The 53,223-nt window shown below is 38.3% G+C and overlaps 5 protein-coding genes and 1 long non-coding RNA gene across 6 annotated transcripts in view; 3 read left to right on the forward strand and 3 right to left on the reverse strand.

The window, feature by feature from the left end:
- LOC107836129 (uncharacterized) overlaps window positions 1–1,645 on the forward strand; it is an 11,293-nt gene extending 9,648 nt beyond the window's left edge. Inside the window, exons 11-13 of the mRNA XM_016671033.1 lie at window positions 46–200; window positions 755–977; window positions 1,251–1,645. Coding sequence (XP_016526519.1) covers window positions 46–200; window positions 755–977; window positions 1,251–1,390 — 518 coding nt within the window. The 3' untranslated portion in view covers window positions 1,391–1,645. The remainder of the gene's footprint in view (window positions 1–45; window positions 201–754; window positions 978–1,250) is intronic.
- dnaaf10 (dynein axonemal assembly factor 10) lies at window positions 1,513–7,380 on the reverse strand. The gene is made up of 8 exons (XM_007551091.2): window positions 7,099–7,380; window positions 6,235–6,335; window positions 5,971–6,101; window positions 5,731–5,832; window positions 4,520–4,635; window positions 4,112–4,246; window positions 2,941–3,038; window positions 1,513–1,985 (listed from the first exon to the last, which is right to left on the reverse strand). The coding sequence occupies exons 1-8, from the start codon at window positions 7,282–7,284 to the stop codon at window positions 1,778–1,780; spliced, it is 1,077 nt and encodes a 358-aa protein (XP_007551153.1). The 5' UTR covers window positions 7,285–7,380; the 3' UTR covers window positions 1,513–1,777.
- Window positions 7,381–7,576: 196 nt separating this feature from the next.
- On the forward strand, window positions 7,577–10,048 carry pno1 (partner of NOB1 homolog). Its single transcript, XM_007551090.2, has 7 exons — window positions 7,577–7,865; window positions 8,689–8,835; window positions 8,957–9,040; window positions 9,234–9,294; window positions 9,412–9,529; window positions 9,638–9,708; window positions 9,799–10,048. The coding sequence occupies exons 1-7, from the start codon at window positions 7,665–7,667 to the stop codon at window positions 9,864–9,866; spliced, it is 750 nt and encodes a 249-aa protein (XP_007551152.1). The 5' UTR covers window positions 7,577–7,664; the 3' UTR covers window positions 9,867–10,048.
- Window positions 10,049–11,441: 1,393 nt separating this feature from the next.
- ppp3r1a (protein phosphatase 3, regulatory subunit B, alpha a) lies at window positions 11,442–43,641 on the reverse strand. The gene is made up of 6 exons (XM_007551092.2): window positions 43,354–43,641; window positions 33,024–33,063; window positions 18,264–18,440; window positions 16,802–16,861; window positions 16,409–16,593; window positions 11,442–13,983 (listed from the first exon to the last, which is right to left on the reverse strand). Exons 1-6 carry the CDS (start codon window positions 43,354–43,356, stop codon window positions 13,936–13,938), a joined length of 513 nt encoding a protein of 170 aa, XP_007551154.1. The 5' UTR covers window positions 43,357–43,641; the 3' UTR covers window positions 11,442–13,935.
- A 1,791-nt stretch (window positions 43,642–45,432) lies between these two features.
- On the forward strand, window positions 45,433–47,786 carry LOC107836123 (uncharacterized). The gene is made up of 2 exons (XR_001661974.1): window positions 45,433–46,296; window positions 46,522–47,786. It is a non-coding gene; the product is annotated as an uncharacterized LOC107836123 (long non-coding RNA).
- Window positions 47,787–48,033: 247 nt separating this feature from the next.
- Window positions 48,034–51,545, reverse strand: LOC103137379 (CB1 cannabinoid receptor-interacting protein 1). Its single transcript, XM_007551093.2, has 3 exons — window positions 51,118–51,545; window positions 49,205–49,349; window positions 48,034–48,768 (listed from the first exon to the last, which is right to left on the reverse strand). Exons 1-3 carry the CDS (start codon window positions 51,294–51,296, stop codon window positions 48,604–48,606), a joined length of 489 nt encoding a protein of 162 aa, XP_007551155.1. The 5' UTR covers window positions 51,297–51,545; the 3' UTR covers window positions 48,034–48,603.
- Between the last annotated feature and the right edge of the window lie 1,678 nt (window positions 51,546–53,223).

Below are 53,223 nucleotides of genomic sequence, written 5' to 3' on the forward strand. Positions count from 1 at the left end.
TCCCAGTGAAACCTAATCTGTAACTCAGTGTCATTATGTGTGTAGTCCCTCCAGTAGAAAACACAGCCAGCGCGTCGGGCCCATTGAACCCCAGGTCTCATGTATCGCGGCTCGGTCTGGCTCGGGCCTTCTCACGCTCTGCAGACACCCAGGATCAGGCGAAGCACTTCTACAAAGAGGTCATCGCCATGGCGCCGGGGGTCAGTTGTTATCTGAAGTGTTTGTTTTGGGCATTCCCTCTAAGCTTTCGCAGTGCAGCTTGTACTGGTTTCAAGATAAGATTACATCCCCGCCCTATGGTGTCATTCCGGTGTCAGGGTTCCTACACACACACGTTGGATGTAGAAATGTCAGACCTCCACCCCCCCACCCCCCGACTCAACCTCACAGAGATCTGGGTCGTTTAAATTCATTTTGTAAAGAAAGAATATTAAAAACCAGGCAGCAGTGGGAAAGATTTAACTGTAGAAATTATAAAATCAAAAACTTTATGGAAGGAAAGAAGGAAGAAAGGAGTCAAGTGGGAATATAATGATAAAGGAAAGGAAATGAAGCAAGGACACATGAGAAGAAGGCAGTAAACAAAAAAAACCCAAACACCTAAGGCAGAATTAAAGACAATTCAGGACAACATAAACCAGTCTATAGGGTTTGTCAAAAAGGGAGATTATAAGCCCAGTTTTAAAATTAGATCCTAACCCCAACACAATGTTATTTCTAACCCACAAGTCTAAGCTGATATTTTGGACGACAGATCCACGATGCGTACATTGAGCTCGTGAAGCTGGTGGAGCCCTCGGACCCGGAGGCTGCGCTGGACGTGTACTGCGGTTTCCCTCTGAAGGACGTGGCCGAGCAGAGCTTCGACGACGCCTTCATCACCGGGGAGATCGTCCGCCTGCTGATGTCACAGCAGCTGTTCGACCACCCACAGCTGGGCCCCAGCCTGGTCGCATACGGCAAAGTCATGGGGCTAAGTAGGTCCAGACCGCTAGGTCTGTTAGTCAGGCCTGGAAGAAAGCTGAAGAAATTGTAGATGATGTACAGAGACTAGCAGAAATATTCATAATCCTGTAGCATTTTTTTTTTACATTTTGACCTCAGTGTATCTTCTTAGACAGCAATGCTTGTGTTGGTTTCCTCATTAAATCTGAGTAAAATACGGAGGCATTTTAAACTCAAATGTCAAACGGAACGCATCTGTGTGCAAACGTCGACTTCTGAAGTGACATCTGCGGCTCTGTTCACAGGCGTCATAGAAAAGTACATCGACATTCTGGACGAGAAGTCAAAGACGTCGCTGCTGAAGAGCATCTACGCGAAAATCAACAACAGACAGGAGGACGACCCGGATCTGCAGGACTTCTTCAGATTCAAATGCTGGATCTGAGCTGCGTTTCCCTTTCCCTCTCAGGCTGTCTTGTTCTTTGTGTTGATGAAGATGTTTTTATTTAACTGAGATGTCATATTTTTGTCACGTAGCACAGAGGATATAGGTAAATCTCTCTCTTCTTTTTTTAAAGAACACTTTTAATCTAGAAACAGTTTTCATTGTTAAAAAAAAAAAAAAGTCATGTTAGAACACAGACCTAACAAAATGTACATGAAAGACGGGAATTTTAGCGAGAATAAATCTGCACCTTGACATGCAGGTGTATAAGTAATTTCTTCACCCTGTATTTGAATTCAGATATTTGTCTGCGCATCTAAACGAATCCGATTCCCAAACCGGCGGATGGATAGAAACGCTCCTTCTTGGTCTTCCCGGCAGCTTCCGTTACGCCACGTTGAGTTTGGTGACGATGAGCACGCGGACGGTCTGGTCGAAACCCGAACACACGCAGAGGCCCTGCTTGTCGGGGCTCCAGTCCAGGCTGGCGATTGGCTGAGTGGACAGAGTGGCGTTCTGCAGGAGGTTGATCGACCCGGCGACGCCCACATCCGCTCCGTCAGAGTCCTTCTTGCTTCTCTGTGCGGGGTACTCACTGGAGATGGGATTTGGGGGAAAAAAGCGTTTACTACTAAGTAAAAAGATAAAACTTTTTTATTTTTACTTCTCCGAGCTTTACGACGGAGTGTCAGGGCCACCAAGGCTACAAGAATGTTTGTTTAATCACAAGAATACAGTCATAACGTTAACAGAATAAAGACACAATTTTACCAGAAGAACATTTGAAAACTATGGGAATAAAGTTTTTAATGAGAGAAAAGCTTCTGCAGTTATCATGATCTGACGTGAGAAGCTCAGTCTATTTTTTTTTTCTCTCGAAATAAACAATAATTTCAAACTCCTGCTACTGATAATAAAAGATAAGAGTATCCTATTTGCAAAACCGATACCGAAGTGGAACTTTAGAAGATGTTCACCGTTCCTCGTTTTAAGATTTTTTTGTGTTGGGAGTTCTCAGAAATGTTTTACTTTATTTTCCTAACATTACCACTTTATTCTCATAATTAAAAAAAAAACAGTAGCCTGACCCTGATAACTCTGTTGTAGAGTTGACCTGAATTCAAAGTTCAAAAGCTGTAAAAGACACTTGGCAAACAAGATGGTGGCTCGAGGCTTGATGGCATCATCACTATGGAAACGAAAGGAGTGCTTTGGTGGGGAAAAAAGAAAAAAAGAATCCAGATTTTGAAAAAAAAAAATTATCTTCAAAAACCCTATTATGTATGCCGCACTTTTCAGATTCTAATTTGGGAAAAAAATGTGAAATGATGCATCGTTTTCATTCCACTTTAGAACATTCAGTGTTAACGTAGCGCATCAGTACATTGGAGTTTGTCGCTCTGATGTGAGAAAGTTAACAGGGTGTGACTACTTTTGCTCAGACGTGTAAAAACTTTCAGAACAGCAGAAGTGAAAACGTTAAAAACAAACAAAACAAAACAAAAAAAACAGGTTCTGCAGCTCAAAGTGATTCATGTCCGATTACTCACTACTTCCACAGATGTAGGTTTCCTGCTCCCCCTGCAGTCATAAAGATGTCTCTGTTCTGGGGCAAATGCCTCACCTGCCAGATGGTTGCTTTGTGAGCCTAAAGGAAAATAAGAAGAAAAAAAACAGAAGAAAAAGCTTTAAAAATTTGTTGAAAATTTCTGGATCAAACACAGAAATCATGCTGGTGATGATGATTTATCACATTGGATGAAACAGTTTAAACTAAAATAAGATGTGTTGAATTTCAAATATCTTTGGACTTTTAAAAAAAAAAATATATATATATGTATAATGATCCAATTTTCTCATGTCTGACTCTAGTTTTTGGTTTGCAGATCTTTTCTTCTACCTACGCCTGTCGCAGTAAGCAATTCATTAATTAATCGCATGAAAAATTAAAATGAGCTCAATAATTTCCATTCTGGCTATTCACATTTTTTGAAGGACAATTTTGTTGATGGAGACATCGTAACCCATTTCGCTTATGGTTTCAGTTGCGTGTATTTTTTAAAATGTATTTCCATTGTATTCATTGTTTTTGTTGGCTGTGTTTTATTTTGTATAATTAAGGTATATTCCATTAGAATACTGGAATATGTTTTACAAAATTAAAATGTATTGGTCTTGAGAGGGTGAACTTGCATTATTATTTTATTAACAGTATATTACTTGAAAATAGTCTTAAAAACAATAATATTACTGTTTTTTGTAACAATTACTGGGAGATTTTATCGTCCAGCAGGATTTGCAATCGTGACAGGGCCAAGTTGTCCAAAAAGTTGGAACCTCATGCCTCCAGACATTCTGCTACACCTTTGGGAAATATTCCCAGAGCTCAGGCTGCCGACGCTTCCAGCTCCGTTAAGATGTGCTGTACGCCGAGTTTATTCCCCCCACCCCCACATTTCCCAACCAAAAAGGCCACCGCTCTTCTCCAGCCCTGTGTCTACTTTGGCCCACGACAAAAAAGCCGCAGAGGAAGTTAGACAAACACGACCCCAAAAAAAACGCTTCCAGCTGTGAAAATGCTCAAATCGACACGCAGCCCTAGTTCACCTTTCCAACTGAAGGGATAATAAGAAGAACAATAATCTTTTGAATTTTTTCTTTTTTTTTTTTTTTAATATTCCCTCCTTCCCAGATGTCTCCCGCTCCGCCCTCTGTAACCACCTTTTCGGAAACGGAGGCGAAGCCCTTGGTGGGGTGCTGAGTCCTCGTGTCGAAGACGTGGAATTTTCCTTCCAGCGAGGTGGCCACCAGTTTGTTCATGTTGATGTCCTTCCTGTCAAACTCCACACAGCATACCTGCTCAGAGTGGGAGAGGAAAAAGAAAAATGTAGCTGGCTCCACGCCAGGAGAGCAATCATCGGCGCATCTAGATTCGAGAGGGAGTGAATAATGGAAGCAGCTGAGCAATCAAAGCAGCGCAGTCATTTATATTCATCATCACACCTGATAGGAGAGTTCGGCCCGTCGTCCTAAATTTTTCTTTTTTAAGTTAAGAACTTAAAAAAAAAAAATAAAAATCTATCCACCATAATTCCTCATAAGGGATTTGGACGCGTGTTTTCACCTCACCCCGTTTTTAATGTTGGTTTCCCATCGTAGAGACATGTTCCGCAGGTCGAAGAGTTTAATGTCGCCGTTGTCGTAGCCGGCACACACACATCGGTCCTGATCGTTGAAGGCATTACCTGAAAAACGTTACACTAGATTAGGGGTGAGCATTCATTGTATCGTTTATCGTTTATTGTGATAAACGATAAGCGATAATTGTCCATTTAATGATGTTTAAAAGTCCCCCCCAAAAAACTGTCCACATTGTGCTGATTGTTAGGTTTAATGTTTTCTCCAATACTTGTTCAGTGAAAGCATCAATAAATTTGAAACATAAGATTAAATGCAGTTATGATTTGAAGTTCAATTATACAAATTACACTTCTTTATGTAATCAGTGTCCTGAAGATAGGAATGTTTTCCAAGAGCTGTATTTTTGTTCAGCCATATGGTTACCTAGAAAAAAGGATGTAATAACTAGCTTATACCGTCACTTTTATCATTATTACACTACCACAAAATACCGTGATCAAACTTTAAGTCCATGTCGTCCATCCCTACACTAGATATATCTAAAATTTCCAGAAGATTGTTGAAAATAAAGATAAAAGATCCAACATGGTTTCATATATTACTAATATTCTCCTGACGTTTTATCTGCTGCTGAATTTCAAGAGGCTTTTTATGCAAAAAAAAAAAGACAGAAATGGTGGTAAATTTGTTTTGCGCAAAACACAAACTATTAGGCATATTTAACTGTTTTACAAAAACTAGTAAATTAAGCAATGGGTTTCAAAAGCACTCATAACATCTTGAACTGTTTTGTGAAATCACAACAAACAATTGTATGAAATGGAGCAACACAAAGCAGCGTTTTGTTGTAAATCTGAAAAGTGTAGGTGATTTCTGATTACACTTGGTTGGACTACGTTCTTCTTTAGTGGGTCTGAGTAAATATAGATACTTGCCACAGCTTTCTGATTGTTATTTTTAAAAACAAGCAAGACGACATTTCAACTTTTCATTCCTCTTCACAACTATGCATTAGTCTACTTTGGATGTAAATTCCCTATACAATATATTGAAGTGTATGGCTATAACGTGACAAAATGAATACTTTTTCAAAGTACTGTAGTTCTGATGATTTTCTTTTGAGGAAAAGGTCCAGAAAAGACAAATGAAAATCTTACAAATGATATCTGTATTTTGACTCTATGTAATAATTTAGTTACCAAAGGCAACAGTCCAGCAGTCCCTCTTGGTCTCTCCTTCCACAGGCTCCATGTTGGCCACAGGTAAATCCTTCTGCCTGGGATCCCACACCTTTACTGTCCCTGCAAAACCCAGCCAAAACCCCCCCACCCAAACAAACAAAAAGAAAAGATTTGTGTCTCGTTTTGTAATTTTCTCCATTTCGGTGCGATTAAAACATTTTGTATAATAAGAAAGGCATCAAGCTTTTCTGTTCTTACCGTCTCTACTTCCTGTGACGATCTCAGGAGCACCGTCACCAATTCCAAGGCCACCAACCCCATCGATGCTGTTCACGATCTCTTTGTGGGCCTTTGTGGTGTACACCGGCACATCGGGCGCTTCCAGATTCCTGTGGATGACAGAGACAAAGTAGACTGCGTACGCTGACACTTTTACTTCTGCTGCTCATCTTTCCAATTAACAGCAAAAGTACACAATTGTAAGTGAACCTACAGTTTGGTGTAAATAGACAGTTGTAGTACCATATGTGAAGATTCCCATCAAAATCTCCGGTTGCTATGTGCCTTTGTTGAAGAGACGAGGCCCCAAACGTCCCACATTTTATGGGTTTAGCTTTCTCCACCTGAAACATGGGGGCGTAAAGAGATGCTTCAACTCCAACAAAGGGACAAATAGATTCAAATCAAATGTACAGCGCCTTGGAAAAATATGCATTCATCTCGAGCTGTTTTTTTTTATTATTATCATTAATATTCAAGGCCATGAAGGGCATAGAAAACATGTGGAAGACAGCTGGTGATCTGGCCATGACAAGATCAAACTGTAACTTCTCGACCCAAACTAAAAATGCTATGGGTAGTGACCACCATCCCCATGCTAATGCATGGTGGTGGCAGCATCATGCATTGGGAATATTTTCTTGGGCAGGTACAATTCAGGGAAAATTACCAGAGGCGGCGTTCACTTTCTAATCAACAAACATAGTACCAGACCCGCAGTGTAGTTCAAGAATTTGTGATCTATCACTAAAAATCCCAATAAAACACAACGAAGTTTGCTAACATGATAAAATATGAGGAAAAATTCAAGGCATAGGAATAGTTCAGCAACACACTATAAGTTCACCTGACCTTGATTATGTGCATGTTAACAACCAAAGATAATTAATTACGTAACTAAGTTATTATTATCTCCTTATTGCAGTACATAGAAGTCACACTGTGTCACCTGGTTTCTGCAATGAACTGTCCACCTGTCTACAAACTGCCTGGCTGACTGTAACCATGGTTACAAGCGAGCAAGAGAGTTCTAGAACCCTCGCTTGAAATCGCTTGGATAGCCCGTTTTTAAAAACCAAAAAGGCCCAATATGAGGGATGATACTACCTCTTTTATGAGCTGAGCCTCTCCGTGTTGAACTTCATAAATTTGGAGCACCCCTGTTCCTCTGGCAAAGTTCCCCAAGCAGACAAACTTGGCGCTGCACGGAATCCATTTGCTGTCGAACACCGTGTAGTTCAGACTCTTCTGAATGTGTGCGATGATCTGAGGCTTCGACAGGGGCGAGGACATCTTTTAAAATACTTTATAAAAGGGTCGAGAATCTATTGAAAAACGGATATCTCCACGCCAAAACAAAATAAAGCGAGGATCCTCCCACAGAGCTCATTGCTGTCTGGAGATATGCCTGACTATAAATTTATATGTTAAGTAAATATCGTCTGCTTACGGGCATACATAATTCGGCTAATAGGCATTGATAAATGAGACTGAATTATAGTGACACATTCTGAGTTTTATTTTAAATCCTAAACGTGTACAAGAATTTCTTAACTCTATAGGCATTGATGACGCGGCTGTTTGGGTCCTTTCCATCGCACCTCATGCCTCTGTGGCCACAGTCTGCCTCAGTTTTCTAAGCAAAACTGAACTTTAAAACACCTTCTGTGGAAATGGACATCGAAAAAACTCCTACTGTAGCCGCTGAAGTGACTGGGGAGAGTAAAGATGGCGCAGAGGCGTTTACGAAGGTGAAGTCTAAAAAGAAGAACCAGAAACGTAAACGTGAGCAAGACGGAGTGGACATGGACACAGAGGAGAGCGTGGCCATTAAACGGCCGCAGTTTCCACCGATCTCCGGAGACAAATTACGGGTAATTACCTCTATTTGCTTCCATCATATGTATGTTAAAAAAGGGGTATATTTTTAGGCACTGTTGTGTTTTCAGCACTTTAACAAGTTGGTTTGAGTGCTTCCCCTTTAAAACTTGCGCATGCGCACATCGTTCTTCAGACCTATGGGAGAAACTACGAACGATTTATCTATCGCTAATGACTTCCTTTGGGTGATGACGTCTCTAACAGAACCGATACATTAAAACAATGAAATATTTAAATAAGCAATTCAAAATGATGCATCAACAGCAAAACGGTGACAAATAAACAAAACACTAAAACTGTATCTAAATACGTATGGTAACAGTCTTACCATATATCCATATATACCTATATAGACATAATATAGTTATGCTAGTTATTGCAGGATTTTATTTACTATTCTAATAAATGTAGCTCATATCATGACACTATGAGTTATTTTATGGTGTCTTCCATTTTGGCGTTGCTGAAATGCTTTTCTGTGATTCATAATTATCTCTTTAATATATATTTTTAATTTATTTATCATTTATCTTATTTTTACTCCAACATATTATTCTCTTTCAACCTGGTAACCAAACATAATTTTGCCATTTTGTGTCTCAAGTCAAACTACTTTGACAATGTATGCAAATAAAACGACGTATGGCATATGTTTACTTAAATAATAGTGATTAAGAATCCATAAATCTATGTGTGTCCTGAGATAAGAACGATTATGTTTGAAAGTTAATGAATGTATAGATATACTTAGTACAGATTTTTACTTACATTTTAAGGTGACATTATTTGGATATAATGTTCCTGTGTGTGATTCAGGGACCAGATGAGATGCGTAAGATCCCCGTTCCAGCTCACAGATACACCCCGCTGAAGGAAAACTGGCTAAAGATTTTCACTCCCATCGTAGAGAACCTGCAGCTTCAAGTGCGATTTAACCTCAAGACCAGGAACGTAGAAATCAAAGTAAGTTCAGACATGTTGGTAGCACTGATTTGAAGTAATGTTACTATTCTTAAGGCCTTTATTTATTTATTTTTTTCGTAGTGCTTACAGCCTCGTCTGTTTCGTGTGTTTTACTTTTCAGACGTGCAAAGAGACGCAGGAAATCAGCGCCCTCACGAAAGCGGCAGATTTCGTCAAAGCGTTCATCCTAGGCTTCCAGGTTGAGGTGAGTGCAAGAAATGCTCCCTGATGAACAACCTCAGTATTGATTAGCTGGAGTTTAGCCGATGATCATCCCTTTAGGGAAATCGAAACCTTTGAAAGTTGTGATTTCAAGTTTGTAGGACTCCATGGAGTTGTTGATGTTGAACTCGCTGGATTCCTGCCAGTGATGTAATAGTCGCCCTTCCTCTTCCCAGGATGCCATGGCGCTCATCAGATTAGACGAGCTTTTCCTTGAAAGCTTTGATGTCACAGACGGTGAGATTGCAAAACCCTAGGCCTTCTGTCTGCTCTCCTACTCTGCACTTGTTTGTTCTCCTTTTTTCTTTGCAAAAGATTGACCTTTTTGTTGTTTTACTTTTCTTTTTTTCACAGTAAAACCTTTGAAAGGCGACCACTTATCCAGGGCCATTGGAAGAATAGCAGGGAAGGGAGGAAAAACGAAATTCACCATAGAGAATGTGACAAAGACTCGCATCGTTCTGGCAGAGACGTATGTGATCCAAGTCGTGATTCGCCCATCACAGTTAAACCTTTGTGATTTTGTTTTTCCCCCAATATGCGTGTATTTAGAGTTTTTTTTCTAAATGTGTCTCAACAGGAAAATCCACATTTTAGGTTCTTTTCAGAATATCAAAATGGCCCGAACAGCAATATGTAACCTGATTTTAGGTAAGCAGCCAATCATTTAACATTTAGATCAAAACTCTAAATGCTGGAAATGACCTTTAAAACCTCCCCCTGGCCCCCACCTCTCAACAGGAAGTCCACCTTCAAAGGTTTACGGCAACATCAGAGCGGTGGCCAGCAGGACTGCAGAGAGATTCTGAAATCCGATTGGCTGCTACATGCCGTCCTCTCCTCCTTTTCTGTAACTGCGATGAGTTCACGGACTGGGGTTTGGGATGGGAAGCCAACACATACATCATATGTTTTGATGAACAGTGTTGGTCTCTGGAAATATGAATTATGTAAATAAATATCAAAAACAATAAAGGTGGTTTATTTCTGTGAATGAATGTTTTTAGCAGAACACAAGGTGTATACAGTTATTCTGTATACACCGTGTAAATCAAAGTTTGTGATTTCTAAAACTTGGTGTCTCATTTTTGGCTGAACTGGCTGAATAGTGACGATTGCAGCATCATGTATCAGTGGTGTAGATAAAACATGACAGGACACAACTGGCCATCTACATGTGGGATGTTCACTTCCTACAGCAGAATATCGGCCCAACTTTTTGATATGACATTTAACCTTAACTCGTTTATCATTCTAGTGTGAACATAAACTAATGAGAATGCAATTAATTTTGGGCTTTATTTTTTATTTAAACCCTTCTAGTTTAATAAATGTATGCAATTAAAATCCACACAAGGTTCAAATATTTACATTAAAACATTTTGGATCTTTACCTTTTTATACGTTTATTTTCAACAGGGTTGAGGTTTGGGCTATCACAGGATCTTACTGTTAGCCTAGTTGTATTAACAAACCAGTTTTGGATTATTGTTCTGTTGGAACACTCAGCTGTATGCCAGGTTTTCACCATAAGACCAAAACTGTCAAAACAATAATGGTTCAGGAGCCACCAATGACAAGCCTATTAGAAACTGGAAACTACTTGTCCACCACCGTTATGATCCTCAATGAAGCAAGTTTACCAACATGAAGGTTGCTGACCGAGACAGAAGTCCCTGCTCCTTACAGGTTTGCTGAAATTTTCAGACAAGACAATGACAGCCATTTGGCCACTATAACAAGACATAGTTAAATGAGTCAAGGTGAGGCCAACAGGACAATGACTGAGGCTGATGAAGCAGGACGATGTTAGGCTCCTGGGACAGACGGCTCTGACCTCCAGGCTTCTGAAATCGTGTGGTCTATTCTTAACAGCAGTGGAAATGCCAAGGAACCAGCAGATTGAAACGAGCCCTACCAGTTCTGCTGAGAGCAGTGACACGTCCTGATAGAATAATGAGAGAAACTTGGTGATAACGTAGTTTCTCAGCAACTTGCTAAACACTTTTTGCTAACTGTTGTATGCACTGGACAGTTTTTAGATCACAAGTCCACAATACATTTAGCATACATTTTGTCCACTCAATTTTTTTTTAAGGTCAGTGAAGTTGTTGTACAGTCATCCAACCTTTAAAAAAAAAAAAATAAAATAAAAACTCATTTCGGCTGCTTATATCTATGATCTCATTCTTTTCGGTCATGACCCAAAGCCCCTGACCACAGATGAGCGCAGGAACGTATATCGAGCAGTAAATCAAGAGCTTCACTTTTTGACTCAACTCTCTCTTCTCCATCAGAAAGTAGTACAGCTCTTGCATCAATGTGTTGATTTGTTTCCCCATCTTTCACATCTTCAGAAGTCAGAATGAGGGGAGGGAAAAATGTTACTTTCAACATTTCAAAGTTTATTTAAATTTTATTTCATTTTCATACAGTATCAAGTTTCCAACAGTCCCACAGCATAATATGCAGCATGCAGAAAAAGGAAAAAAAAAAAAAAAAAAAAAGGTTCTCAAACTTAAATCTTTTCAGATATTCCCACGCAAACTAAAAAGAACCCAATTCCCTCAGAGAAAAAAAGTAGCACTTACAAACTAAAGCGCGGTCTGAACTATACAGAGAACAGAGAGCCAGAACTGCATTTAACAAATACTTATATACAAAAGAAAGAAAAAAAAAATGAAATCAAATTTCCCCTTTAAGCTGAGTACAGTGTGTGGCAGTTTGAGACAGGATCAGATATGCAACTTTTACTGGAATCGAAGCATCTCGCTGACCCGGGTAAAATACAAAAAAGTTACATGTAGTTCAGTTCATTTGGATTACCGCTCATAATATGTGTACATTTACCAAAGTTTGGCAACATCCATATTGTATACCGTAAAATTCTTAAATATATTAACATCACCATCCATGTGTAAACAAGAGTTTTATTTCAAAAAATTGATCTACATGCACAACAAAAAAAAAATATACTTCCATGTCATGCAAGCACAGGGAGGCCCAAAGCCGTGCAGAGCTCAGGGATGGGGAACAATAGAGCACTCCAGATCTGACTGAGTAGTCCTGTTAAAACTAGCAGTTGGCCTCCAAAGCAAAACGGACATCTATCCCAATGCTGTTAATAGAAGGAAGCATTTTTCCCCTTGGGGAAAAAAAAAATAAAAAATAAATAAATTTGGTTGAATTTAAGGTTTTGTTGTTTTTTTTTTAATTTTTGTTTTTTTTCCCCTCCCTGCTTGAATCAGCAGGTTTGGAAAAAGAAGGATTGGGGGAGAGAAAAACAACATGACTGTGAGATAAAATAGTAATAATTAAAAAAAAAAAGTGGGAGTGGAAGCCAACTTTTGAAATGTACACGCTCCAGATAAAAACAGAAAATCCTAAAAACTAGTCTAGCGCCATTGCACACCGATCATGCTAACGTGTTAAGATTAAGTGTTTTTGCGTTGAAGGAAACTGACCCGTCCTGTGCTGCACTGAGACATTTCAGAGGCAAAGCCTTCCTCCTCCTCTTTCTCCTCCTCCTCCTGCTGCGGTTCGATAAGATGAGCACACATCGTTTACCTAATATACACATATCGGGTTTTTTTTTTTTCCTTAAAAAAAACAACAACAAATGACAACTGCTGCCTGCAGGTAAGTCTCTTAAGTTGCTTTATCCTCGCACAAACAGCCTAAAAATCTCATAACTGTTCTCTCTCGGTTCTTTGTCAAAACGTCATCCAGCATGGTCTGCTAGCGTCACGGAAAAAAGCATGATTTCCACTACGGTTCAATAGCGAGTGCTTAACTATTCTTTGCATTGGAGATTGTCATTATGGATGCGCAATGCTTTCTTCACGAGTAAACCATGATGTCAGTTTGCAGCCATGACTGGTTTAATTTTTTTTTTTTTTTTTCCTTTTTCTTTATCTGGAAAGACATTTTCTTGGCATTAATTGAACCTAGCTAGAATCTCATGATAGGAAACAGGGATGATGTCCAACAATATAAACACATTCTTACGTATAAATAAAACTAGCAATCTTATTTAAAAAAAAAAAAAAAAGACGATGAGAAGCGTCGCTAAGATTGGAAGCTTTTACTGGTCGGTTCAAACTGAGCGCGGGAGCCAAAAAAAAAAAAAAACGTCACGAAATTTTGTTTTGTATTTACGATGCCTCGCAGTCGTGCAGTTGGAAGCGTCGCCCTCCGGTTTTCCCCTCCGTGTGAATGAATGCAGTGATGATAGTTAATAACGAACTGGTTCTGGATATGTTCTGGTTGGCACTTCATACCCTACTTTCTAGCTGTACTGCTGCAAGTGTAAATACACTACACACGTCCTCTCAAAAGAAAAAAAAAAGAAAAAGAAATGCAGATATATAGTTGTATTTTTTTCTTTATAAAAGACAACAAAAATAAATATCAAAAATAACAATTACCAAAAAAAAGAGAGAAAAAAAAGGATGAAATATGAACAAGCCAACCAGCCTCTTCACTGCGCCCCTCCTCTATCCCCTGTTCCCTCCTTTTTTTCTTCCACAACCAGAGATGCTCTTTGCAAATGACCAAATGGATGTCCTTCAGTCTCTTAAAGTGCTACGACCGGGTTATTGCGGATTTACAGTTCAATAACACTTCAAAGTTGGCTTCACGAGGCCCGTGGTTTTTTGAAAGCAAAAAAGCACAAAAGAAAAAAAAAATTAAAAAAAAGAAAGAAATAAGAGAGAAAAGAAAAAGCGGCTTCACAGAGAGATAGACATAAAGAGAGAGAATACTTCCATTGAGTTACACAGAGAGCGTTTTGCCAGACGTCTTTGAGCAGATCTTCGGAGATGGTGGAGAAAAGCGAGTGTTGAGGGCGAGGAGGGGGATTCAGCAAGCGGAGGGCGCTCACACGTCCACCACCATCTTTTTGTGTATATCGAGGCCTCCGACCACCTGGGGGTGAAGGAAAGGAGGAAGAGACGAAACCGAGGTGAGACGACAAACATCTGAACACAGACATCTCTATGCTGGGAGTTTTTACTCATGAATAAGTCATAAAAATCCAAAAAGTTTGAAGACGGAACCGACCAAACTGAGAAATGTGCTCATATTTGTAAAACATGGAGGCGTGAGTTGGGCACCACTGTATGAAGGTTTTAATAAGCTTTGAGGTCAAAGCCACAAAAATGTTGTCTACTATTTAAAGCTTCTTTTAATGAGATGCCGGAGAAGAGTGTGAAAGTAAAATCAGGGTTTCTGCAAGTTTCACCAACTCACATTTCAGACTTGTTAAGACCATTATGAATGAAATTTAAGACCTATATCTCCACAGAAACGGTCCAGCCATCTGACAATAAATTTGCACTTTCAAAACTACTGAAATCCCTGTCAAAACTCTGCTACACAAACCTTTTTGTGACAAAAGAGCAGTCTGATGTGCAAGACGGTTTTGAATTTAATTTTCTAAACAAACATTAACAAAGAGCTAAAAGTAACTGACACAAGAAGGAGTGGATAAATGAAAGTGCTAACAAAAGACGACAAATTAAGATTTCGTAGAAGATCTGGATCTATGCAGGAGGTCAAGGCCTAAAACAAGAATTATTAAGTTTAAGTCAACTTTTTTAAGACAGTTTAGAAAGTGTACATTTCATGTCCATCAAGCAGCTAGCTAAATAGATCAACCAAATAAGACATCTGGTTGCTGTACTTTCAGGGTTAATCTAAGAAGCAACAAGCAATAATGTCGGTGCACTAAGAAAATTTACTACTACAAATCTAATCGCTTTGGAGAATTTGAGTGTTTAATTTAAATGTTTGCTCAATGTTTGTCTAACATTTGAACAGCTATACTTGTTTGAGTAGGGATAATTGTTGCTCTATTGTTTATTGAATAGATAAAATGTAGGAAGTGGTTATAGCAAACCGTAACATTCTTATTTCAAGGTTAACAGCTGATTCTTTACACCAAACAGCTTCAAATGGATGATAAACATTTTGGGTGTAAGTAGGATCCTTGTGCTAATAAAATCTCTTCAAAGTATACAGCTACGTACGGAATACAACAGAAAGGTACCGATCTACTCACAAAAATCAGATTAGACTAAAACCCTTGAACAAATCAAAGTTTAAATCACAGCTCTACCAGGTTAAATTAAAAAGTGTTGCAGAAACTCAAATGTGAGTAAAATCACATATGGGGAAAAAAGACGTAGATGCATTTGTTGAATGGTCACCTCTGGTCATCGGCTAAAAAAAAACAAATCAACTAATTTTTAATGGCATTATGAATATTTGACTAGAAAATCATGAGTCAACAGTGCTTAAGATAGCTTACAATTCAACAGTGATGTAGTTGGACAAATTTGGATTAAATTGAAAAATCTGGACTGGATTATTGTAGTATGAACATCAGCTTTATTAACAAGACATTTATTGTGTTGGTTTGTTGGCGAGCTAAACTGAAAACAGGTTATAAAGCTTTGGCATAGTTTACGAACAAAATGTTAAAGGATATACACGGCCACAATGAAGAAAAGAAATTCTACTTTTATGTGTGTATATGTATTAGTAACACAAAAACTGATAAGTGAGGGCAAGAAAAACCCAAATATAAAAGGGCACCTAAATACAAAGCAACACAGGCCCACCACCAGGTTGTAAATACTCCAAACCTTGTTTTACTATCAACACCCTTCAAACTCAATCTTTATATTTTTTAAACAGATTTTCTAACAGAACGGCTCAGGCCAAAACGGTGATAAACTCTTTGAAGCGTGAAATGTTTGAGCTGCAGTTCTTCTCCTGCACCGTTCCGAAAATACACCCTGAAAGGGACGGCGAGCCGTTTTAGTTCAAGGCTCTGGGGATCTAGCTGTCAAATACGGACCCTGTGTCTGTCAGAGCCAGATATGGAGCCTTTCATTTCAGAACTTGGCTCTGAGCAAAACCGGTTCCCTCTGGGGGCCGTCGAGAGACGAGCCGGTGGATGTGGCTTTTCAAAAAAATGAGAACACCCACTGTGTTCAAACAGCTGTCTTTGCCCCTTTGATCTGAAATTGGATAGTAGACTTTTAATTTCCACAACAAGGCCGGATTATAAATCAGTATGACAGGAGAAGCCGCTGGTTTTAAACAGCATCTCTGCAGTCTCACCACAGCAGCCTTACACACAGCTCCTCCCACATAAGCAGTGCTGAAACTGAAACCCAGAGCTGTTAAGCCCCAGCAAAACAACAACAATAATAAAAAAAAAAAACCCAGTGGTATTTCCAGAGATTTCTTTCACCTTTGACCTTTTGCCGCCTCCGCAAGTCGGCAGGATCAGCAGAAACGTCAACGTTCCCCTCTGAAAACCCTCAGGAGAGCTTCGACTTACTGCACAGAACTCTTCGAAGGATATCCTGCCGTCTCCGTCCTTGTCTGCGTTTATAATGGTCTTGTCCACGATCTGCTGCAGCTGCGTGTCCTTCAAGTTGTTGCCCACCATCATCTTCAGCACCTGGAAGAGCTCGCCGTTGGAGATGTAGCCGTCCTTGTCCATGTCGTAAATCCTGAAAGCGACTGCGGTTTGGAATGTGCATGAAAAGAAAAGGGGAAAGCGCAAGTTATTCGTGTGCAACGTTTTACTTATTGTTTAGAAATGCGTCTTTGATGGTGAAGTGAAACGCCCCGATTAGAAAGGTGAAGTTAAACAGATAAAAACTCTCCTTTTGAGGAACAAAGCAAACGCATGGCTTTGTGATAAGATGAACTGGCCAGATTTACTTACATCGGAGTTTCTGTTCTTTGTCTCCCTTGACGCTGAACTGTGAGACTCCTTCAATAAACTCTGAGAAGATTAAAAAAAGAAAAGTATGTAAATTCAGGCTCCACTAGAACTTCATAGACATCTTTTACCATTTCTCTACAAAATTCAAAGCTCAATTCAGACCCACATCTGGGAATAATTTCACACAAATATGGCCCAAACACAGGAAGACAGTTTTACTTTTTTTTTTTTTTTTTTTACAAATTGCTCAAGTTTTTGATTTTCAAATTTTAAAGACTAAATTAAAGGACAGTAACTTTTTTCACCCAAGTTTCAATTATGGGACCAAATGTCAAAAGTTTAACAGAGAAACTTAATGGGAATCATTTACTGACTAAATAAAATTCCCTTTGCTGTGTAATAAGTCATCAATATGACTTATTGATAATTTAGCCCACATGTTTCCAGTTAAACCAAGATATTCTGCAGCTTCAAAAACCGATTATTGTAAATTTTAACATCCATTAGGTGATACAGCCATGATTTGTGCTGTACTAAGGGTTTTCCCACACACCTGTCAGGGGGAAGCAGAGATGAAACCCCGTCTTAGTCATACATTGACAGACTGTTTAAATTTGGTCATTTGTGGAGGTCTAGCAGGGCAGGGTGACAATCTTGAAATGATTCATAATACTGAATTGAATTTTGGTATAACGTTAATCAAAAATGTTCTAAATGAATATAAAGACCAAGTACATTTGTCTGATTGAAGAAAATGATCAGACTTTTTTTGTTTGTTTTTGAGGAGAAACCAAAAATATTAATTTCAACCCAAAAGCAGACATTAAGTTACATTTCGTTTGAATTCTCTTAATTTGAATTTGGGAATTATTGCTTTAAAGTACAAATCAAGCACATCAAAATACTTTCCATTAAAAAAAAAAAAAAAAACTACTAATGACCTACTACTATTTTACTTTTTTATTCTGTAGTTTATTTTTTTAACAAAGTAATTCTTCCTTATAAACAGAGAGAATACTAATAATTTTTTCTTGTACACAAATGATATGCATGACAAATTTGCACTAAATCAAAAACAGAACCAAAACAATACAGTTAACAAATGTAGTTGAGTTTAAAACGTAAAAAAATACACCCAAGGTCTGAAAAAAACAGTGTTGTCCTTTCAACTTGAGGAGTTTTTCCAGACTGATTCTACTGTCAGCCTTCATTTAGCAATCATACGAACACCTGAGACTCTTGAGATGTGCAGTTTGTTTTCTAGCATCCTTTAACCACAAAAACACGTTAGGCAAACTTTTCTATTTAAAGCAAAAACAAATCTTTCAGCCCCATAAAACCATAGCTCATAATAGATAAAACTCAAAATCATCTCGTTAGTGTCTTCATTTACGAAGAACAGACCAATAACATTGGAGCTGAGAACTGGGCATCAAACCCTCCGGCCGGGTCTGTGGCTTACCTTTAAAGTCCACCTCTCCGTTCCCGTCCGTGTCGAATATGTCGATAACCCTCTGCACCAGCGGGTTCTGTTGCAGCTCCGGCAGAGACATGAATTCCTCCACGCTGAGCGAGCCCGAGTTATCTAGGTCGAGTTTCTTAAACCTCTTCCCTAGCCTCTTAATCTCATCAGCATCGACTGAACAAGGAGAAAAAGAAAAGAGACGGACAAGGATCTGGATGAGACATTGTCCTTGTGGGCATCTGACCAAAGTTCTAGATTATCACAGCGGTTATGAGCTGCGATGTGTGAAAGTGTTGGATTGACATTGTGTTGACAGCCTGAACACAAGGAACAAAAAACTGGCCTGTAAGCACCGATCTGAAAGCATGTCAAGCAGAAACAAAACTAGATTTTTATGCAAATGACACCCTTTACGAAACCTGCATGTCATGAATCTTACAAGTTTTACAAACGGGTCAATGACGACCCGACAGACGTCCTCAAGACACAGAACCACACACACCACAGCTGCCCGTTATGCTCCCATCAACTATTGAAACCACTGACTTACTAGACTGCAAACATTAAGGAAACCCAAAATGAGAAGTACTGCTTTCAACCTAAATCAAGAGAAAGTAAAAAGAAAAAAAATAGAATCAAGAAGAAAGATTATGAGATTGTACCTGAATTCTGCAAACTTACAGCCTTTGTTGTCGGCCGGTGGTTCATTTTTATTAGACGCCGTTTGGGTGTTTTTTTCTCCAGCCATAAAGGAAACGCTTCACCTCTTAGGTCGCTATGCTGAGCAATAAGCTAGGAGTAATCCAGGAGCAATAACGCGGTCTGTTGTTAATTACTATATAAGCTCATTCACACAGTCACATGATCACACTAGCCAACCACAAACTATTACTTTATGTGCTCTACGCTGGGTCCCTAAAGGCATAGATCTTCAAAAAGATATGTGTGGCTAATTTGAATGAAGCCAAAGTTCTAAGAAGTCATGATGGGGCTTTTTCCAAGCTGATTTCATCCCATTTAGTGACGTCCATTTTATGACAACAATGAGAATTGTTCAAAGCTGATATTTTGGCCTCAGCCGTTTAGATGTGATCTGAACCAAAAAGGAGAGGCTGTAATTGCATGACTCTGCTGTTTTCTGACATGATGCAAGGCAAGGGACGCAGGACGGCGGGTGTGCGTGGTGCCTGCGTTTCAGCAATCCAGCTACATCAGCTCGATGACTAATCTGCATGTGTTGGAGGAAGGAGAGGAGGAATGAGAGAGGGTGAGAAAGACAGATTGAGAGGGAGAAACTTAGGATGGCAAAATTGCAATAAACTCAGAGTCGGGTGGAAATTTTTTAAAACCGCCACCCGGTGTATGGATTTTTTTGGGTCCAGTTTTTTGTCCGATGTGAACCGTTTTCCTCAATTTGCCTTCAGGTACACGATGTTAGCAGAGCACTGTTGTATGAATGTTGGCAAAAGAAGAAGAAGAAGAAAAAAAAGGCTTTGCTTTAGGGGTTGTGACGATTTGCAACAGTCATGAGTTTTAGTGGGAATCCAACAATACAAATCAGTTTAGCATATCGTCCATCTAACATAAGAGAATACATTGAAGAAAGAAAAATCTAAGCAAGAAAAAAAACAGAATTATAGTTATTCTGAGAAGATACTGGGATCCGTTTAGCCTGCTATGAAGCTTTTGGTTGACAGCTGAGCCCGTTTTCATACCGATGGGTCACTTAAGTTAGTTTGAATCAGTTGATGACTTTACTACATCAACTTTTCAACATTAAAAGTAAATAAATAACCCTAACAATTAGATTAACTTTTTCAAGTCCTCCATTTACAAGTACATTCCTTTTGGATACCAACCCATCTCCCCATTCAAGTCCTACTCACCATGATTTACTAGAATCGATCAGGCTAGGGCATTAAGGGCAGTGGACGTTTAACCTACTGGCCAGATGTATTAGGGTTTCCCCCAGTGTATTATAAGTCTGGCGGGCCACCAGGCTTTGCTCGTCAGCCCACCAGGCTAAGCTTTGTTTGCTTGTGTTTATTTTAACACACCAGTAACAGCTGCACAAAAACATGGTGGGCATGGCACCATCCATTCTAAATCAAACAAAAGTTAAAATGAGGCCACCAATGTCTTTCTTTATTTTTATTAGGTTGCAATTCAATATTTTTTAGTGTTCAATTCTGCAGCAATCTTTATTTTAATCCTGTGCTTGTCCAGCAGTCATGTAAGGCAATAGTTCAGAGCATGATCCGAAGAAAACTCCTAAACCTGGAGCACGCAAGTTGTCACCAGCCCCAATAAAATGCTTTTAGGACCATATTCTTTTATGTTTACGGCCAAGAGAAGTAAACCTATCACACTGTTCAGTGGCCTGGAATGACCTCTCATTTCCTTTCCCCTGAATAATAAAGTGTTAGATTATTTGGCAATACATTTTATTAAATGGCTCTAGAGTATGAAATATTATTGAGGAGCGTTGAGTTCACTAAACTCTAAGAGAAGAGATAAGATGGGGTCACTGGTCCAACAACGTAAATCCTTAAAGGAACAGACCTAAAATTAGAATAACTATTAAAAGGGAGAGGGTTAATATTTCAACAAAAACAAGATCTATTAAGAACAGGAGCTCAAAGAAAACATTCTCAACATTTCTAATCAAACTATGGGAAATTTCAGCTGAAAAAACATGATGAATTCAGTTGGTTATACAACAGCTATTTTACCTCGTTTCATATATTTCCTTTGAGCATTTGGTAGCAATTACTATGCATCGCTCTGTATCTGATTTCCATTAAATTTGCACATATAAAACGTAACTATTAATAGGGAGAGGTCAACAAATTATTTCAATTAATTAGAGGGAATAAATCCACAAACAAGCACACGCTTTTAAAACGGGCTACTTTCCCCCTGGGCCTGGCTCTGTCCACTAGGACCGGTTATCGGAGCTGAGCAAGCGGCTCTTCTTTGACACAAAACACTTTCTTATCAGCAGCCTCCCGTTTCCTGTTCACAGCAGATGACACCAGCTTAGCTCATAACAGCTGAGCCCGTACATGGAGTATCAATGTTACAGATACAGATTTAGTATTGTAAATCAAAGCCATGTTTAGGAGAGCCTGCCGCACAGCCAAACGTGTCCTTTTCCGACCCGAGGTGCGAGAGTCCATAAGCTTTTCAAGTCATGGACATTTAAGATGAAAAAGCACTTCTTTACTTCTTAAAAGCAGGTTTTCTTTACAGAATTTGTACAAGGGAAGCTAAAATTGTGCCACTTGAGTTCTGGGTTGGACATTAGTTCATAGATGTTTTATTCTCTTAAATGAAAAAAGTATGTATTTACTTTTAATGTTTTTGCTTAATTACTACACCGACTGTTCAATCTGCAAATTTACTTTGCTAGTCTCTGTGGTCTCGTTAATCATTTGATTACCAAGTTAGCTGATGTCAATTAATTGTGATTAATCCAATTGTTTTCAGCCATGAACACAGCATGGCTACTTTATTATTTTTGCTATTTTAATGTGAGTCTTCAATTAATAAGAATTAAACCCAAGCTTTCCAAAAGTATGGTTGGCTTAACATAAAGCAGAATTCAGCTGACAAGAGTTCTTCTGAGAATTTGAGTTTTTCCAGAACATTTTTTTATTTGAATGTTAATTAAAATTTTCTTTTCTATGTTGTATACTAGTATTCTGTATCTTTTTTCGTAAATCTAACCGTAATGTGAGAACAATGCAGGAATTAAAAAAAATTTCTGAAAAGATAAAAACTGCCCCTCCTCCCTTAAAATAACTTCAGTTATTTGGCTACATCTTACCAAAGACTACCAGTATTTTTCTTTTTTAATTAATGAATCAACAGTACCTAAAATCTTTAGGGTAGTTGGTACAATAAATAAATATGTTAATCAAATATGCCTACAAAGTAGGTCTTTTAAATCTAACCGCTTTTTTTTAGTGCAACATCATCGGCTCAGAGATGCACTGAAGCCCACTATGAGAAAGACAAGAAAAGAAAAAAAAAAGCCCTACAACATGTTTGATGCAAATTTTGATACAGCTATTGAGCGGAGAACATCTGAGCACAGCGGCCAGATCCCTCATTGATGTCAGAAGCTGCCAAGAGTGTAGGTACATGTATTATTCATGGCAGCAAAGACGACTGCCTTCTCACAGCCCGAGTACCCTTCTCGGTCTCAATCCAACAAGTCTCATGTCTGCCAGCATCAGAGAACCACATGGCAGCCAGCTCAGCCAAGAGGAGCTCATCATTACAGCACTGGATATGCTGCGTTTACGACACCACAACGTTTTCAGGAAGGGGCGCTGGCTTATTTTGTTATCAATAGGACTGAAAAGATCCCTCGAATGACCACTGCAAAAACGTGGAGGTAAAATCTGACTGTGATGATTATTTTAGTAATCTATTATTCTAGATTAATCAGGCAATTTATCAATCAAATAAAAAATTATCATGTTCTTCAGATTCTTTGTATTTAACCACTTAACCACTAAATTAGTTGACAATCATTTCAATAATTGATTAATCACGATTAATCGTTTCACCCTTTATGTCTGTCTGTGCTTGATTTATATTCTATAACTACAAATTTCACCTGTCATGTTACTGATTTTTTTTTTTACATGAATGTGAGAGGAAGTCAAAGATAAGAGGACAATCTGATCACGATCTGGTGGGGCCATGAATGAAGGACAATATCAAGATGCTTTGTGCTAAACTGAGTTAACTTAGCGCTAAACTGAGTTAGCTTAGCACAATATTAAAACATCATCAAAAACTTGGCAAATGGGGCCATTTTTTTCAGTTTTTTAAAAGCCTGGCTTTTCCAGTGAACTTAATATTTACTGTGTAACTATCATCATGCAAAAACTGACGCAGAGGCATGAGGCACTAAAGAGCCAAATAGAAGATCTGGTGTCATGCAAACTGCAGGTGGAGCAGCTCAAAGGCTCTGAGCCTCTTTAGACTGAAAACAGCAACAGTGATTGGAAGGAAATAAAGTTGTGATAATAGAGAAATCCGGGGTTTATGATTTGGTGTCAAAGTCGTGAAGAAAGCAGGTGATTTATTAGGATTACTGACAGACATGACGTTTCATTCAGGTACTACAAAACCAGGGGTTCAAGTTTTTCTCCCTATGCGGTGCCGTTAGTGCCTTCAACACCTACTGAGAACAAAAAGTCTTTACTAAAAACACCCAGAAAACTTGAGCTAAGCTAATCAAACTGACCTGAAACCAGTTCTATCAAGGTTAGAAACCACAAATGCCTGCAAATAGCCAGAATCTGCTAATACATGAGACGCCCTTTAAGGACGCTTAAAACTGCTTATTTTAATAAACACCAAAGAGCTTAAAAGGCTTTAATATGCCCAGAGGAAATCGTCATAGCACTGCCATGATAACATCTATTGCCTTCCTTATCTCTGCTCTTTTGAGTACAGCCAATCAGCGTCAAGAAAAATAAATAGCGCCACTGGATTCAGCAGCCATTAGCATGTTATGTACCACTTTTTGGCATTTTGTCTACCCAAGCTGCATTCTTCAAAAGAAAACGTAGCTCTTCATTTCTTTCGCTATGAAACCTCTCTGTCTAAAAAGAAAAGAATAAATGGCACTGAGAATAATTTACAATCTGGTCACCAACATCTTCAACAGGAAGCTAATTAGACCACAACACTGTCATGAGCTTAAGTACCTGAATACAAGTGTGCAAAAAGAACTACAGAAGTAAAACTCATTCAGTCAGAGGATGATTGCCATTATACACTTTTATTTTTACTTTTTTACATAATTAATGTTTCATCACTGGGCCTCAATAAACTGTTTTGTATTTTAAATATTTAGGTCTTACATAAGCAAAAACCCTTTTGGAGAAAAGCAGTGTTAAAATATCTTGCGTGTACAGTATTAGTTCATACTTTACGGTTACCAATTCAACAATATACTATGGCAGGAAAAAGAAATTGGCAAATATACCAGAACTGCGTCATAGCTGATGGCTAAGAGAGGAAAACATGAGCATGTCTGATTCGACTACAACCACATGATGCACTTATGCAAGTTCTTCCTACTGTGTGATCAACGTAAGCTCAAAGTCTTTATCATCAGGGTTAGAAGTGAGGCGGCGCTCCTGCTGAATGCAGAGAAAATCCCACAAAAAGTCAAAGCTTCAAATAACTTCTAGTAACAACAACAACAAAAAAGTGCAGTCTGAATTTTACAGACAGCTGTGTTCCTGCAGAAAAGTCTGATGAAAAGGTGACAACTAGATGTGAGAGCCAAGAAAGGTAGGAGATGTTCTGTGATTTTTTTTTGTTGCAACACCTGCTACAGAAAAAAAGAAAAAAAAAATCACAAAGCAGGAGGGGGTTAAGAAGAAAGTGACTAATACAGTAGTATGCATTCGTGGTCTGCTGTCGCCTCGTTTCCTTGGTTTTTACCGAGGAAACGAGAGGCTCAATGATTCGAGACACAAAATGGACCCCGCCGTTGATCGCAAACCTCCTACATAAACCTGAGGAGAAAGACGGATGTGATTTTCACCTCAGCGTAAGAATTCACACTTCAGCCACACACGATGGATTTATGACGCTTCGACATGTATAAGCTGTCAAATGTAAAAACATAAGAAGACACGTATGTTAAGATATCTTGCGTTATAAAGTGTTTTTAAAGCTTAATCTGTTATAAAACATGCCAGAATGATGCGTTTAAAGCTGTGATTTCATTTAGTGCGAGAAGAAGAAATGGGAACGGTTTGCATCATCAGAGGCTCCTCACACCGCCATGCTAATGAGCAGCTCTGAGGGACACCCGATGTAACTGTGAGATGATTATGATAATCTCATATAGTCTAACACTGAGCGCGCGCGCGCGCGCGCACGCACACACACACACACACACACACACACACACACGCTTTCATAAATGCTGTATGCACCCACAACAGTGTTACTAGGCAACGGGAACCCATTAGCCCCCAAGGTAGCCCACATCCACACACATTTAAACGCAGACACACACTGAAAAGGAACACTTAAACAATTGTTCAGAAGGGGAATGCATGAAAACACGTATGTAGATGGCGCCGGCCTCTGAGAATGAGTCGTTTTTACTGCATTATTATATTATTATAAAAGCGACGGTAACAAAACGAAGACCCCTGCAAGTTGTCTGGAAGTCTGGCTGATAATTTACCTCCCGAATCAGCAAGATAACCCTGAAACAGCTGAGCTATCCGAGGCCCAACCGCTACAAAGCAGAACCCAGAAAATCTATCCATTTCCACTCTCTGAGTAATTATTAAAAAACAAAAAACAAAAAAAAACAAAAACTCATTGTTCCCAAAAGTGTCATTAATGATTGCGTCCTCCTGAGCATGCTAAGCCCTTAAACAGTTCACCCTGCACATTGATGGAGACATGTGACTCCATTAGCGGCCAGCCGGCCTGAATCGAGATGGGCGTTGGAAAGAGGAAGCAACATGGAAGCTGCAGTGTGACTGAAAATAACAGCCTCGTTCTGTGTGGCTTTCCGGGCAGCCAAGATGAGGCATGACGGTGGGTAAACATGAGAAGGTTACATGCACAGCCCAGTAATTACATGGGTTTGACACATGACACTGAGCCAATTAGCATAATAGGGTTGGGTTGAGTAAACGAGGGTGTAGCAATCATACTGAAGGACACAGAGGCAGGATGTAATATAAACAACATACTTGTCAAAATTGACCATGTTCAGATTCCAAACTAGATTTTTTATTTTTTATTTTTAACAGCCCAGAATCTCCATTTAGTTGGGTTTTATTATGTGTATGTTTGTTTGAAAGTCAGATTTTAGCTAAAACTGAATCTATAATAAATCTGGACTAAACTGTCTATATACCTTGATGTTTGTAGAAGTTAGCAAAAAATGGAGTTTGGATGCTTTGTTTGGCATCTAAACTTAAAAATGTCCGATTGTAACTTTGATTTAAAATGAACTAGAGGCTGAAAAAGGATACGAGAATGCCCTTTGACCTTTAAAACAGAGCATTTATCTTCAGGTTGACAGAATCTAAACTTCTAATGGTGCACGGACAAAACGAATGGTTTTTATACAAATCTATATAAAATACCTTAATAAATTAAATTTTTTAACTTTACCATCATATCTAATTCATAACCATTTTTTATAACAATTTCTTTATATATATAATAACTCGACAAAGAAAAGCACCACTAGCCATTTTTTTTCTAGGTCTTTGTCGTTTTCGTCATGATAGCCAAGGTAATCTTGCTAATCGCTAACAGAAGCTCCAAAAGACATTTCAAAATGTCAAGTAAAAAAAAAAAAAAAAAATACTAAAACCCAGCTTTAAAGGCTCTCTCTCCCTCTCCATTTGGGTGACCATGACAATCTTTATTTCTGGCTTTAACCAAACCAGAGATTAGAAACTTTAGTGCATATTTTAGTGCAAACTAAGACAAAGTAGCTAACTTGGTTGAAGTCTTTCAATTTCAACAGTTTAAAAAGATTTTAAACTGACATATGGCTGGGCAATGAGTCAATTTTATTGATTAATCTAATTTTTGTTTTTTAAAGATTTAATGTTTAGAAAATCTGGATTTTTTTCACCAATGCACTCCTTACGTTTCCATAGTTCAGAGTGATGTCAGCACGCCCAATGCCGCCATTGCGTTTTACAAAAACATTTTACAACGATTTTTTTTTCGTTCATTACAATAATAAAGTCATTATATTAGAAACATACTGTTGTAGTAATGCGAGAATAAAATAGTACAGCATCTAAGTAGAAATACAAATACTACAACTGAATATCCCCAGAATAAAGTTGCAATATTAGAAGAACGTAGTAAATGTATGAGAACGCCGACACAAAAGCAAAAAATTATCCAAGCTTTTTTCTTACTTAAATGATGTCTCATAATTGTAAGAAGTCGTCAAGTAAAAATATGTTTTTGTTTTGTTATCATGACTACGTTCTCATTATTTAAAAAAATAAAATAAAAAACAATTCTTGTAGCCGGGACCTAATACTCCATCGTGGAACTCAATAAGAAGAGTTCAAATTCAAACCAAACGACTGGCTTAAATTGGCTTGAACTAAGTAGACCCTGGATTTCAGAATCAGGCCATTTCTGAGGCTAAATAAAGCCACATTAAGTCTCATCTCACACAGGCCAGCGGTGACACCAGGCTGTATAACCTGGATTGTATACTACAGCTCTAGCACTTTGTGCATTAGGCTGATTGTGCCGACTGCTCTGATAACATACAGTTTGCTTGCATGGGCCGAACTGAGGACACAGCAGGGCACAACATTGATGGCATGTATTTATAGCAGTTCCATCACCAGAAAACCCCCAACTCTCCAACCCCCCTCAGTCGGTGGCTCACCCCCACCCGCCCTCAGGGAAACCCCTAGCAACAAGGAACTCCAACAAGCTGCCCGCTGTTTTATTTTTATTTTGGATGGCCGCAGCCCGAGCCGTGGTGGTTGTGAAGCGCGCTGCTGCGTTTCTGTCAAAGCACTGTGCATTTATGAGTGGGCATGCTTTTAAGCAAAGTGTGTGCTGGAAATGTGTGGAGGTGCGTCTTTTATGCCAAAATATGCATGTTATTACTAGTGGGCTATTAAATTCTGTCAGTAAGGGTACAAGTACTGCGCCGCCAAAAGCAGGCCTTCAAAGCTTCCCTCCTCCCACTTTTTACATAAATCAGTCAAATCGAGGTGAAGCGCAAAGAAGATATTCACGTTTATCTGGCGGACATCAATACACAGAGCTGAGGAGGGAGTGACTGATGGCAAGAATTTATTGGTGAACGTCACTTTAACCTGCAGAAGGACAGATTTCTCCAACTTGTTGGAGTTCACAGTCAGGGTCTGCCTGTCTGAGCAGTTGAGAAGTTGAACAGCTGCTGATTAGAGAGGTGACCGAGACGGTCAAAATAAAGACAAGGACATAGGGGTCATTGCATCGTTTATCATTTATCACGATAAATTTTGATGCCACAAATTCCAATTTCTGATGTTTTGAACCCCCAAAACTGTCCATATTATCATGATCAATGATTTTTCCATTTTCTCCACCATTTGTTCATGAAAAGCATCAGTAAGTTTGAAAATACAGCTACCTTGTGAAGGCTTAGTGACACAAATCACTTCTTTACGTGTCTAGTGGGTATCTTGTTCAAGATTAGCATTTGTGTTTATAGGACTACAATTGCTGTATCTTGTCTTACATTACTACCTAAAAAAGTAGTAATGTATAGTTATTGTAACTTAATGTTATCTCAGTAGTACCACAAAATATTATGATAAAACATTAAGTTTATATCACCCACCTCTGTAAGAATTTTCAAGAAACATGAAAGATTAGAGAAAGATCCATAATAATATGTAGAAATTATGTAACGATACCTTCAGTATTTATCCGTTTGGTTTGAAACTCAAAGATATCCATAATCACCCTCTTAATAGGAAGATGTAAAAATCTGGTGTTTTTATTTTATTTGCTAAACTTGGAGTAACTGTATTTCCAGGCTCATGCAGAACATTTAAGAACAAGAAGTCATGGCGCATGGCTAGTTGCTGAAGTTACAGCAAAGCTCATGGAGAGAGAGAAGAATACACATAATAAAAAATAAAACTTCAAAGCAGAATGGTCAGAGCCTTTATTGGTTGAGTGTTCAGTCATGCCTCATTTGAATCCCCCCCTCCTCTCTGTGGCGGCCTAATCCGGAGGGATGCCTGGAAGGCCAGGCCGGCCAAGGTCCTGTCCCCCACTAAGTATGGGCAAGCTAGAGTGTTGTCCTCTTCACAGCTCTGCTCACTTTACCAAGACATATCACTCTCAAAAAGTTATGAAAAAGTGTCTATTTTTTCAACATTTGCACATTCTGCAATGTTACACGTACAAACTTTAAGAGATTTTATTTGTATGATGTGATGGACCAACACAAAGAGCATTGATGTGAAGCAGAAGAAAAACAAAATGAATGGGCTTTCAAATATGTCAAGTAAATGTTTGTGTGAATTTGCATTTAGCCCCAGAAGCACACTCTGTAGAACTATGTGCTAATGTTGCCAAGTGAGCATCTGGAGACTAAACATATTGCTCGTTAAACTTTGAGAGAGCAATGTGGGATTTATGACTAGACTTTGACTGGAACCTTCTTACACACTGATCCGCCTTGATCTCCACTGTAGTTCAGGTTGCATGTTTTGTATCACTGTCCTGTTTTAAGGTAAACCATTACCAAAGTTTGGTTTACCAAAGGTAAACCAAACTTTGGCAGCTGTAAGTCTTTTACAGCTGCCAACAGGTTTTCTTTCAGGATTGTGGTTTTTGCAGGTTTCACCAACTCAAATTTAAGACTTTTTTTAAGACCGTTATGGATGGAATTTAAGACATATACATGTCAAAAGAAATGTACAAAAATTTGTCCAACCAACTGACGATAAATTTGCACTTACCCAAGATAGACGCAAGAATGCTGGCTTGCTAGTTAGCTAGCAAGGGTATGTAAGTCATGCCCTGCAATGGAGATGGTTGCATGTGACCAAAACATTTGCTGGACAGAAAAGTCCCGCTTGAAAGGCGTACATGGAATAAACACGATTAAATAGTCTTGCAAAAACAAAATTTAAGACCTGTTATTAATGTATTTAAGACCAACCTACAGCTTTCAATGAATTTAAGACATTTCAAGGCCTTAATTTGAGATAGATGATTTTAAGACGTTTTTAAAGATGCATGGACGCCCTCATCTGTCTGATGTCTTCCCATCAACTCTGACAGGTTACGCCAATCTGCTGGGGAGGAAATGCTAAGCGCTGTTAGCAGGTATGCAGGGAGACGGCGAGTGACGGAAGCATCGCCAAGAAAGACAAAAAAAGATAAAAGTGTGGGATCACTTGAAACTAAATAAAAAAATAACACAGTTTGGGACGTGTAGTGCAAAACAGAATTTAAGTGTCACAATAGCATGTCGTGAAATATCCACTACATGCTCATTGAGGTCACAGGCGATGTTTTGATTCTCCTTGGGAAAAAAAACTAATTTATCTGTGACTATTAGTGCATGAATTAGCTTGTTACAAGGAAACATATTTTGATTAACATTGCATGAAGAATAAGGAAGTGAAAAAATAAAAATTTGATAATCGGTTCTTATACATGATATATTTTATTTTTAAAAAAGTATTTTAGCTTTTTTTATTTCTCATTCGTTTTTACATTTAAAAAAAGTTTTCATACTTTACATACAAACTTGAGTCTAAAAGTGATGTTTATGTGGCACTGCATTTTAAACAGTAAAATATCTTCTTATTAAAGTAACCAAAGAGTGTTTTTTCTCTCACATGTTTATTTTACTAGCTTAAGTAGGTACTACACCACAATATTTTATTTGCATACGCAATTGTCAGAATAATCTATAGATTAATTGATTAATAAAATCCTCATTTGCGTTAAACTTCTCAACAGTTATACATCAGACCTTTCTCTGTGTTACTTGGTTCTTCATAATCAATATTTGTTTAACAAATGTTCTCCAATACTCTGAAACCTTCACAGATAAAATGTAGATTTAAAAAAAAGTGGTATGAATAATTCTGCACTGTATGTGGCATCATCTAAGTCTATAACGGAAGTCGAGTTGGTGTTTTACAAATCCCAATAAAAAAATAAAAAGCAACTTTATCCAAAAACTACATCATAACAAAAAAATAATAAAACTTAGCTCCTTAGCTCTGATCAATGTTACAGCATAAGATTACCATTTGAGAGAATATAGGATGTTTTTCCACACCTCTGCCTCCTGCATGCCTTTTAAAACTGTCTGTGCAGCTATGTTCAAAGCCCTGATGTAAAAATTACTGATGGTGTGAATGACTGATGAGGTCAATCTATACCGAGTTGCAGTCCCCAAAGACCACCTACACTGCATAGGCACCAGCCACCATCTGCATGCTCATTAACACAAGCAGCAATGGAGCCTTTAAGCTGGTTATTAACAATATCCAACTGTAAAGAGTGTATTCTGCAGCAGAGTGTATTCTGCAGCAGAAAGAGGATGCTTTAACAAAAACAGAGGTATTACAGATGAATCTAAATTATTCAAACCCATGTGCAAATTCAATATTGGACAATAAGCAAATTACCCAAGAAAAAAAAGAAAGAAAAGCAAATAGAAGGATTTTATCCATACTCAGCACTAAATTATATTTTCCAACAGCCTCAAAATTATTCAACTCCCTGAGCAGATTTCCTTGTAAGAGCACAAAATTACAAATGAATTGTTCCAGCGCTGTTTGAAGAAAGACTCTTGACTGCAACATTTCACTGCATGTTAGGAATATGGTCGAAAAATTGTCCAAGAAGTTCAGTACGCCATTAAATTGCCAAAACAAGGAAAAATGATTCAAAAAGTCCCTGAAAATCCCCTAAAATTTTACCTGGAAGTGGCAGAAAGAGGAAGAGGAGGTGGATAGTTGAAACACTGACTTATTAGTTCTGTAGCAAGACTTAATACCTGCAGTGAAGCATGGTGATGGCTCAGTGACGCTCTGTGGCTGCTTTGGAGAATTTAAGTGAATGGTAGATGTTTGCTCATGGGTGAGGCGCAAAAACCCAGAACTTAACATTGTCATCATGAAGGGATTGAATAGTTTCAATTTAGAAAACTCTTCCTGATTGATTGATTGATTGATTACAAACAATAATAAATCAATTAATGTTGATTTATTGCCAACTATACCAATTCCATTACCAGAAATCGGTATAATTAGTCAATTGTAGACTTAGAAGGTAAAGGTTTAACAAAATAATAAATGTATTTCATAATTTTCTCAACTTTACTCAACAATTTTGTGCTTCAATATATTAAAACACACAAAAGTAAAACAACACCGTTTGCTTTCAACATGGTGGCAAAATGCACATCATCATCTGGATCCATGATGATCAACAGTAAAACAATATTACATTAGCTTGTGTGCTCTGCAGATACTGAGCAAAGTGTCAGTCTGCTGTGTGAAGTTACATAACAACTGGAGTAGGCAAAGACAGGAAGGGTGCCTTCCACATCTAAACCAAAAGAGATTTAACATGATGGAAAATTTCAGTACTAATTCATATCTGAGGGTTGATTTGTTTTTCTTTTTTTTTTTTTTTTAAACCATGATATTTTTGAAGAAATTAACATTTACTGAATAGACTATTCTAAAAGAAAACTAAGCTAGTAAAATGCTACTAAAGTTAATCACAGTTATACAGGTCATAAGGTCACGAAATGCACACACACAAAGAACTGCTTGTACTGTAATAAACATCAGCTCATTCTTTAAACACCCTGCATTCAGGCTTCGCTAATAATACACAAGGTGACACAGACGCATCGATGTGGGTATTTGGGCAGATGTCAATATCTGATATTAATAATATTGTTATGTTGACCATGATACAAATGTTAAGGTCAATCTGTCATGCAGAGGAACTGATGGCATAAAAAGTAAGCTGGTCAAGTAATGAAGGAACTGTAGTAAAACTAAATATATATGAATATATCAAGTATTCTTCATAAAAATATTCCCTTTGTCCCAGACAAACCAAAATATTTATATTCTTGTCAATCAGCCCTTCAGATAAAAACAATGGAAGCTGTAAATATTATTATAATTGATAAATCAAGCTGAGGCAAAGATTAAAAGTACTTACAGTGTGAGCACATCTCCAGGGGGTAACTGGCTTCATTTCCCTGAGAAATAAAGAAAGAAAAAGTTAGCCAAAATAATAATGAAAGTTAAGCTTATAGTTCAAACGGTACGCTTTCATTTTATACATTTCTTGCCTCTTCACTTGTTGTTCAAGATGCAAAAACCTCAGATTTAATTAAGGTGGTTAGACTGGCAGATGTTGAAGCAACCACATGCCCTGCTGATTTTACAGTTCATTTGGTAAACCCTGGTACACTGAACCATGCAACAAAAGGGGAACATTTGCTTCATACCAAAGATTGATGAACAGGCTGGTAATATTTCCTGTTAAAAAAAAAGATAGGGTATACAGTTCAACCCATTTTATTGATTTGGAACCTATATAATAGGTACAAACTAAAGTCAAACAATGGAGAGCAACGCTTTAAGTGGTGTGAAAAGTTATTTTTTCAGTTTCAGATAGTTTGCTTCTGCTCTAATTAGGTTCCCTGCGGGTGCTTTGTCCTCTTCACTTCACTATTTGAACCACAGAAACATGAAACTCTAATTTGAGTTAGTCACTTTATTAGTCACTTGGACAAAGAAATATAAACTTTACTTTTTAAATCAACAAATAATCACTGCAACAGCTTTATTATTCCCTAGCATCTGTGTGTAGTATTTCACTTTTTTTCTACATGCAAATGTACATTTTTGGTGCAATTGTGTGTCAGAAAAACATGATCACACACAGACGAGGCACATGCTTTTCATAAGAGTAGCATCAACAAGTCTGATGAGAATATAAATAATGTGTTTACCACACCGTCATCTTTACCCTGCAGTTTAATTCAATTAGCTCAATGAATGCGTCACTATTGACACATCCTATAGATATACTACACCAAGGTAATTGTGCCAGCTCAGTGCAACGTGAACTGGCAATGTCCCATTTCTGTAATAATGCTACACAACTGCCATCTGCTTTGGAATATTTTACATACAAGACGAGTGCTCAAACATTTTCTAACATCTATTTCATCCTTATGGGGTGGCTTAAGGCAAACTTTACAAGCATTTTGCTTTCAGAAAATACAGTTTTCAAATAGTTATGAAATTGTGAAAGTACAAAAACATCTTTGCCGTTTTACAACAAGTTTTGTCTGGAAAAAAACAAAACATTCGAAACCACAGCCACATAAAACATTATTAAATGTGTGTAGTTATTATTAAACATTAACTGTTAGTGATCATGTGTGCAATTTCTTACAAAAATTTTTAAAAAAAATTGCTAACAGTTCTGAATGTGTTTGTAAGATGGATACAGTACATTAATAGTAATAGCATTTTGTTGGAAAGCACTGCTGATAAGATTCTTTGTATTCAGACAGGTTCTAACAGGTTTGATGTGCTGAAAGGTGATCATTCCAGCCCTTTGGCATTTTGCACTGGAAACCTTAAAGACTTCTGCTACGCAGCGTTTGGTATCAATTAATCTGAAATGCCTTAATGTGTCTTTCAATACATTTCAACAAATTCAACTGCTTAAAACTGTCATGAGGACACCAGTGTCCCTGTGAACCCATTGACTTCCAGGTAGGTGTATTTGGGGTTACAGTTACAGGATTATATATTGATGGTTTTTCAAAGCCAAGTACTTATACTGTACCCAATCTTAAGGAGCAAGACCGAGTCTCTCGACAGAAATAACATTTTTGTGAAATTCTGGCTCATGTTCAACCTTCACATCAGCAGCATCCCCATTACATTCGACTGCAGTGTCAACTAAGGTGGTCGGATAATTGGCAGAGTGAGACCAAACACTTTTGTGTGGAAGCCAATGAGAAAAGCCTTTACTAAAGTGGTAGAATTGATGGGATGCATTCCCGAAGCCAAGTAAGAGATCCAACAGGCCAGGGAGCAATCGATCGCTCCTCCAAGGATTGCCAAAGCAAATTTCTATTTGCCAAATCTGCAACAAAGTTGAACGTTTCTATCAGTTAAGTCTAAAGAAGGACAACATTTTGTTTCAAGACATCAGTTCCCCATTCCAGCTGAACAGTCTTTTGAACGATTTTACTCAATGGTCCACAATCAAGTAACGTTTGAACCAACGTAAATGCCAAAGCAGTTCAAATTAACAAAAACAGAGTCAAAAAGTTGTCATATCAGCTTAACTCTGTGCTGTAACAAAGAGGAAGGGCTTGCCACACACAAGTTGAGGTATTTTAAGAGTGACAAGGAGAAAGAAGTGAGACGGGATTAACCAGGAGAGCGCCTTAGCATTTGACACCCTAAAGGGAGAGTGGAGTCAGCGCAGAGATCAATGGTTGACATGTACATGGTTTTTCTCTGAAACTGCTTCACATTGGCTGAGCACAGCCAGTTCAAGAGAGGGAAGTTTTGGAGTAGCTCGACTGGTGCTGCACAGCACTGCTAGTATCGCGTTTGGGTGTCTTTTTGTCGTCGCTGTCCTGTCATAGTGGCAATGTGATACTTTATTGATCTGAACAGGGAAAAGTCCTTAGGTTTGTTATTTTTCTCCCTGCTGCAGAGCTCAGTAAGCTACAATATGCTACATTTCTACAAGGACAACGGATGAACTCTTACAAGGGAAGAGCACCAAGAGTGATTCATTATACATCATGTAATTTTAATAAAGCTTTAATCATAAGCTAAAAAACACAGAGGTTAAATAAGCATTGGGTAGCTTGACTCTTAACTACAACCCAGACGTTCATTCTCGTTTAAATGCAAACTGCAGGGTCTCTGCAGGTAAAGAGACTTAGGGCAAAGGAGATTTGGTTTGAGGGATTACAGGTTTATTGACCAAGGCGTTAGTTCCTTTCTGTGGCCATCAAGGAGTAACTCTTGCTATGTCTTCCTGTGACAAACCATTTCATTGCACTTGATGCTCAGATGGGATAAAAGGCATAATAATAATTTTAAAAAAACAAACAAGAAAAAGCATGAATTTCTTCCCTGTATACATGGAGAGAAACAGCAGCAGGGAGGGATGGACTAGATTGCTCATCAATAATGCATGCTTCATTCAGAATCAATTAGACCAATGCGCACAAAACACGTTTTGCATAATGAAGAGTCTGGCAAAGTGGCTGGTTCAGTAGCAACACTGCAGCCGACCCAAAAACCCGGCTAATTATAGATCTGCAGGACTCGTAACATGAAAGGCTATTACAGTGCATGCGGCTGCAGAGCTGAAGTACTTTTCTGAACCTTTGTGTTCTCCTCTTTTTAAAAAAATAAAATAAAGAAAATTGGCAAATCAAAATAGCAGGAAATAAGTGACTACCAGCAAGTTGTTTCATCCTTTTAATAGATTGTGCTATAAAGATACAGAAGCATTAGTCATCAAATATTCCAATACTGTCAAAGAAATCAAACTGTTTACCCCAACTGGGGTCACGGTAAAATGAACTACAACATGAACGGGGGGATGCTTGATTTTGACCTCCCAGCAATTTTATTTGCTTCCCCCTTAAAGAACTGATATTATGGGTTGCATAAAATGTGTTTCCCTTAAGTTGTTTGCCCTAATAACTAAGACACGTTTACTTTGAAAGTACATTTATCTAATATTTTGCTCCATTACTTAATGTCCCTGCAAAAATGTCCAACTATAAATAGCACATAGACATGGATATTGTTGATCAAGTAGGATGTTAGAATGTGATAACCTCAGGTTGTAGCTCCACATCCCATCTTAAGATTTAACACTTCCAGGTCCTTGTGTAATAAAACTAAAAATGGTTAATGGCTGTGGAAAGGTACTTTTTTACTGTAAAAGTTAATGGAAAAAAACCTGGAAGTAAAAGAAAAAAATTGTACTTGTCAAAAACATGAATAAAATGCAGTAGATACACAAGCACAACGCTTAGAAATCATTGTACAATAAACAAGGAGAAAGTCATCAATTAGTCTCCTAATCTAATCGTTGGTGCTCTGTTTATTGGTTTGAATGGAATAAGACACACTGGGCAAGACCACACAATGCATCTCAACTGCGTTAGGAAAATGTTCCACTCCTGTCTCAGAAATCCGCCTCATTTACCTTTCTAAAGCGCTATTAAAGTACGATTACAATGTAGACGTGAGGGTTGCCAGTATACTTGTTTAGTCTGGCTCACAGTTTTCAAAGTTACACAAATGAAGCATTTATGGTCGAGTACCAGCCTGATACAATTACAGCACAGCCAAGGGAAACAAAGTCAGAGGCAATATGTTTGGGGAAACCCAACTTTTACATTTCTCTGTAATATTCCTGCACAATATTACGACACGATACCAACAAGTACTGTTTACCAACAAGTACGTACTGTAGGTCCTAATATGCAAGGCTGATATGTATACCATCTGTTTTGTACTCAAGTGAAGTAAATAAGTTCCGACTTAAAACCACAACATTCATGAGAGCTCAAATTGATTTGTTTAGAATTTTCTCCCGGCTCATTTCTCTCGATCAGGGATCACAGAACTACACGCCGCCCCCACACAACCATGTCTGAGAATATCAAGCTTACGGGAGAGCTTTATGATAGACTGAACCAGTTAAAGAGTCAGAGCAGATATGGGCTCTCTGCTTTTCTTTAAACAGAAGTTACTTTTACCGTTTTTCCTCTTTATACAGATGGGGGGACACAGAAAAACAAGCAGCAGGGAATTATAGCTGTTAGCCTGTCTAAATAAATGTTTAATCTCACAGGTTAGCAACATAACCAAGAACCTTTTCAGAAAGGTTTTTGGTTATATAAATTCTCCCCTCCGGTTCAGTTTCTGAGCCTGATGTGTGGATGTGTTTTCAGTGTTAAAGTCTCTCTGTTAGTGGATGTATGTGTAATTTCTCTGTGTTAAGCTCCAGCAGTTTTAGGAGAAAATATAAAAAAATAATTAGCACAATCTGAGCTGCCTGAAGGAACCCCAGCTCTCAACCGTTACTTGGCCTGACTCAAGCCTTTGTACAAAGAGTTTAAAGCCCTCATAATGCTGTCAACCAAACAACCAGCTGTCTCAGTCAAGTTACGCATCAGAGTATCAGAGGAAAACGGTATTTTTTAATCAAGAACTAGGTTAGAAGACAAACATTCTGATTAAAAGACTTATTAGATACTTGAGCACTTATGCTAGCATTTTGTTAAAGGATCATTTGTAAGTCCACATAACAGCTACTGATTTTAGAACGGGGCTCATTTCATTTCCCCTTCGAATAGTTTTGTTAGGGAATTTTTAAAAACATATTTAAGAAGGTATACCAGTTTAAAAGAAACCATATATACAGTAATTTATCTACTTTTGGTTTTAATGTTTATGTTGCACATCTTAATACAACAGACAACATATTTAGCAGGAAGTGAAAAATATAGCATTTCTTTGCTTCAGCAGATTGTTTAGGTAGTTTGTCCTCAGCAGGGGCAGCTAGAGATGCTAATTTGATCCAGTTAAAACCCATCAACCTTCCATAAGTTCTGCTTTTTGCCATTAGGCCTGTCATAATACACAACAAATAACTTAATCACATGATAAATTAATATTAATATAATTTATCTATTGTTTTTATTTCTCTCTCTCTACCAAAATCTGGAAGACAAAAGTCTTCAGTTTAATGATTTGGTCTCAACTAGCCCCCTTTTTTTGGAAGGACAGTTCCGTTTAGTCTTCATAATTCATTTTTTTGTTTGTTTCTGTTGTTTTCTTTATTTATTCTCAGATAATTAAAATGTCTTTGGTACCTATGTTAAATGTTCATTAGAATTTAAAGATTATTGATCTTTGAGAAAGTGCTTTTGCATTATTATGCCATTGCCGTTGTATCACTTGAAAATGGTGTCAAAGCAAGAATATCATCGTTTATTGCAATAACTTCTGGGACAATTTACTGTTATTGTGACAATTTATGTCACAATAACATATTTTGTAAAATGGGTTATTGTGACAGGCCTAGTTGCTGTCTGTAAAACTTGGACATGTCCTGCTGTAAACCAGACATAACGAAGACAGGCTGACCTCAACTAACCTGCTAAATGGTACTTGAAATATTTGCAAATAGTTGTTTACTGGTGACGTAGAGTTTCAGCCCGTGCCAGTGACGCCTGGCTCCAGCGCTGAAGGCTGCAGATGCGGAGCAGTCAGCGAGGACAGACAAATCCAGATTGAGTAGGCTGGCTGGGAAGAGCAGCGTGGATCACGTCGTGTTGATCATCACTTGTGCTGGAGTTTCTCTGTGGCTTTTATCTCTTTTACATTAGCTACAGCTAAATCCGTATGTGGGTGGCGCTTGATTGCTAGGCAGCATATGGTCCCCTTAGCATCAGATCATTCCACTACATGCTTTAGCAACTGCGAGGCTCTAGCTCCAGTCTAGCCTTGCAGCAGAGATAGATCCATCCAAGACAAACAATAAGATGGCTGAGCGATGTGCAAGCCTCAGCGTCTACCCTTAAATGTTAGTGCAGTAGAGCTAATAGAAGGGAAGTTTAGCTATTTTTATTGAACAATGACATTTTCAATACAAGGAAGCTCAAAAAGCAACAGCACCAAAAATTTATCACTGATTTACATGTAGTTCCTGACTGTATTATTTGATAAAAAAAAGGATCAAATTGAAATCTATTTATTTGACTTAGAAAGTGTTTGACTGGATTGAATTGAGTTTTTTGTAAGGTGTTTCGAGACGATATTTGTTGTGAATTGGCGCTGCATAAATGAACTGAAATGACTGAATGAATAAAATCTCCTTAAAGGGATTAAGTCAATATCCATTTGAATTTGGATTTTAATTTCTCCCAGTTTTTTTGACGTTTACACAGGCAAAAACTGGGTCGGTGTCATTTACAATTTAGAGAAAATAAAATATCTAAAGTAGCAATATTTAGATTTGGTAGTAAAGATTTGAAACAAGATTGTACAGAGAGAGGAGGACAGTTTTAAATGTACAGACTTTTAGATCGTGCAGTTTATGTAGCTCCTTCATGAATTTCTATTTTAGCTTGGTTAGAATCAATTTGTGTTTTTGTGTGCGAGTCTATATTTCATATTTTCTATAGATGTCTGAAGTGTTGCCCTTTTTTTTGTTCAGCTTCTGACCACAAGACAAGAATGGTTAAAAATTTGGCTGAAATTTTTTTTTGGAAATTGTCTGTTTTCCTTTTATCAAGGCAACAGTCCAAGCCTTTTTTATGTTTTGGATCTTTAATAATATACACAGTTTGTTTTTTGCTGAGCAGGTAAAACTAAAAACAAAGTAATTTTTGCATTTTTGTTTTGTTTGTTTGTTTAGTGAATTTTATGACCTGCCAGTAGTTAAAATTAGTCAATTTTAACTACTGATAAAAAGGATCAAAAAATATCACTGACAGTGTCTAAACCACCGTCAGTGGTTTAGACACCACTGACAGAAATAATGCATTGTGATACACAGATCTGACCTTCTTTTCATGGTGAAACGGTGACACATCTGACCTGTCAGGTGGAGATCAGACATGATTCTGTGACCTTATTCATGTTTTGAGCTTTTCCTTGTCCATGTTCATCTTTATTATAACGACCCACTCTCATTCTTCCTCAATGTTTTATACATTTATGCAGCCTAAACAAATATAGCTAGTTGTTATTTTGCTCAACAGCCTGTTAATCACTTGTTGGTTGTACCCTAATGTACATTTTGAAGCAAACTTCTGATTACATGTGTATGACAAGAGTTTCTTTAAAAGATCATAAGATCAATACACTGAAAAATATTTACCAACCAATGACATCTTAATATTTGCACAAAGTAATCCAATAACATGCAATGCAATTGCCAGCTCTCCCCTGTAGGTGAAATTCTGGGTCCAATGTTGCCCTTTGAGATCTCAAGATATAAAGGGCATTATAAATGAAATATATTATTATTATATCATTTATGACATAAAAAGAGTAAAGTGGAAATATTATTTAGATCACCTGCTGACGAATACACCAGCTGGAATTCATTACATTCAGCAGAATCACTTTTTAAATTATGTAGGACAATAATTTCATCTCGTCAGACGAACAACTCTAATGTTTGCATTAGTCACACCGGCATCTGCCACTAGCACTGGTGGATCTTAACGGAGCATCCAGGGTGTTCCCCAGCTGATTCACCTCTGAAAATAGCCTGCAAACCACACCTACCTGGCACACCAGGGATGATGTCATCTACAAATAACTGTCCATGCAAAACCTTATCTACAAACGGCAAAAACACGAAGTCTAGTTATTTATAACTGCGACGCGCCACAGGAAGTTGGTTGAACCGTATTGTCTCAATCATCTGCCAGCGAGTTAAATGCAGTCTGTTAAAAAAAACAGCAGAGCTCGTCCTCCACGGTAGAACTAGTTCCATGTGCGAGCACCTATAGATGCACTTTGGGGCCATGTGCCCACTTCAGGACGATTCAGACAGAATATGGCGACATTTTCTGTACCTTATTTCTCACCGTGAACAAACATGTAAAGACTAGCACTGAAGAGTCTGAAAGTCTTACCATGTTAGCTGCGGCTTACTGAAACCATTTCAGTTATGCCGGCTAATACAGCAGCAATAGTAAACAAATGAAATCTAACTCGGCTAACTAATCTAACAGACATTATTTCACTGTTTGTTTGTTTTTTTAGAATCTGAGCTACCTTGGGAGATCTTTTGTTTAAAATACCTAAAATCTCTGAAATCCAACCTGAATTGTTTTACACTAAACTGATATTCTATAAACACTTTGATTTCTGAAACGTTTTCCTCCATTTGTGATAAAATAGTGTAAAAATTATCCACTTAAACTTCAGCATTTTTGTAGCGTCAGTGTTTGACCCTCTGTGAAATGATCTACATGGCAGTTAAATGCAAAGATATGTAAAGTTTTATAAATAAAACTGTACAAATAAATTGTACTCGTCTTTTTTTGTTTTTACTTAACTGAGGTTGAAACTGTGTGGAAATAGTCCAGTTCAACTTCAGTGTTGTACTGTTCCCAAACAGTAAATGAGGGAATTTCAAGACTATATCATGAAAGCATTAAATAATACATCCCTAACTTTTGTGGGGGTTTTTTTTTATTAAACTGAAAAAATGCATACAAGTTCAAGTTTTTTTGACAGATTTACAGATCAAGTTCTTAGTTTTCAGGGTGAAAAGAATATGTGACTTTAGTATCTGGCATGCTGATCACAGATCAGAACTCATTCAAAGGTAAAATAAATAAATATATTGATTGGTGTGTTCCACAAAAAAATGAAAGCTATTGTAACTCCTCAACTTGGAAAAATAAAATACGAGAACAAGACGACATTGAAATTTGTCGCCATGTTCTTCAGCCATTTAAAAAGGTATCTCAAGAGGTTATTGGCACTATTCCCTGCATCTCAGCTGAACATATATGGATTGAGGCCTAGATGCTATTGTCTCAGGTTCTGGATGGTTGGACCTGCTGACCAAAACCTACCCTCCATCCCACAGAACCATGGAGCCATCTCCGCTGCCCTACATTAAATTGTTTTTTACCATTTCCTTTTTAATAGTCGACTTGCTAATTTAGCCGTTCACACTACAGTCATTGTCACGCTCTCTTTGGTATTTCACTGACTCCTTGTAGCATTGTTGTGCATGTATATATGCATTTTTTTTTTAATGCAGCATTAAAGTATCACCATGTTTATGATTATAATGCATTTTCAAATGATTGCCTGATGGTTACTACAGCAGGCGGTGTGTGGCAATGTAGCAATCCTATGGCCTGCTATGTCAGCTTCCCTAAAAATAAATCGTTGTAAATTGACTCTAAAAAGCCCCAACCTATTATTCAAAGCATATGCAGTAATATTATATAATGCAGCAGTTTCATATACAGCGTCGTGCTTCCTATATGGAAATAAAATGCGCTTTCTATTTAATGCACAGCACTGCCGCTACATGACTAGTCGGTGCATTTTCCTGCTCGGTGGGTAAAAGTGTGCCACAATTAACCGCAAACCCACATGCAATAAGCGGGTATTTATGTCACTAAAACTAATTTGCGAGGCCCTGGTTGCTAATAAGAGTGTGGGCTATGTCGAGAAAGGATGAGAAATATCTGGGCCACAAGCTGCAGGCTACTGTCAGCAGAGCCCTGGGGTATTGGAGCCAAAAGTGGGGAAGAAAAGCGTTTCCTCCTCGCAAAGCTCGACGTTTCTCGACCGTTCACTCAAAGCGAAATACTCATGGCGGAAAAGAAGCTGTGAAAACGCCACATTATTCGACACATTAGAGCACAGGCCTGCCAGCTGGTGTGTTTACCAGTCGGCGGAGGCTGAAAATAGGAGCCGTTGCTTCTGCTGCTTACCATCTTGCGGGTCGGATGATGAAATCCAGGCGATGAGAACGGAAAAGAGGTGAAACAGGAAGAGTCAGCGGGCCGCCGAGCTGAGCGGAACGATACAAAAAAAAAAACCCAACACGGTAGTAGTGCCTCTTCAGAGGTCTGGTCCTGGATTTGTACCCAGCTTTCAGACTCTCCTCGCCGTCTCTCTCAGTAACCGAGGCTTTCACTGCAGTGGCGAAGGGAGTGAGAGCCGCTGGGAGGGGACAGTAAGCGGAGGAGGAGGTTCGGTTTGACAAGCAGGCGGTGGCGGAGGGGCGGAGGGAGAGTGAGAAGGGGGGAGGTGCGGCAGTACTGTACATCCGGGTACTACAAGTTGCATGTTTTTTTTATTTTATGTCCTACACACAAAGCAGCTTTGTTCATGGGCTCCTCCTGGTGGTGGAATCTCCACATTGCAGGGAGATATTTTCCCCAAACTTTATCGCAAAACTAGAACACCCTGTAAAATACTATTTCTTGAAAATAACTTTTCATATGTTGGTTTCTAACCTTGTTTTTGTTTATTTCTGTAAAATAAAGTAATTTAAATAGGGAAACACAAAAATGAACCCTGTTTTAACCGTCAAAGTAAACAGTATTTAAAAAACAAAAGAAAGAAAAAAACAAACAGTATTCTGAGGAAAAAGTTACCCCCTAGTGCGCAGGGTGGCCTTGTCTTCTCTGAGATGAGCCTCGAGAAAATTTGTTCCACTTCTCACTTTCAAACCCTGAGTTGATTTACAGATGGCACATGGTTCACACCCAGCATATTGGTTAAAGTTTTCAACCCCCCAAAATAACTTAAAGTTACGAATGTCTGAACTTCCTAAGAGTGGGCTAATCTTTGGGGTCTGCACAAGCAAGCAGGGGTGCTTGTGCAGTAATCATTGCGAGAGAGTCATGCATTGGAATTCATATATTTATCACAGAGCAAGATATGCAATAAAAATGAAAAAGCTCACTCCAAAGAGTAAATTACAGAAATGAAACAGTCAAATTCTTGGACGTGGTAAGAAGCCAGAGTTTCCAGTAGCCCTCAATCCGGAGAGACTCATCAATTAATATTGTTTGAAAGGATTTTTATTCTTCATTTAAGAAGTCTAAAAAAGATTTTTATTGACTGAATCTCAATAGACAAAATAAATCATACTGTACAACAATATAAAATAATGACTGTGGTCTTTACAATCAATTATTTGGTAAAGTGTAAATGTCAAACAGGACTAGCTTTTGCTAAGGCCTTGTAAACTAAAAAGTAGCAGGTTGTCGCATTGTTGACAATCTCACTCTGGGAGGAATGAGTGTCTTCTGTTACCCAACAAACTGGTCACGGTTTTTGACCCAATATTTGGTTAAAACTACCCAAGTTCTTTCCCAGCAGGATAAATCCAGCCAAAGAAACAACCCAGCAGTTTTTGTTTGTTGTGTAGCATGCTTAGTTTTTGCCTCACATCTCATCAAACTTCTATTCCTCACTCTGAACGTGTGAGTCATTCAAGACAGGTGCAGTCATACAATCTGTGCTTTTTTGAACAGCCACAGAAGCGTTTAAAGTTGCAACGCACGAAATTCAATACATCAACCTTGAATTTTATAGGATTGCAAAGGACACACGGAGTGAAGCAAACAGTTGTAACACTTTAAGACATTAATATTTCTGAAGCATGTTAAATATGAATGCTAGGTCTTTGTCATGTAAAATACAGGACGCCATTTAATATACACATATAAGAACTTAACGTTTGTTTCTGGTATGAATAAGACGGACATTTCTCAGTAAATATAAAAAAAAATCTACAAGGAGCATCAAATTTGAAGACAAAATTTGGTCACTTTTCAGTTGCATTTAACATCAATGTCTATGTAATACCAAACAGCAGATTAGTGAGAATCAAATGTTTATTTACGACCTTCTGCTGACCACAGCCTAAAAGGAAATTTCAAATCATGTCCTGCTGAAAATTTCCTGCGTGAGTTGTGTATTCTTCCAGATGCTGAAAGTTTCATAGAAATGGTATTTAAAAGGATTATTAGAGCAATTAAACCATGTAAACCACTTACTGTGATTGAAAACAACTGACGCAAAAAATATATATTTCCTTTTTTAATATAATAACATTATAAACATCACTTCAACAACAGGAAGTTTCTTCTTAATATAAATCCCATCAGAACAGTATATTGCACGTGTCATTTTGTTGCCCTAATATTCTGCATAGATCAATTTAATTCAGAATTGAAAGTGTGTTCTGAAAAAATAAACAATTTGAAAAGAGTTAATGGTTCTCTGTACAAAAAAAAAAAATTTTCTTATATAATGTCACAAAAAATATAAAAGAAAAACAGTCAATAAACAGGTCACTAAAGGTCAAGGCTGGGAATATTCCAAATCCAACATTTTTTTCCCCCCTCTCCCTCATGAAGACCCAGCCAGGCCCTTTTAGAAGAGGTAGAGAACACAAACACACTAGAAACAAGAACTGCATCCAAAGATAAAACACCTACTTTTATAGTTGGATTTAATGTTCAAATAATGGTATTCAGCATAAGAAAGTCCCACATAGGTAAACATAGACTGCTTCAAAAAAAGATGCTTTTTAAGTCAGTCAGAACGCACCAAATGTTTAGTCATTTTAAAACTGTGTTAATAAAACTTGATCAATGGGTCAGCAATCAAGAATGCATAAACATGGCTCCAAAGATGGCATCACCACCCTGAGGGCATTTTAGATGAAACTTTACATGAGGGGTCTGTTCATCGACTCAAATGTTCGTCCATCGTCTTCCACTTCTTTAAGAATAAGGGTCACAAGGGAACCAGGTCCAGCAGTAAAAACCTGATATTACTCTCATCAGAAACATTCTCCAGTTTGTTCTGGCAACCTGGGGGCATTCCCAGTCCAGAAAGGACAAACAGTCCCCTTAGTGCAGGGGTCACCAACTCCAGTCCTCGAGGGCTACCATCCTGCAACTTTTAGATTCACCTCTGCTCCAAAATGTCTGAATTCCCTCACCCACCAGCATTCATTCCTCTCTGCAATGAGCTGGAAACGAGTAGTTTATTTGATCCAGGTGTGTTTGAGCAGAGACGGATCTAAAAGTTACAGGATGGTAGCCCCCGAGGACTGGAGTTGGTGACCCCTGCCTTAGTGGATTCTGAGTGTGCCTTGAAGTCTCCTACCAGTGGGACATGACCATTTATTCTCCAAATGAAGGTCCCTTGATCAGATCATCGAAGTTCAGGGTCAGAATGTTGATGGACTTGAAATAAGGAAATTCATTTTTGACTATTTTCTTACTGGAACATCAATTGCATTACTGCTGATAAGGCCCCAATCTATCCATCCATCTCCTGCTCCCTCCTACTATAACTTAGAAACAAGACTCCAAGACTCCATGATACTAGAACTTCTCCTTTGCAGGGCAGAGAGAGAACCTTGACCAAGAGCATTATTCCTCAACCCTGGTCCCTACAACCCACTGTCCTCCATGTTTTAGGCATTTCCCACAAGCAACTTAAACAAATGAGTTGTTAACAGGCTTTTCCAATCATCTGAATCATGTGGAGCAGATACACATCTAAAAGATGAAGGACAGTGAGCTGCAGGAACCAGGGTTAAGAATCACTGACCAACAGTAAGCAGATCATCATTTTCTAACTGAGAACCAGGGTCTCAAGCAAAAAGGAGCTGATTCTCATCCTGTCCACTTCACAATAACCCTCAAGTGAATGCCAAAAGTCATTGTTTGAAGACGTCAAAAGAACCACATTATCTGTGAAAATCAAAGATGAAACCCTGCAGTTTTGCAAACCACACATGTCCCTCTTGTCGACTCTGCATCCGGATTCTAGATAAGAGGCAGACCAGGCAAAATCCAACCACCACTGGGGTGTTTACGCAGTTCTTGCTTTGGCATCCTCTACCATCACCCTCCACAGAAAGAGACAGTTGATCGGAGTATCCAGTAAACTTTCTCAGGGAGACTTAGAGGTTGGATCCCTCTGAAGTCAGGAAATACTTTCAGATCCTCGTTCCAAAAAAATACTATACCCACTCAGTTTGCCACAGCCATAAGTCCTTTTTGAACCATTAGAAGAGGCATCTCCTTTATGTAACATCTACACCCTTCAGTTTATTGGTACAAATGTCCTAGACTCTATAGCACCCTGCTGCCAAAGAACCTTTTACATGCCAACCATTGCTGCCATACTGTTAGTATCCCCCCACCCCCCAAATTCTCACACATATTTTATGGCAGTGCTTTGCAGACAGCTGGGGGATGATTACTTGGGTGCCAGTTAAATAAAAACTAGCAAATACAGCAGGCATAAGGAAGGTGTGAAATTATGGATTTTAACAGTGCAGTTGTTTGACTTTTATGCTGGCTTTTGTTGCTTAATAGATATTTTAAAGCTAACAATGGATATGAAAAATGTGTATCAATAGCAATGTACACCATTTTAAGCTGCCCCAAATAATGTATGCCTTTGATTGAAAGGGATACATTATTATGCCTTTCAAAAATTTCAGACAAATTTTTTTTGGTAAACTTTTCAATAAAATCTCCATCAATTTCTCCTTCTCAGGGTTTTTCAAAAAGCTAGTGCTAATCTTAAGCACTAGCACTATGCTAATAGATCCTTGGGAATCATCTTATTGGTGCTTAAATACTAGATTATTTCTCCTGTATGTGACTAACTGTGTTGTCTTTGGTATCTTAGATTGAACTAAGCTTATGAATGGTTCTTTACGTTTCCTGTTGTATGAACAACACTGAATCAATGGAGACTTTGTGACCAAATATCATTACTCAGCGCTAAGTAACTTAAACAAATCAAATAAATCTCAAGAAATAAGAGACAGCTCAAGACTTTTCTCAGTACTGCATGTAGCTTAAAAATACATACATATCCACATAACCACATCGGTAGCACCATCTGTAAAACACAGACTCATCACACTCATCGTAAACACAGGTAATCTTACACAACTACACAGTACTGTTACACAAAAATGTATTTTTTCCACATTTGAGGGACAGAATACCAGAGTGTAAATGAAAAAAAAAACAACTTTCCAGTGAAGTTTATGTAGTCTTTTACATAAAATAGCAAGAGTATGGGTCTGTTTTGGTTGCAAAGAGCTTCACATTTTCTGACACTGACAGAAGGTTGAAGGAGGGAGGACTCGTTAACGCACGCACCCGCGTCTTTTGCGCCGCCTCTGGCCGTCAGACGAACATCTCTTTGTTGATCCACATGAGCGTGCGCGTGTCGTTGGGTTTGCATTCGTACTCAATGCTGTTAAAGCTGTTGCCCCACTGGCAGTGGTCCCTCTTGTTGTAGTTGTAGAATTTCACCTGCCACACGGTTTCAAAAGATCCAGCCTCTGTGAACTGAAAGCACAAACACACGTACGAGACATGCACACCTTACGGTCTGAGCATCATCGAATTTCTTGCTGTGAAAACGTGATTATTAATAAAGGAAACACCTCACGCACATCCAGTTATATAGTACATTTTGTGGAAAAGCCTTTAAATGTGAAAAGAAAGAGGAACATATTGCTAGGACAGATGGCTGCATCATTATAAACTTCTACAGAGCTTATGATACCACAGGATGAAGGTTAATGCGGAAATGCGGGAGCCGTTGCAAGTGTACTGTTTAAGTGTACTGATTTATGTTATATTTTATGACTGCTCTAATTTGAATTTTGAAGAGAATACAGACACAAATATCAGATCAGTTGTGTCACTGACGATAGTGGAAAAAGCCGATCGACCCACACACTGGGTTCATACTCGTCAGACGTGTGCAGTACACCCATACCTGTATATTGATTTGAACTGGCTGCCTTTCGCCACTCTTTGTGTGTGCCACCCCCTCAGTATCATACTGACCGGTGTAAACCACAGACTGGGGGTCTTTGGATTGTTGCTCCAAGGGAAAGGTCACTCCACCCACACTCATGGAGCTGCAGGCAGAAACACAGCAAAACATACTGAAGACATATGCAGAACCTTGCAAAAATATTCATTTTGCCACGTTGCTGCTACAACTATTTTTGTGACTAACCAGCACAAAGTGGAACAATTCTTCTGAAACAGCTCAAGCTCGGGCAAATTGGATAGAGAGCATCTTTGAGCATTAACTTTCCTTTTTTTTTTTTTACCAAAGATTCTCAATTCTATGTTTTGACTAGGCCGTTCTAAGACATGGGCATGGCTTGTTTAAACCATTTCAAGAGCTACTATCTTGGGACTTTCATATGCATGTTACACTGCAAAAACACAAAATCTTACCAAGTACTTTTGGTCTAATTTCTAGTGGAAATGTCTTATCACACTTGAAATAAGACAAAACTAACTTTAAAGGAAAACACAGGAGCTTATTTTAAGTTAATAATTCCTTAATACAGGTATTAAAGTACTAGTTCCACTGGCAGATTATTTCACTTAATATGCAGGGAAAAATGTCTTATCAAAAGTGACATAATCTGCCAGTGGAACTTAAAAAAAAAAAAAAAAAAACAATATTAAGCTCCGATGCCTTGCTAAAAAGTTGCTTGTAAGTTAGCTTTGTCTTATTTCAAGTGTACTAAGATATTTGGACGAGAAACTAGACCAAAACTACTTGTTAAAATTTTGTGTTTTGCAGTGTAGTTCTCAGATGCAACTGATCGCATTGAAAGATAAGAACTGAAGAGTCTTTAATTAATAAAAAATGATTTCTCATTCATTCAACTATTTTGCTACAATGCGTAACATACAATCCCTATTAAATGTATTGTAGTTTGCATATTCATTAAAATATAAAAAGCTTCAAATCGCGTGAGTACTCTTTCCAAGCAGCTGGACATCGTTGACAGATTTTTTGCTACCGCCCCACTGACAAATCAGGTTTGAGCTGCAGGCTCCCCCAGCTGTGCTCTGTGCCCCACATTCAGCTGAGCAGCTCTTCTGCATCATCCCATGTGTGACCTACATTCACATAATTCTTATTGAGGAGCATGCTCAGGGATGTTTTACAGAATTACGGCCAAACATCCGTCTCTAATCCGTGTTTGGAGATGGCAGTACAACTGTTCTGATTACATAACCAGGAGTCCAAATCACTAGAGCCCGGTGACACAACACCACAAAGGCCCGCATCCCAGAGTAATCCTTGGTGGATTTGACGTGGAACCAGGAGGTGTTTGTGTTGCGTTCACGTGCCGCACGTAGAGTCAGCTTTAAACTTGCATCGATGACCTGTGGAGCCCTCAAGACCAAAAATGTTGGATCAATTAAAAATAATAATAATAATAATAATTGCAAAAACCCATGCACACCAAAAAAAAGAGCTGATCAGTCTGTATCAGCAAGAAGCAATAATAATAATAAAACAATTTATTTTTTTAAACTACTTTTTTTATATAATAAAAATGCACAATTTCCATTGTCCGATGGTCAAACAGAAAGTACTCAGAAAATGTAGTGCATATGTTCGCAGCGTTTTTATGAAGAAATATCTAATGGAAAAAGTCACTAATCTGAGTTGAAAATATTCTTAAATGTATTTATTTTAAAAAGAAAATGCAGCAGCAACCTCACAGAAAATATTCAAATACTAAGCTCTAAATTTTCGCTCTATAAAAAGAAAATTAGAATTTGATACCTGTTGGTTTTGCCTCCCAGCTTCACCGGATTTGCCCCCTTTTTTCCCTCCTAGACCAGATAAGGATAATCCACGTGAATACCTACGTGGCCTGGACCGCTCCCGGCTTCACCACCACTTCGATCTTGTACTTGGAGCCGGTCAGCAGCTTGATGGTCCGCGTCTGTCCGAACCGAGCTCCGTCCGACTTGAAGAACACCGCGCTGTTGTTCGGAAGCATCTTCAGGGAAATCCCGATTTTGACGATCTGGGGAACGTCGGCCATGTTTCCATGCAGCCGGAGAGGACACCTTGATGCGGGCTGTGATTTTAGCGCAGGCGGAAAGAGTCAGGGTGCGCCTCAAGTGTCGCGATCAGTTGGCGGAGGTGCCGACCGAGAAGCTCGTCGGGCGATAAAGCGCGGCGGCACATTTCCGCCTCTCTCCCTCTCTGCGCGCGCGACGCCGCGTAATCCACTCCAACCCACAGCACGAGCCTAATCCCAACCCCAACCACTGCTCTCCTTTTATAATAATAATAATAATAATAATAATAATAAAAACCTCTCCCTCTCTCTCACAAAACACACTCCCCCACTATATGCTACGGCGCCCACTTCTCTCACTCCTCGCGCGTGTCTTTGCTGGACAGCTGTCCTTGGTGCTGAATTTGTGTCCGTGGTGTCTAGAAACACTCATGGAAGACACAATTAAAACGAATGCATTGTATCGGTTACAAATACAATTTATATTCATGTAAACATGGCTACAACAACAAAAGTACGTTTTTTTTTCTTTTTCGTAATTGCTTTTAGCTATCTGTAAAGATGAATAGTCTATATATGCTGATAGGTTGATAGCCAAAAGCTTATATATTTAATCGTAGTGATAACAGAATCTAGGTTTCACAATCTAACTTAAAGATTCCAAACAACTTTTTTATATTAAAATAGATATTGAGACAAAATATTATAATAATAACCAGAACTGCAAGGGACTCTTTGGACCTTCTACAATGACTCTTATTAACTTTGGCTAAACATTAAAAGGAACAAATTAAAACAAAGAGAGAGACTAAGGACAAAGGAACACTGAATAAAATAAGAATTTTATTCGGCTGTCCTGAGAGCAAAATAGCTCTTTGAGTTGTAAAGGTGGCAGACCCCCATCCTAGGTTCTGCTGGATCGCTGTAATGCGATTATTTTACCACTAGAGGTCAGGCTTGTACCACAGCGAGAAAGGGGTTTTTAAACGAAAGAGACGGGGTGAAGATCGAATATTCGAATATTCATGCAAAAAGAAATGTGCAATAAAGTTGAAGGAATTTATGCAATCAGTTGTTGGACCTAATACTGTGGGATGTAAAAAAAGAAAACATAAATAAATAAACTGCTATAACTACTACTACTACTACTACTACTACTACTACTACTACTACTAATAATAATAATAATAATAATAATTTGTAAACACCAATACTGGAGTCATCAATAAATTTGCAGAGATTATGCTGTGAATACATCAGATTTCATTTGTAAATAATAAAAATGTTATTAGGTTGGAGAAGTTGTTCAATACTCAGATGTTTAAATGGCAGGTCAAAGTAGCACCTGCACTCTTGTATGAAACTATGTTGTTGCCAAAGAGGCTTTCTGCAGAATGCTGCCATCTGGGATCACACAAAGCCTATGCTCACTTTTCACGCCATGTTAACACCTAAAACACTTAAACCTCACTCAAGCACTAATTGACAGCTTCATTGATATGCCGCTTTTTTTTTTACCTTCACATTTCAACCACAAATATATGTTGATTAAATAGATAAATAACTTCCAGTTGCTTTTCAACCAAATGATGTTATCTTTTGCTTTTCTTTAGAGCCTGAACATCACTGGCATCATTTGACACAGAGGTTTCTTCAGATTCAAATAGAAGCTTTGCTCTCACCAACAGGATATTTAGATTCCAATGTTTTGTGTCAGAACGTAATTGCAAACTCGTTCCTCTTATTCATGCAATCACTGCACTGATCCTTTAATATTGTTAATACGATGGGAAATCTTGTTATCGAGGTAAATAAAGTTTTTGGCCTGAAAATTTTCAGTCACTTGTCAAATGTGACCTATCTATCTATCTATCTATCTATCTATCTATCTATCTATCTATCTATCTATCTATCTATCTATCTATCTATCTATCTATCTATCTATCTA

Source organism: Poecilia formosa, unplaced genomic scaffold, assembly GCF_000485575.1.
Source record: "Poecilia formosa unplaced genomic scaffold, Poecilia_formosa-5.1.2 Scaffold40, whole genome shotgun sequence".
NCBI lineage: Eukaryota > Metazoa > Chordata > Actinopteri > Cyprinodontiformes > Poeciliidae > Poecilia > Poecilia formosa.

What these genes read in the sequence shown, in the direction of transcription:
- dnaaf10 (XM_007551091.2), bottom strand. Translation starts at nt 7,284, where the DNA reads ATGTCCTCGCCCCTGTCGAAGCCTCAGATCATCGCACACATTCAGAAG. An exon ending in AGGCTCAGCTCATAAAAGAG is followed by an intron (nt 6,336 to 7,098) that starts GTAGTATCATCC and finishes CCCATGTTTCAG; the next exon opens with GTGGAGAAAGCTAAACCCAT. An exon ending in AAACCAACATTAAAAACGGG is followed by an intron (nt 4,247 to 4,519) that starts GTGAGGTGAAAA and finishes CACTCTGAGCAG; the next exon opens with GTATGCTGTGTGGAGTTTGA.
- pno1 (XM_007551090.2), top strand. Translation starts at nt 7,665, where the DNA reads ATGGACATCGAAAAAACTCCTACTGTAGCCGCTGAAGTGACTGGGGAG. An exon ending in CCAGGAACGTAGAAATCAAA is followed by an intron (nt 8,836 to 8,956) that starts GTAAGTTCAGAC and finishes TTTACTTTTCAG; the next exon opens with ACGTGCAAAGAGACGCAGGA. An exon ending in TCCTAGGCTTCCAGGTTGAG is followed by an intron (nt 9,041 to 9,233) that starts GTGAGTGCAAGA and finishes TCCTCTTCCCAG; the next exon opens with GATGCCATGGCGCTCATCAG.
- ppp3r1a (XM_007551092.2), bottom strand. An exon ending in CGGAGAGGTGGACTTTAAAG is followed by an intron (nt 16,862 to 18,263) that starts GTAAGCCACAGA and finishes TAATCTTCTCAG; the next exon opens with AGTTTATTGAAGGAGTCTCA. An exon ending in CAAAGAACAGAAACTCCGAT is followed by an intron (nt 16,594 to 16,801) that starts GTAAGTAAATCT and finishes TCCAAACCGCAG; the next exon opens with TCGCTTTCAGGATTTACGAC.
- LOC103137379 (XM_007551093.2), bottom strand. Translation starts at nt 51,296, where the DNA reads ATGGCCGACGTTCCCCAGATCGTCAAAATCGGGATTTCCCTGAAGATG. An exon ending in CCGGGAGCGGTCCAGGCCAC is followed by an intron (nt 49,350 to 51,117) that starts GTAGGTATTCAC and finishes TTCTGCCTGCAG; the next exon opens with CTCCATGAGTGTGGGTGGAG. An exon ending in CAGTTCAAATCAATATACAG is followed by an intron (nt 48,769 to 49,204) that starts GTATGGGTGTAC and finishes TTGTGCTTTCAG; the next exon opens with TTCACAGAGGCTGGATCTTT.